Source organism: Castor canadensis, chromosome 17, assembly GCF_047511655.1.
Source record: "Castor canadensis chromosome 17, mCasCan1.hap1v2, whole genome shotgun sequence".
Classification (NCBI taxonomy): domain Eukaryota; kingdom Metazoa; phylum Chordata; class Mammalia; order Rodentia; family Castoridae; genus Castor; species Castor canadensis.
This window is the reverse complement of record NC_133402.1, coordinates 59,967,682-60,028,629: the sequence shown is the minus strand read 5'-3', so window position 1 is coordinate 60,028,629 and position 60,948 is coordinate 59,967,682. Positions and strand designations below refer to the sequence as shown.

The 60,948-nt window shown below is 43.8% G+C and overlaps 1 protein-coding gene across 1 annotated transcript; it reads left to right on the top strand.

Moving 5' to 3' along the window:
- Positions 1-12,777: 12,777 nt before the first annotated feature.
- Positions 12,778-37,144, top strand: Rbp1 (retinol binding protein 1). The gene is given in 5 exon segments (XM_020180172.2): positions 12,778-12,855; positions 12,857-13,052; positions 13,454-13,632; positions 34,889-34,990; positions 36,897-37,144. Coding segments are annotated over 5 exon segments (594 nt in total). The 5' UTR covers positions 12,778-12,792; the 3' UTR covers positions 36,951-37,144.
- The last annotated feature ends 23,804 nt before the right edge of the window (positions 37,145-60,948 follow it).

Genomic DNA, 60,948 nt, shown 5'->3' with positions numbered 1-60,948 from the left:
AGAGAAAGAACTAATGAAAATACTACACTTATACTTCATTCCTCCCCACTTTTTGAATTTTTATATCCTATCTTAGGTCTTCCTAGATTGCCTATCTCTTAACATATTAATGTAGTTATTATTTTTAACTATTGTGGTTTTTAGTCCTCATACCAAAGATATAGATGGGTTTTGAATCTTCTCTACCACCTGTATGGTTATCCTACCAATGAGTGTTATCCTTTCTGGGTTTTCTTCTTACTCGTTGACATCTCTGCCTTTCAGTTTGAAGTACTCCCTCCAGCATTTTTTGGATAGCAGGTCTGGTGGTGACAAATTCTCTCAGCTTTTGTTTTTCTGAAGATGTCTTTATAGCTCCTTCATTTCTAAAAGAGAGCTTTGCTAGGTACAGCATTCTTGATTGGCAGTTTTGTTTCTTCAAGACTGTAAAAATTTCATCTCCTGTCCTACAAGTCTTCTGCCCTAGAAGTCTGCTGTCTAGTAAATTGAAAAACCCTTACATGTTTTATTATTTTTTTCTCTTGCTTCTTTGAGAATCCTCTGTCTTTGACCTTTGAGAAGTTGATCATAATATGTCTTGGGGTAGACTTGCTTGAGTTGAATTGAGTGGTGGCCTTTGACCTTCCTGTATATTTGTACCCTTATCTAGGGTTAGGGAGTTTTCTATTATCTCTTTAAGTGTATTTTAAAGTACCCCTTGAATGTCAGTAACCCATATATTTGCTTTTACCAATGTCCTAAAGTTCTTGTGTGCTTCCTTCATTCTTCTTCACCACTTTTTCTCCTCTATGTATTTTTAAGTATGCTGTCTTCTAGTAGATTTCTTCTGGTTGATCTATAATGTTTTTAACTTCACTTAGTGGACTTTTCAGCTCAGGATTTGTTTCTTTTATTAATTACTTCAATCTGTTAAGTTTCTGTGACAGAATACTGAATTTTTTTTCGCCTGTTGCTGTTTGGTTTTTTGGGTTTTTGGTGGTACTGGGGTTTGAACTTAGGGCTTTGCATTTGTGAGACAGGCTCTCTACCACTTGGGTCATGCCTCCAGCTCTTTTTGCTCTGGTTGCTTTGGAGTCTTGCTTTTTTTCCCAGGTCATCCTGGACCATGACCCTCTTATTTTACCCTTTCTAGTGTAGCTAAGGTACATGCCACCACACCCAACTTTTTTCCACCAATATGGGGTTTTGCAAAGTTTTTTGCCCATGCTGGCCTCGAACCACGATCCTCCTGATCTCAACCTCCTGCATATCTTGCAATAAGGTGTGTACCTCTGTGCCCAGCTTTGGTCCTGGGTGTTTTGTTTGTTTGTTTTTAAAGCTCCTTGAGTTTCCCTAAAGCAACTATTTTGAATTATCTAAGAGTCCATAAATATCAGTTGCTATATGGTCAGTGGTTGGTGTTTGATTTTGTCTGTTAAGTGAGATCATAATTCCTTGGAAGTTCTTGATGTTTGTTGGAATACAGTGTCATCTATACATTGAAAGACTTGGTATTTATTCCAGTTTTGCTTGTGCTTGTCTTTTCAGAAATTCTAAACATGCTGCTTATTTTCTCTAAACCTGTGGTCACTTCTGCCATTTTAGCACTAGATAGCACCATAAGTCTCCAGGTTTGCCACAAGTCCATGGTTGGCATGTTGTTACAGTTTCAGCACTAGAGGGCACTCCAAGCCCAAGTTCATCTCAAACCCACAGTGGGTATGTTATTCAGAATGTACTGTGGATATATCTAAAAAAGGGTACATCACTTGGAATCAGGGTAGGCCCAGACAACTCCCCATAGTGACCAACCTGTGTTCAGATGCTGCAGAATTCTGCCTAGCTCTGTGCCTAGCCATGGAGGCACTGGTCCCAGGCTTCTATTCAATGACTTGGTACTACCTCTCTTTTCCCCAATGAGAACAATTTTATTTTCTGTGTTTTGTTGATTGAGTTGGGGGTAAGGGAGATGGGGTGATCAGTCCCATTGGTATCAAGGACACAATACTGTGTTATACCCAGAGCCTACATCCCACAGAAACCAGTTCAGCATGGAAGCAAGACAAAACTCCATGCTCATATGGCCTTCCTGCTATGCTGTACTTGCAACAAGTCCTACCTATGATGCTGGCCGAATTAGAAGTTCATCTGGCTGGGATCACAGAGCAGATCCATAGGCTCCATTTATGGACACTGGCCAGAGGACCGGACTCACTGAGATCTCCCCACTATTGGATTTCATTGGCTCAGCACTGAGTTCTAAACAAAGTCTTGTGCTTGCTTTCCTGTCCTACCAGAAAGAATCTCACATTGTGCTGTGCTTCTGAGGGTTGAGGGAGAGGCTGATGGTGGCAGTCACTTGGCCACATTAGCCATTAATGTTGGTCCAAAGACTTGGTCAGTGGACACTGACCTGGGGATGTGGACTATGGGACGCTGGCTAGTACTAGGCTTCAAGTCTAAAACATGGACTTAATTCCTTCTCCTTCCCCTAAGCATAAAGCTTCTCTCTCCACATTACATCACTTAGGGTTTGTGGAGGGGTGTCATGGACAACTCTTTCCTTTTCCCTTCTTTAATATGCCTTTTCTTATTGTTAGGCTAAAGCCAGGTACTATGGTCTTAGCTCTTGTGGAGGTAGCTTGGTGCTGTGAATCTTGTTCAAATTAATGTTTCTGTAGAGAGATGATTACTAGATGTCTGCCAGTGGGTCAGACCACCCCATCCCTCTGCCTCCCACTATTCCCCATTAATCATGTTCAGCCACACTTGGTTATTCCACTTTTCCTGAAGATACCAGCTTCCCTACATCCTGTGCTTTTGAATGTGCTGTTCCCATTTGGCAGAACCCATGCCACTCTCCCTTGGATAAAGACTTTGCTCCTATGCTCAAATACCATCTTGATCTTGAAGCATATGGTATAATTCTCTATTTGTTATGATCCTGTGTCTCATTGGATTTTGACTTTCTTGGGGGTCCTGTCTCACTCCTGGCAGTGTCCTCAGCATCCAACCCAGTTGCAGGTACCTAGAAAGTATTTAGTAGTGTTTGCTGAAAAGATCCACAAACTCACAGCTTTGACACCCCTCCTAGTCTTCTCAATGAATGCCCATTCATTCACTGAATGCCTGAGTCTTGATCAGGTGCTATGAGGAATAGAGAAGGAAGTTAAGAAGCAGTCACTAGCCACACAGCATTGACAGTCATGTTGAAGGGACCAAAGCAGATGTTGTCAAGCATACACTTGTGAGAAAAGATTTGAGGCAGTGCAACACTCATGACTGAGAGAGCTCAGGGCTCTCAGAATTCAGAGAAGAGATCGTGATGGAATTGGAACCTAGAGATCTTGGGGAGTGGAAGAGAAGGAGAAGAGAGAGTATTTGTGTCAAAGGAGCTACAAGAATATGGCTTAGCCATGACAGCAAAGAAGACAAAGCCACCAGCACAAGATGGGAAATAGATACAGGGTTGGGAAAACATGCTGTGGTCAGATGGCTGAAGGCCTCCAATGACTAGGAAGAGAAGGAAAGTAGGACATGTGGGCTGGAGTCCTCAAAGCTACCCTGTGAAGGTGATGGTTCACTTAGCCAAGGTCACACAACTGGGAAATAGTGGGCCTCAGGTTCAAAACCAGTCTGATTCTAAAGCCCAGCTCTGTTTATTTCACTGCATTTTTATCAATCCAGAGGTGATAAGCAGGGTAGCACAAGCAGGAAGGTCACAGGCAAGAAGAGTCTTTTTTCCTTTTTAGTTGAAATGGTGTCTCACTGTGTAGCTCAGGCTGGCCTCAAACTAGTGATCCTACTACTACAGCCCCTCAATGCTGTGATCAGGGTGCCACCACACCAGCAGGCAGGAGAAAGGTCTTAATAAAAATTATTACAAAGTATGTGGAAGGTTTTCTTTGTTCCTGAGTCAATGAAATTCTGGCCTGCTTTTTGTTGGGGTTTTTTTATTTGTTTGTTTTGTTTCTATCTTTTTGGATTTCTCAGTGTTCTGCAACCTGCCTTTAAAAAAAGAAAAAAAAGTATTTTACTTCCTTCTGCTTCTCAGGAGAAAGGACATAGACTGAATACTAACCCCTGACATCTGGGCTCACCCCTTGAATGCTGTCTCCCCTGTCACAGGTCAGCATGAAGCCTGATCTGTATTCACTCACAAGGAAGTCCTCAGAGGACTTGGTCACATGCTTCCTGGAAATCAATGTGTGTTTGACCAGTAGCTTCCCTTTCATCTCTTCATTGTATAATTCTATCCCAAGAACGCAAAAACATTGCCCTGGCAAGATTTGTTCTTTTCAAATCTGGTTGGAGCCTCACTAAGGTGCATTAATCTTTAACTGTTTATAGATTTTTTCTGGGTAGAATATATGCCCTGTGTTTTCATTTTGCATGGGGATTCAAGTTCTACTTCCATATTGATGACTTGGAAGACTTATTTTCTCTCTAGGATTTCCTTTTGTAGGTTTATTTATCAGATCCAGCAGACCAGGATCCCCATGGGTTTTTGCCTCACTTTGGAGACAATAACAGGTGGTTAAGACATTGGGCTTTGGGACCAGACAGAGCCAGACACAAATTCAGCCTCCAGTCCTGACTCTCAACCCATATGACCTGGAGCAAGTCATAAAACCTCTCCAAACTTCATTTTCCTCTAAAAAGGAAGACCCAATAGAGTCTTATCTTGCCCAGCATTCTGTACTCAGCCAAAACCCATATGCAGTCATAACAATTATTTCTGCAAAGGTCTCAACTTTGGACAAGGACTCCAGTCTCTTCAACCCCTCCCATATTCCTCACTTTCCCCACCTGCCCTCTTTTTCTAAGGGAAGCTATCTACCAGCTCTTTCAATGTTGACCAAGTTGGCCTTACAAGGCCACTCCATACCCCTATTAGCTTAATAAGACAATGTAGGGTAAAATGTACAAAACTGATCTTCCTTAAAAGACAGAAGATGAGGAAAGCTGTGAATATATACTTCATATCTTTTTCAAATGTATTCCTGGCCAAAATTACATTTTAAGAGTACCATCAAAGTGAAAACACAAAACATAAATTTTGTGATGTCTCAGATGCTCAAGATCAGTGAAGAAGCAGAAGAAGGAAGAGGAAGAGGAGGAGGAGGAGGAGGAGGGAGGAGGAGATGACACTGGCTTCACTACCTAACACTGACCCAGGGCCTATGGAAAATAAAAGTCATGTGGGTGAAGAGTCTGCCCATACATTTTATCTAAAACCAACATGGAATGGCTGTTCCTAGTTGTCCAGCTTCTCAGATAGCCTTTCTCATCCCCTACACTGGACTCCCTGTCTCAGGGAGCTGGCTGGCCATTGGTAGGCAGATAAGTTACATTGACCCATTTCTCACTTTTGAGTCACTTCAGTATAACCTGATTATCTTGACAGCTCACTTAAAAATTCCTTTAGTAATTGCTTCTGACAAAACCCTCTCTGTATCACTGTGATGACAAGAAAGGCTGGAATCAGGACCTCCTGTTTCTTTCTACCTACATTGTCTCTCACTGGATGAAATGGCCACTTACAGACTGAAGTAAGACTGATTTCCTACCAGCCGTTACACTAGAGTACAGGAGGAAGTGGACTGGGGCAAAGTAGAAGGTGTTCGTTCTTCACAAAACTGAGGTGACCAACAACAGTTGCTTTGTTGACTGACCTGTATCTGCTCATTGGACTATGTTGCCCTCACTGTGAAAAGAATCCTTGTCAGTTCCCACCTGCTATTGCACCCTTCCCAAAGTGCCCCAACCATCCATGGCAACCTACGGTAGTCTACTATACCAGCCTGTGACTGAAATTGCAAGAAGCATGAGAAAAATGACCTTGTTCCAAAAACTTGGCCCTAGCATGACCAGTAGAAGCTTACCAAGATGTATACAGATGTGACTGCCCAAGGGGCCACCTCCCAATGCCCCAGATCCTGGGAGACCTTGGTCTCCTCAAAGCCCTGTGTCTGCTACAGCACTTCTGCTAGCATGCTACATTCAGAGGATATTCACATGATGTAACATCCAGGAATAAGGACTGAGGATGCAATTTCTAAGTATATTTAATGACTCAGCTGTCATATTTATTTCCAGCAGCTCTATCCCATTATGGTGGTCATTCACAAACACAGAGGGGATTGAGAAATGACTAAGAAAATTACTATTCACTCGGTACCAAATCCCTCCTCAAATGCAAATGCTAATTATCCCAAGATACTTTTTTCACCTAGCAAAACTTCAAGAGTTGGACAGCATAATCTGTTGGTGTGGCTATAAGGAAACATGCTTTCATGAACTGCTGGTGGAAAGGTGAAATGATAGAATCTTAGGGAAGAAATTCAACAATATATATATAGCAAAAGTGTGTTTGTTTTTGCCCTCTGATATAGCAATTCCACTTCTAGGAATCTATCCAAAGATACACAAAAATATTTTTAAAAGACTTGAGCTTTCACTACATCACTCTTTGCTACAGCAAAAGCCTGGGGATGACCCATGTGTCCATCAGTAGGATGCTGATTCAGTAATATAGTATCTCCATGCAATGGACCACAGAATGGCTGCAGAAGGGAAAGAGCAAGCTCTCCGTATACTACATCCTGAGTAATCTTCAGTATTTTTAGGTATATGGTGTGCTATTATTTATCTAAGAAAGGAGAGATATGGGTAGATAATATAATTACATTTATACTTTGTAATGGAAAGACAAACCATAACATGAAAGATACATGTCAACCAATGGCAATGATGTATTTGGATCCAAATTCAAACAAACAAACTGAATAAAAACAATACAGTTAGCTGGGCACTGGGGGCTCATGCCTGAATTCCTACTTGGGAGGCTGAGATGAGGAGACCAGCCCAGGCGAAAAAAAAAGTTCATGTGACCCCATCTCAGCAGAACAAAAGCTGGACATGGTGGTTCGTGCCTTTCGTCCCAGCTACAGTGGAAAATTTAAAATAGGAGAATCATGGTCCAGGCTGGCCTTGACAAAAAGTGAGACCCTAGCTCCAAAATAACCACAGTAAAAAGGGCTCAAGCAGTAGAGCACCTGCCTAGCAAGTGCAAAGCCTGCATTTAAACCCCAGTACTGCCAAAACAAAACAAATGCAAAAAAAGATAAAATTGAGCCTTTTCAGTGTTAAAAGATTAATATTATTTTGGTGTGATAATGGCATTGTGGATGGTTATGTTTAAAAAATGAATCCTTCTCAGAAGCAGTCATCCAAGGAAAATGCATTATCCATGAGCTATTATGTAATTACATGTTCTCAGCAAGATAATCTCAGAGGGACCCACAAAAGCACTCCAAGAAAGGAACTACCTTAAACACCCTGCAAATCAGAAACCGAAAAGCAGATTTATAGAGTGGAGATCAAATAAGGGCTTCCCAGTCCAGTGTAACTACCCACTTTTCCTGTGGTACAGGAGAAAAAAACAACAAAACAGCTTTCCAGGTTATGCAAGAGGAGCATAACACAGAAAAGTGGGTTCCTGCAGGTTTCCAGTCCAAACAGTCATAAATTTAGGGAGAAAGAATTTGAGGATCACATTATGGTCTTGCTTATTCTGTTGAATGACATTTTTGTTAGTGGAATGAGATCTTGCTTGTTCTTTTTCTTTTTCTTCTCGCTGTACTAGGGTTTGAACTCAAGTAGAACTGCTAGGCACTCTACCACTTGAGCCACACCTCCATCCTTTTTTTTGTCCTTGATGTAGTAGGCAGAATAACAGTCCTCCCAAAAATGTCCTCGTGCTAACCTCAAGACCCACAAACTTGTTACTGCTGTGGTTTGGCTTAGTGTCCAGCAAAGGCCCATGTGCTGAGGAGGCGCCCAGTGAGGTGTGTTGGGGAGGTGATGAAACCTTTAGGAAGTAGGGCCTTGAGGGAGGTCCTTAGGTCATTAGAGTGTATCCTTGAAGGGGATTGTGAGACCCTGCCCCTTCCTCATTTCCTGTCCTTCCTGATTCGTTAGGGGATCAACTCAGCCAAGTGGTCTCCCATCAGAGGCTCAAAGGTCTGGGTCTGCCTGATCTTGGACAGGAATCCAAATCTGTCACTCAAAATACTCCACCTCCTTCCCCATTACTGGCTCTTGCCCAGCCTACTTGAGCTCAAGTTCTTTTGCTTTTAATTTTTGTTTTTCAGATAGGATCTCACACTTTTGCCTGGGCCAGTCTTAGACCTTGATCCTCTTACTTCCACCTCCCAAGTAGCTGGGATTACATGTGTGTGCTCCATGCTCAGCAAGGTATTTTGTTACAGAGATAGAAAATTGCATAACACAGTTATGGCAAAGGGGGCTTTGCAACTGTGATTAGATTAAAGAGATATAGAAGGAAGGTTATCCTGGGTTATCTCCATGGCCACAATGTAATCACAATGCGCTTCTAAAAGCAGCAAGTGAGTCAGAGAAGGAGATGTGAGGAAGAAAACAATGGTCAGAATGATGTGGCCACAAGCTAGAGAATGCAGACAGCACCTAGAAACCGGCAAGTGCAAGAAATGGATTCTCCCTAGAGCTACCAGAGGGAAGGCAATCATGCCTACACTTTTTATTCCAAGAGACCATCTCAGACATTTGCCCTCCAGAACTGCAAGATAGTAAGTTCACAGTGCTTTATGATTAAGAGCACAAGTACTTACCTTTTAGAGATACTTCTTGAAATGATATGACATCTGGTATTTGCCTCACAATAATTTTTGATATTGGGGATGAGTGGTAGTAGAAATAGATGAAGCAAAGTTGGCCATGGTTTGATAACTGTTGAACCCAGGAATGAATCCATTCAATATACTTGTCTTTCTGTGTTTATATAGGATTAAAATTATAATCATATAGTTAAGAGAACAAGAAATATAACAGAGAAGGAAGAAGGAGGAAGAGGAGAAGCAAGAAGAGGAAGAGAGGGGAGACAAGAAAGAAGGAGGATGGAGGGAGGGGAGAGGAAGGAAAGAAAAGAGGGAGAGGGGAGGAACAGAGAGAGGAAAGAAAGGGAGGGAGGGAGGGAGGGAGGAAGGAAGGAAGGAAGGAAGACTTCTCTTGCAGTATATGTTATAATCTACAGAGACAACTGCCATGAGATTAGATGAGGGGTCAGATGGAGGATAGCTGACCCAATCTGCAGAACCATTATCTACACAGAAATAACTCCAGCACTCCCTCCCTCAAGTGAGTTTAAGATTCTGAAACTTGTAGACATAATGTGTCATTTGCATGATCCCACTAATCAAAGAAGAGTGTCCTCAGTTGACCTCAGTGTCCTCAGCCCATGGCCTCTCTGAAAATTCTATCATGTCCCACCATGGTGGACAGAGGAAAGCTGCTCCATTGGGCCACACTCATCCAGTCAGACATCAACTCCACCGATGGCATGGGGACAGCCAGGAGACTAGAGTGGGTCATTCTCCAGAGTGTAACTCCAGAGACGTATTTGAACACAGAAAAAGAGATCTCCCTTCTCCAAAATAAGCCAAGTTCATGAGAAGACAAGAAAGGGTGTAGTGTCAGCCAATGCATGTGGATGAGGGGACCAGGCCACCAGTCCCCTGTATGCACTGAGAGTCCTGGAGCAGGAGATCTGGCAAAGAGGGCAAAATGAAGCTGGCACACCCTACCCCCAGCATCCTGAGAGGAGCATTTGCTGAGGAGAGACAGAGCCTCAGGGTCCATTCCAGGACTCCCTGCTCCAACCCCATTCCCCTTGGGAAGCTCTGCAGCTCCAGCAACTTGGGACTGTTGGCCTGCCAGTGACACAGGCAAAGGCATGCCTACCCCACAAGGCAGGCAAGCAGGCGTGGTTTTGTGAGGTTCTCATATCACTGATCTTTTCCCGTGCAGTCAACTGATTGGCCAAAGAATAGAAAGGCAAAGGCATACTGTCGCTCCAGGCTCACAAGGAGTGCCTGGAGCCCCCAGCCCCATCCAGGGGCCACCCTGGGCTCCCTCCTCACTCCCCACCCACCCTGGGCTCCCTCCTCACTCCCCACCCACCCTGGGCTCCCTCCTCACTCCCCACCCAGGACATTTCCTGGTGCCTCTGTCTCACTATACACACACAGCCACAGGCCTGTCTGCGCTATGGCTGTGACCTCAGCCTCCAAGAATTATAGATTTCTACTGTTCTTTTTTAAGGTTAGTGAATGAAGCAAGCTCAATTAGGGGTATCCTAATATCTCTCTCTCTCTCTCTCTCTCTCTCTCTCTCTCTCTCTCTCTCTCTCTCTCTCTCTCCCCTGCCCCTTCCTTTCCTCTGCATTCCTTTCTTAGCCTATCTCCTCTTTCCCCCTGTACTATCCTGACCCTTACCTCTCTGATCCTCCTGGGAGCCGGAGCCTCCCCTTCTCCAGGGAAGCTTCAGGGTCTGCCAGCCCACAGAGATGCTCTCCTTCTTCCCTACTCCTCTCCTCAGTCGCTCCTTTTTTGCTTTACACATTCTAAGTAATATTGCCTCAGACAGAAAGACGCTCCAAAACATTCAGCCCAGCCTGATGGAGTCGGAAGAGGAAGAATAACCACATTGGGGCACTTTCAATGGAGCACTTCCCCTTCAACTTATTGGATTGGTTTAGGGCCCCAGCAAGGGGACCCAGAACAGCAGCACCCTTATTTCCCTTGCCTCTTGTCTCCCCTCACTCCTAAGGCTCCTCTGTCTCAGAGGCCAGTTTATCTATAGCAACTCTCTGTGTCATACCCTTTATACTCGTGTCTCTTGTTCCTCATCACCTGGAGAGGTGGGTAGTCAGCATCCCCATTTTATACATGTGGGAATAGGGGCAAAGAGAGGCTAAGTGGCTTACCCAAGGTCACTCAGTAAGATAATGACACAGGCAGCATCAAACCAAGCGTTCTGCCTCTAAGTACTACACAGGCAACCTGTACCCAGCTATAAGAAACAGTGGGGTCCACACCTGGGGGAGCCTTCTGGGAGGAGCATATGGAACTGTTGAGGGGGCAAAGAAACAAGGCAAAGAACAAATAAATAACTGAGTGAAGTGCTAGGTGCTTAACCAGCCAGCTCACAGGAAAGGTTATGTGAGCAGGTCAAGTGGTCAGAGGAAAGAAGACCAGGCGGCTCTTGGTTCCCTGGGGTGGATAGGGGAGGCCTGGGGAACAGACCTCTGCCCAGAGCATAGGGGCCCCTCCTGTGTATCAGGCACTGTACTGGGCTTTGGCATAAGCCATTTCAGGAGACTGGGCCAAAGGGAGCAGGAAGAAGAGGGTGAGAAATCCCAGTTAACTGAGCTAGATGGTGTCGGGGAGCAGGATGAGGACTTTAGACTAACTGGGGGTGACCAAGGAAAGGCCAGTTCACTGTTCAAGCCTCTAGCTGGTCCTCCATTCCAGTGAGTCAGGATGACAAGGAAGCCCAGGACCGTCCGTAGCTGGCCCTGTTTTTGTACCAAAGAGCAGTCAGGGACCGACCTTGCTCCTGACTGACCCACAAAAGTGTCCTCTTGCACCTTTGGGTTGGGCCACCTTGACTGCCCAGCCAAGATGAGCTCTGGGCTGGCTCAGGATGGACCCAGAGCCAGTGTCTGTGTGAACAACTTCCAACCTGAGCAGTGCAGAGCCCCACAAAGGACAGGAAGAAAACAGGGCCCCAGTGGGGATAAGAGTACAGCACTCAACACCTGGAGGCATCTTTGTGGGAAGCCCTGGGATCTAGGGGATAGAAGCCAGAGAAGCAGCCAAACATCCTACAAGACACAGGACAGCCCCCACAACAAATAGTTATCAATAGTGTGAGGCTGAGAAACCAGGTGGAGAGCCAGGGAGGAGAGAGGGGCAGGAACCCAAGCCATTCTCTGGAGGAAGCTATTTGCCCTGGGAGGGGGCATCTTTTCCTCACTCAGTCAAATGCATCCCAGCCTGAGGACTGACAGAAGCCCTGGGGGGATGGGGAGGGCACAGAAGTGCTGCTAGGAGGGAAGAAAATGTACCTGCTGTCATCCAGGCTGTGATGTGAGCAGCCTCTAAAAGAGATACTTAGTCTTTTCTTAGAGTGTCAAAAAGTCAACCACTGTGATCATGCCATCTCCTGGGTGGCGCAGACAGCCGTTTTAAAGCACCATAACATACCCGCACCGGTGGCAAGATAGATGTGATCAAAGAATCTGTTGCTAATAGCAAAGGATCAGAAGTCACATAAATGTCCAGCAATGGGAGCCACGCTGGAGGAACAATGGGACCCCCTGCAAGAACAGGGGAATGCCTTCTACCACAGAAAGGGCCCCAGAATACATTAAGTGAATTTAAAAAAAAAAATTGCAGAACACCGGGGCAGGGATAATGCTGCCATTAGGGAAAGGGGAGGTGATGGCTGATTGTCAACATTTGCATGAAGCAGTGGGTCTCTAGACAACAGGCTCACCGGAGGGCTTTTTCCGCCCAATGCACTTCAAATAGCATCAACTTTTGCTTTCATTTTCCGGGAGGGATGTGGGGGGGGGCACTCCCATCTTGTCCCCCAGAGTTGAACAGCCTCGCTTTTCCCGAGCCGGCACAAAGCTGTACACAAAGACCAGTAAATGGCCTCTTTCTCTTAATCACGCCAGCAAACCCTTGGACACTGATTGCCCAGTCCTCAAGGGTCCGCCGAGGGTGAAAGAAGTTCACAGTGATTAGAGGAATTCCTCAGGAACCGAAAAATAGGGGCCAATGAAGCAGCACCTCGCCTCCTACCATCTCCTCTCCCTTCACAGGGCAAGCGAATTGGAGGTCTAAACTTGAAGGTGGCCACCGGCTAGGGACAAACCTCCCGCCCCGCCCCCGCCCCGCCGAGTGGGGAGGGGCGACGGCTACAATGGATCCTCCCGCGGGCTTTGTGCGCGCTGCCCGGAATCCAGCTGTCGCCGCCCCACAGAGCCCCCCTGTCCCCAGAGGACGCGCATTTCCGGGCCGCCCACCACCCGGATCGGATCGCATCGGCAGCCGCTGTCCCGGCACATCCCAGAGACTCCGTGCCCGCGTGTCCCCAGTCACTCCCCGACATGCCCGTGGACTTCACCGGGTACTGGAAGATGCTGACCAACGAGAATTTCGAGGAGTACCTGCGCGCGCTCGGTAAGGCTGCCTGGCCCTCCCCAGGGCCCTCTCGGCGCACCCCGCACAGAAAGGCAGAAAGGGCCACAGAGCGCGACCACCGACTGCGACTTGCAAGATCTAGGGCCATTAGGGGTGATCAGAGGCAAGTGTCGGCTAGCTGGCTCTGGATGTGGGTAATTTAATTAGTAAAGCTGGGCTTGCCTTGCTAGTTTTTGTTTTAAAGGGTCAGCAGGAGGGCAGGAAAGTTCGTTCCCAAAAGAAAAAAAAGCACAAACAGGCTGAGTGCAGTGCAAAGCCAGCGGGGAATCCCAGCCATGTTCCTGGGCGGAACCCGCTCTTGGGGCCCGGCTACCTTGAGGAGGAGTCTTGTAGTTTCTTGTCACCTATCTGCCTGTGTCTTGTCTCTGCGGCCCTTGCAGATGTCAATGTGGCCTTGCGCAAAATCGCCAACTTGCTGAAACCCGACAAAGAGATCGTGCAGGAAGGAGACCATATGATCATTCGCACGCTGAGCACTTTTAGGAACTACATCATGGACTTCGAGGTTGGGAAGGAGTTCGAGGAGGATCTGACAGGCATAGATGACCGCAAGTGCATGGTGAGGACTTTGGAGCCCTGTCCAGGGCATCTCACCCAACGGGGCGGGGGGGGGGGGGGGGGGCGGGAGCAAGGGCCTTGTGTTCTCAGGGACCGTGGATTTTCCCACTCCCAGCCCCCAGGGTGGGCAGCATTCACTCATCAAGCTTCAGCCAGGGGCATCCAAACCGGATAGCACAGTTGTGAAGGCTGCGGCTTGTTGTCTCCATGGCCTCCAGACACTCTCCCAGGGCCTTTAGACACACCACTTCAGCTAAGCTCCACACAGCCTTTGAGGGAGTTAGGAGTTCACTCATTTTGTAGATGAGGAAACAGTTTCAAAGAGATGAGTGTGCAGAGTAGCATGGCGAGGGACAGGTGGAGTGCAGATCCAAGCAAGTCGGCCAACTCTGTTTTCCTTTGGCTGGTGGAGGAAGAAGGGAGGAAAGAAAAAAGAAATACAGGGAACCCCTCTGATAGATGTCTACTTCCAGTGTGACCTAGTGCGAAGTCACCTTAGGGAGCAGGCTGTACCTGGATCTCCACTGGAAGCCCTCTGACCTGCCCATCTTCCCCCAAAGCTGCCATTTGGCTGCTCAGTGGGTCAGCGCTGCAGAAGCCAGGCTGGAGAAAGCAGGGACCCTTAGCCCCTCCTCCATCAAGGGTGGGAAGCTAGTGACCTGGAGACCCCAATTAGCGCTGCCACAGCTGACTCCGGAAGGTCAGACCCCCAGACTCCATCAACATTCTGGGGTTTCTGGGAGGTCAGGAAACTCTTAGTCTTGAGTCCAGAGCTGGTTTACGCTTGTCCCAAGGAGTGGCCTTTTGTACAGAGAGGGCTTCACCCGCCTCTCCTATTTGTCAAGGTCTGTTTTGTGCTTTGCACTGTGCCTGTCTCTTTACACCACTGCCCAGTGAGGGAAGAACTAGTAACCCCATATTATGTGGTGACTGAAGTGCAGAAAGGCAAACAGACGTGCAAGACTCTGGACTTGAATCCTTCTCATGTTGAAGCTTGCACTCTCCTGCCCCTCTGCTGATAGCCTTTGCAGAAAGTTTAACTGAGTTGGGGAGGGCTGTGGCAGAGGGGGAATGAGAAACCCCAGGCCTGGATGACTGGTGTCTGAGTCTGCCCTTTGGAATGAAGAGAAGAGGGAGTAGTCGGCAAGTGGTGTCCTTGGAGGGGCAACTGCTGGCAGAAAACACTGTTGTTGCAGGGAAGTGCCCTGTTGTGCCTTTAAGTCTCAATATGCTCCTAATAGAGAGGACACCTTCAGAGGGGGTCTGCCTTTCTCTTCACTGCCCAAGACCTGCTTCCAGTCCACTGCATGGAACTATTCCATCAGCTCCCTCTTAGGGTACATCAAACATCTCCTTATTCGGGGTTACCACAACTCTGAATGTGCCAGCTTGCCCTTGGCTGATTACTTACCTCTTTCCCTCCATCATCCGTTAATACATGAAGCATGTACTGATCTCCTAGGAACTCCTTGCATATTCATCAGGTGCTTACTGTGTGCCTAGAGTTGTTCAAATTTTATATCATTTCACTTCCTCTTTGCAGTGCCCCTTTCAACTCCAGTTCAGTTCATAGACAGGATTTCTTGCTGCATGACCTTGGGGAGGCTCACAAAGTAGCAGAGGAAGGATGGTCACCAAACCAGTCCCTGGAGAGCAGAGCATGTCACAACCCCTGATGTCCAGGAACACACAGTCTTTGGGATGGAGACAGACACCCAGTCATAACGCAGTGTGCTCAAGGGAGACAAAGGAAGGGAAGGAGTGGGGCTGGAGGGAATCCCAGGTTTCTGGAGGAAGTCACTTCTACACTTAATTGGAAAACAAAAGGGGAGTGGAAGGGAGGATCTGGGACACAAAGAAAGGAGCAATGCCTGCCTTCCCCACATTTTGTGGAACTGGGTTTGAACTCTGGGCTTCACACTTGCAAAGCAGGCACTCTGCCACTTGAGCCACACCTCAAGTCCCTTGGCTGCATTCTTTCCTCAGCCTCGCATGGTAGGTAGGCAGCTAGTAGGGAGCCTAGCAACTGGACAGACCAGATGAAACACGGATCTGGGTCTCATGGTCACATTTGCTGATCCAGGACTCAGGGAGGTTCACTCTCAGCTGGTCAGCCACTCACTGGCTTTGCCATCGCCTGCTTGGAGGTGAAATGGCCTTCCCTTGGCCCCCTACAGTGCAGACAGCCCTTCTCTCTGGGCTGCCCCCGGGTAGCATGTAGTTTTGTAACCCTGTAAAGGGCAGGCTGGGGATGGGAGAACAATAGAATTATGGCAGCTCTTCAGCCTAAGCCTTGTGCGGGAAGGGAGCTGGGTGCCAAGAGGCCATGTGGACTGAGGTTTCTGAGGAACCCAGGCGTTCTGGACAAAGGTGATTGCCAATGGTGACTTCCGTCACCACACCTTTGCCCACATGCTCACGACTCACCAGCCAAGAGCAGTGCTGGGAGGAGTGTGTTTACAGCTCAGTGTTGGAGTCATGTTCTCACCTTGAATCATTCATTCAGGTTTCATACTTCCCTCTCTTTGGGTCCGATGAGCAATTCCCTCCCTGTGTCAGTGAGAGCTCAGTGTAGCAGAAGGCTGAAGGTATTGGGGAACCAAAGCAGCCAATGACACTGTGGTGTGACTGGGGGGCAGGGCAGAGAAGCCTGGGAGGTCAGGGACAGTTCCCATAGCAAAGAGGATTGAAGGATAGACAGGAAATAGCCAGGCAAACCAAAAGCAGATGAGAACAAGGCCAAGAAAACAGTGTCCTGCACTGAGCCTTGGGTTCAGCCCTGGGGACTCAGAGGCAGCAAGGCCTCCTGGGCACCCAGAGTAATAGAGGAGAGAGATACATCTTTGGGCCAATTCAGCCTAGTGCATGATGGGGGCTGAGAGGTGCAGAGCTAGGGTGGGAGAACTGTGGTCAGGGAAGGTCCCAAGGAGATGACAATTGAGCAGGACAAGTGAGAATTAGCACAAATTGAAGGAGGAGGTCAGAGCGGTTCAGAATAAAGCATGCAGTAACACCCAGTGGTCAGAAAAGACAAGGTTGAACGGGGGTTTCAGAGGCGAGAGAGGTACACTTGTGAATGACTAGAGTACACAGCATCTGGTGCGTGGCCAGAGGAGGAGCAATGAGAACTTGGTAGAGGGGTCTAGATGTGACATCGAGAAGTGGGGAGGTGGGGGATTCTGGCCAGGCTGACATTTCTCCTCAAAGGGTCAAAGGCTGCTGGCTCAGAGATCTCTAATCCTGCCTCTTTTCCATGGGAACCTTATCTGCATTTTACAGCAGCAGCCAGAGGATAGAATCCTGCCTGCAGATATATTTTGTTTGGCCTGCACAATGTTTGAAAAATCTTACAGTCACTTGCCAATGATGACCAAAAGATTACAAGCGTTCACAGAAAAAAAAAAATCTGTATTTCTGACTGTTCTTACAAAGAAAATCAAAACAGCTGAAAACACTGGACACCATTTGTCCCTGCTCTGTGTGGATCCCTGTGGCAGTGGCAGTGGCTTCTTTTAGAAGGGCATTCTCCAGCTTACCATAGACCTCACCCAATTTGTTACACGAAGGAGAGAATCAAGTGACCCGTTTGCCCTTGTTTGTTCTGTGTGTTCTTTTAGAACAGTGGCCCCTAAGTGGGGACAACAGTAGTCACACAGGGAGTCTCTTTGAGCACACATTCCCAGCTGTGGCCCTGGCTTCCTGAACCAGAAACTCTGGGAGCGGCCAGTTCTGATGCAAACAAAGCCGACAGCCAACTTAAAAAGTGAGAAAATTAGAAAATAAGGTGCAGAGAGGACCAGGACCACTTGTCAGTTTAGTCTTTCACATGACCCCATGAATATTGCAGGCCATGTCCAGAAACTCCTGAGATGCCTGGGTGGTCTCTCCCCAGGGGAGGCATGTAGAGACTCAGGCTTGTGTGGCCCCCTGGGTCCCTCAGCTCTCATGGGCTGGTCTATCCAGATTCCACAGGACCCATGCACAACAGAGGCTGTGATTTGGGTGGATATATGGAAAGACTTGGCTGGGCCCAGTGCTGGCTCTTCTCCATCCTTTGTCTATTGCATCACAGTTATCAGGCCTCAGGAATCTGATGGCATTTGTCAGAAACACACCTGGGGCTTTGTCGGGTGCTTATTTGAGTGAGACAGGAAGGTGTTCTTCAAGCTCAACAGTGTCTCCCACTCCTGTGTGAGACAATCCTCAGAATCATTCAGTTCTTTGTCCCTAATGTCATCAAGAATGAGAGGCTTTTGTGGGAGGAGACAGAGCCCCAGCCAGGAATCACAGCCTTAAGCATGTGTGGTGGTGGCAGAAGGGCCATTTGTCATCCCACGATGGACACCAGGTCACGGTTTCCCTGGAGGAGGCCACTTTGTTCACTGGTGCCTCCGCCCCTGCCTGAGGCCTCACCATCAGCTTTGAACTCAGGATGACCCCTCTGCAAGGCCTGCCTTCTACTTCCAGCCCTCTGCCTGGCTTGCTTTCTTTGTTTTTATTATAAAAGGAAAAGAACTCAAATGGCACAAGAGTGCAGACTGAAACGGAAGTACCCCTTCCCCCACTTGGCCCATTTGCAGTTTTTAGAGGTTATTTCTGCAGCACTTTTGAGTGGATCTATCCGGAAATGCCCACCCCACCACATGCAGAAGGTATCTATTGACTGGTCATCTGGTCACTATCACTATCCAAAGTCAAAAAAAAAGGAAAGAGGGAAGAAGGGAGGGAGGTAGGGAAAGAAAGAAAGACTGAAAGAATCCGCTTTCTGCATTTTTTTCACTCAATAATTTTTCCATATTCGCACTTATAGATCTTCTAAATCCTTTCTAAACCACTTGTTTTCTTCTCTTCCTCCCTGACTTCCTTACAGATATCAGTCTATCCCGCCAGCCAGCCAGCCAGCATCTAATTATATATGGTAATACATTGAAATCCACCAAGCTGCTGTTAACACTTTGGTTTAAACTCTTGCCAGCTTTCTGATTCTGTTCTTGACCCATTAAAGAGATCTTTGGATTCTTCTATTAACAAACCTAACGCCAGTGGAGAAATTAACTTCCTGAGCTGTAGAACAGGAATGCTGTTGGATTTTGAAGTCTTCTGAGGGCTGTTCCTGCCCAGAGCAGGCCCCAGCCTTCAGCTGGGTCTTTTCCAAGACAGCAACACAGGATCTCTTTCATGTTTTAGCTAAAGTTCTCTGACCTTTGAAACTGGTGTCAGCAGCATGCTTTTTGAGGATTACAAAAAGAAGAATTAAAGCAACCAAATAAAATTCACAAAGTAGATTTCAAAAAGCACACTGGTTTTTAGGCTTGTGGGGTTTTGTTCAACGGGAACAAATCTTTACTACTCCTGCACCAAGTGCTTTTAGTATTATTTTATCCTTTCATCCCCACAGCAAATGCTGTTCTGCAAGTATCATTATACCCATTTCACAGATGAAAAGCTGAGGATCCAAGAGGGAAAGTACCTGCTTAGTCTAAGTCCACCCAGCTAACTGGCAGCAGAGAAAGGAGTGCTGGTGTTGGAGTCAGCACTCTTACCTCACTGCCAGAGGGGACCTTGACTGATTAGACACACCGTCTCTGTTTTCACAAATGCAAAAATGGGTGGTGTCATGATTGCTGCTCTGCTTATCTCATAAGGCAAATTCTGAGAACCGTAGGGATAGTACAGGGGTCAGTACTTTGCAAAGCCACCATGTGCAGAATGGAGCCAGGGCCCCTTCTAATACCTGGGAGTGAGGGGCAAGACATACTCACCTATGATAGCCAGCTGTTTATCTAGTGAGTTACGGCTGTCTGATTTGCTGACCATCATCGCCTCCTCCCCACCCACCCGGGGAAGCATCTCTCTTTTTGGTGGGAGTTACCCTGCTTACCTGGTGGGTCCTGGTGGGCCTGCAACCCACACTTGACTGCCTCCTCTTGGTGATCAGAGGGTCCCATGGACTGTCACATAAAACAAGATGAGACCGAGAGAGAGAGAGAGAGAGAGAGAGAGAGAGAGAGAGAGAGCAAGCTAGCTATTAGACGTCCCAACACTAATACCACTTTCTACGTACTTAAGCCAATACAGTTCCTTTCTTTCCCCATAATCTCTTTGAACTTGCATCTGAAAACATCCTAAAACATTCAGACTCCAGAGATCTTGGGCCACATAAGCAGTTAGAACAACAGCTTTCACACACTTGAGAATGATTGCCCCACAGAGGTTCTACTTCAGAAGATCTGGGCTGGAGCCTGACTATTTGACTTTCCTACAAGTTCCCAACAATGCTGATGTCCTCCATTCTAAGACCATGCTTTTGATAACTCTAAGAAGAAAAATGAGGAAGCAGCTGGTCCAGGCCCAGAGTCCCGTGATGTTCTCTTCTCAAGTCAGTGTAATAAATCTGTGCTAAGTTAAAAGTGCCCGTGAATTTTAATGGAGAGGTAGAGCCCTGTAGCCCTACCGTTGGGTAGAGAGAGGGAGAGACAGCCTGTGGACACTTTTCTTGCAGCATTTCACAATGGTTTTCAACTGAGTGTCCAAGAAAGTGATACCAAGAGTATGTGTCGCTGAACGAATAGGCTGTGCCAGAGCAATTAGGAGTTTTGGCTTTGAGTTGAATGTGAACTCATGTCCTGTTTCCACCTTCCAGCTGTGTTTCCTTGAAGTTACTTAATCCTTCTGAGCCCCAGTGTCCTCATGTGTAAGAGAGCAGTGGTAGAACCCACTTAATGATGTTGTTGTGAGAATTAAATGTTGCATCACAATCCACCCAGAAACCTAGTGCCTGAAAGCAAGTCATTTACTTTGTTCACAAGTCTGCAATTTTGAGCAGGGCTCAGAGGGAGATGACTTGTCCCTGCTACATGCTCTGTCAGCTGGGAGCTGGAAGATTCTCTTTCCCGATGGCTCATTCTCACTGGCTATCTACTGGCTGCTTGGGCTTCCTACAACATGGCAGCTAGGTTCCAAGAGTGACAGTCTCCAAAGAATCAGGCAAAAGTGTATGATTCTTATGAGCTACCTCGCCTCTGAAGTCACTGTGTTAGTCAGCTTTCCATTATTGTAATAAAATACCCAAGATAACCAACTTAAAAAGAAGAAAGGATTATTTGGGCTCACAGTTTTGTAGGTTTTAGTCCCTGTTTGATTTACCCTGTTGCTCCTGGACCCGTGGTGAGGCGATGCATCATGGAGGAAGCTCATAGCAGAGGAAGTCTGTTCATCTCATGGCTGGAATGACAGAGAGGGGCTTAGGGTTCCAAGGTCCTTGTGACCAGAAGGCTTCCAGTTAGGTCCCGTCCCTTAAAAGTTCTACCACCTCCCAGAACACCACAGGGCAGGGACTATGTCTTTAATACCACAGGAGCCTTTGGGAGACATTTATTCAACCATAGCAGTCACATAGCAACAGCTCTGCCAGACTCTGTTGGTTACAGTAGTCACAGAGGCCCACGCATCTTCTAGAGTAGGGGACACAGGCCCTATCCACATCTTACTGGGGGGAGGGCTTGATTCTAGAAGAGCGGGTAATTTGGCTAATACTTTAGGAAAGCTCATCGTGTTATATGTTAAGCTGTTACCCCAGTGCCTAGCACACAGTGAGTGCTCAGTGAGTCTAGAATATAATTTTTTTGGCTAAGCCCTGAAGGTCTGTCTGGTTTGGGTTGTTTAGTTTCTGACTAATCTTGAGTAGGGCTTGCCAGGGGTGTGGGGGTGTGGGAAAGGAACAGCAGGTGGTGCCTGAGCCTGTCCTCTATGATTGGGGTAGAGACTCCTCCCCTCCCCAGGCCCACACAAGAGAGCCCTGTGGGAAACCTACAAGAACTGGGGTGGCCCAAGACTTTACCTTCAGCCCTATGCCCCCTCCAAAGTTCCATATAGATTGCTTTGAAAATCCCTGAAACTACTTCCAGCCTCAAGTTCAGGGTGGGCATCTCCCGAGAACCTGCTACTTAGGCTTCTGAAGTTTTCTGGGCCCTAATAGTCATTCCAGTCCCGGCTCTGTGGGCTAAAACCAGGAGGTGGACAAGCAGGAAGACCTCCAGCCATCCAGAGTTTGCGGATGGCCTCTGTTAGAGGCCCCTTTGTTAGAAGAGAACAGGGGTTGAGGGAGTTTATTATGCCTTTCCTGGACGGCACAGCCAGTGGCCAGTCATCCTCTGGAAAGAGCCCCTCAGCCTGGATCCACTGCAGACCTTTCACTTGGGTGACGGATTTACCGATAGTTTTCACTTGGAGTTGATCAGAAACTCCCCTAAGAGAGGACTGTGCCTGGTTCACAGTAGCTCCCCTAGCTGTCTCTGTTGTATAAATTGTGTGTTTGTGCACACACACACACACACACCCTGCTCTTGGTCCTCCAAAGAAGAGTTTCAGGTACCCCATCATGCTTTTTGAAATTTCACAATTAGAGTACATTTTTATTGGTTATATGTTCTAAGGCCTCTCCAGGTGTTTTCTTTAATATACAGACACCTTAGGTGCTAGCTAGCTCTAATACAGGGAGAATACTGCACTTTTCCTTCCCTCCTGCCCTCTTTCCTTCTTCCCTTCCTTCCTCCTTCTCCCCTTCATTCCACCCACCCCCCACCACTCTTTCGCCTTTCTTTCCTGAATCTGACAGTCTAAGGACAACACAGGGTTGTGAAGGTAAGGCTAGCAGAGAATTTAGACTCCAAAACCTGTCTTTGCCACTTTTACATTGGAAATGGCCCTGCACCCAGAAAGTGAAAACTGAAAAAAAAATCCTGTCTCACAGTGTGCTACAAGTCAGAACATCACTGACTCTGACTCAGAGGTCCCGCATATGGGATTATATTCCAGGAAAAAATCATTCAAAAGAAAGAAAGAAACAACCCCTTCCCCTATTTATACAAATAAATAGCTGTGTCTAGCTCCATGATGACACATAAGCCCAACCACCCCGAGGGCTCCCTCTGGGCAGCCCAGCCCTGGCACTGCATGCACTTGTGTCTGTTTAGCCCTCCAGGGACCTGAAAAGCAGGTGCTGCCCTCCCTCTTCACACACAGGAACCGAGTCCCCACCCTTGGTCGCACTACTGCATTGCCTAAAGTTTTGATTTCAGACGTCTGGCTGCTGCCTTTGTGTGGTTTATAAAATAGGCTGTCTCCTGCTGCTGTTCCTAAATATCAGATAATCATGGGTGGATAGAAAGACTGTGGCTCTTTAATTCCATAGGCCACTACGTAGCCATGGCAGTGATGGCTGGGAAGATAAAAGGTGTTTATGGGAAATCAGTCAATGAGTTCCAAAGATTCCTCTTCTTAACGTCTCTTTCCCCTTTTCCCCATTCCCACTGCCCTGAATATCTTGCCCATAATAATATTAACAGTAATAATCATTAACATCTCTTATGCTTGCTGTGTGCCAGGCTCAGTGCTTTCCATGGATTATTTCATGTAATTACTGCAGTATCTTTGCATTGATCTCTCTTCTACTACCCTCAGCACTTCAGCCATCCTTCACATACTAAAAAAAAAAGGTATTCTGATCATGCTGGTCCCCAGCTGCACACCCCAGAATTCCCCATTGCTGACAACCTTGGGCTTTTCAGAACATGGTCCCACATCTATCTCCAGCTCTAATCCCTACGACACACCATCTGTGGGTGCCTTCATTTGCCATCCTCTTTGAATCTCTGTTCTCTTCCCCCCTGGGAGGATTATTGGAAGAGACCCATCCCAGGCTTAATTGCTCTGTTGGTCCTGGATTTCCCCTTCCCACCATCATCCCTTCCTTTTACCTCCAGGTCCCTTTCTGCAGACACTGCTCATAGGGAACCTGTGACTCTTGTTAACGCAGCTGAGATTCTAGACAGCAGGAAGTCACACCTTTGCATCCCCAGGGCCTTGTGTGATGGGCTCCAATGTGTTTGTTAAATGAACATTAAGAGAAAATAACAGAACAATATGAAAGGTAGTGTTGAGCGCATCACTGGAAGATCCACTTTAATCCAATTTAATAATAGCTAATGTTTGTTGAATACTTCCCCCGTGCCAGGAATTCTTCTAAGCACTTTGCATTAATTATTTTAATCCTCACAACAATTCTGTGATGAAAGTTCCTTCTATGTTACACACAAAGAAAATAAAATGCAGAACAGACAGGAAGCTGTGGAGCTACTATCCAAATCCAAACAGTCTGACTCCCAGTTGTTAGCAAGGAGAGATGTGACAGTTGTTATTTTAAGGGATCAGAGTTCTGATCTAACTTCTGTGAAATCTAAAATGCAGTAAAGGAGCGGTGTGGGATGAAATTATCAGCTGCAGGGACTGAGGTCCTGGTGATACCTTTATCTTCCCAACAGTGGTGGCCCTGTTCCTCACTGAGAATCTCAAATTAGGAAGGCCGCTGTCCCTGGTTCCCTTTATGGTCTTAATCATCATGACCCAGCTCTGGCTGAGGCAGGGGTCTGGCAGGCCGACTGAGTCATGACAGGTCAGCTCTGAGACCAGAGCGCCTTTGACATTTTATTTCTGCCCCTAAGAAACCGGGTAAAGTTACTTCACCTTCCTCAGTCTCTGCTGATCTGTGAAATGGGAGTGATAATAGTCAGGAATGCCTACTTCGTGGCCCTCAGGGGAGGATCAAATGATGGACGGTGTGGGAAAACCTGCAGTGCCATGGCTCCGTCAATATGGCTGCTGCTGTTAACACTCACCCTGTGAACTGGCAAATTCTGGGGTGGTCACATGTGTGGAGGGACACTTGACCACCCAGGGGAGAACTAGCGGGGGAGAGTGGGGGCATAAAAGGGCATGTGCCACTCCATATCCACAGAGTCTAGGCTGGGCAAAGCCACGAGCAAAGGGATGAACACTGTCCCATTATTATGTGTGTCCGTGTCCTGCACTGAAAAACTCTACTTCACCTGGTGACTGTGCTCTGTAGCTGGGCTCATAGACCCTTTTGGAGATGAGGAAACAGACTCCCAAAAGTAGTCTCAACTGCTCTGAGTCACCATGCCAGAAAGAGGTAGAGGTGAGTAAGTCATGGTTCCATGGCTGGACCAGACCCAGGCCTGCAACCTGCCAGGACATCCTCAGGGGCCATGATGGAAGATGGTCATATGGGAGTAGTGAGCAGGCTGTGGGCTTGGAGTTGAGCAGCAGGGGGTTTAAACCATGACTCATACTCTTCCTAGCTCTGTGGCCCTGTGAGTGATGCCTGACCTCTCAGACACTCAGGACCACATCCCTCCAAGCTAACCCATTTCTACAAGGCAGCCACATTGCCTGGGGTATTTTGTCTTAAAAGAGGGAGATGACATCCATTGCATGAAGAAACGATCGTTCAACAAATGGTAGTATACATTTTCTTTGCCATCAGTTCTGAGGGGCAGCTGGTATCATGCAGTGAATAAAAGAAGTCACTTTTATTCAGACCCAAAGAAACATTCTCACTATGTCAAGAGGTCCTGACCTGCTCACTCTTCCTTGGTTACTGAGATAATGCTTCTTATCTTCAGGGAGCTTTTTGTTTCTATTTGCCTTGAAAGATAAATAAAGGCCAGAAGCTCCCTTAGAGACACTGGCCTCCCTTGGCCCTCTGAGCACTCTGGCAGGATGTCCCCTTCCCGATTCCTCTCCCTCCATTTGCACACCCCCTCCTGCATCCGACAGCCCCACACTAGTGTACTGTGTAGCTAGTAACAGGCTGATTCCTTGTTCCGGGTAGCAAGAGCCAGAATAGTGAGCCCCTGGGTTTTTTCCATGGCACCAGGTCTGGCCAGCCGGAGCATGAAGACGTGAAGTGAGGAAAAAGCAAGGTTGTAAGTCTTCTCCCCAGAAAATTCAGGGGTTGGAAGTGCAAGGTCCTGCTTCATAGACAAGGTCATGCCAAACGAAAGTCCAGTTGGGCAAAGCCTATTTAGAGATTACTTCATGCAGCCCCCGTCCTGTGACCTCCCCACATGTCTGTGCTGTTCCCTTTACCTGGGATTCCTTGTTCCTGTTCTTCCCTGTTCTACTTCTGAACCTGACTCTGTGGCTTTTTCTGGCATTGGTCATAGTATAATTTCTGCCGACACCTCCTCCAGGAAGCCTTCTCTGATGGGCTCCTGTCTTCACCCCAGAGGCCTACTAAATCAACTTCCTGTTTCCATAACCTCTGTGATAACATCTGAGATCATACTTACCGTTCTGCTAGAACTCTGTCTGCTTCTCTTCTCCCATAGTCTGTGAGCCCTTGAAAGTAGGGTCCTCCCCTCCCCTCCCTGTCCCTCCCCATCTGCAGCACCTGTGGCTGGTATGAACCATGCTGGAAAACCTGCTGCTCCTGAAGGGTCAGCTTAGACCAGGGACTGCAGAGCACAGTAGTTGAGAGCCCAGGCGATAGAGTCAAATCTCATCCTCCCACTTCATGCTGGGTGACCTTAGTCCTCAATGTCCACATTTATAAAAAGGGGAGAACTGTACATGTCCCAGAAATGAACTCGGTGTGGCCTATACCTCACTTAATGTGCCCAGCACATTTTCTTTCTTTTTTTTTTAATTGTTGTGCTGGGGGGGGGGGAGGTACATTGTGAAATTTGCAGAAGTTCTAACAATATCAAATATATCATACTAGAATTCACCCCCTCCACCATTCTCCTTTATTCCCCTCCCTATTCCTGGAATGGTTTCAACAGTTATCTTTTTTTCTGTTTACATACATGTGTACACAGTGTTTGCACCATATTCACCCTCCTACATCCTTTCCCCACCTCCTTCCACACGCCCCCCCATTGGTATCAACCCTCCCCCCCACCCAGCAAGACCTGTTCCACCCTCCTGTTCTCCAATTTTGCACAAGAGAAAAAAAAAATGACATTTTTGCTTGTTTAAGATAGTTGCACAGGAAGTTTCCTTGTGGCATGTATGTATTACAGCCCGATTTGGTTCGTCTCCTCTACTTTTCCCCTTTCTACCTTAGTACCTTTCTTAATGGTTGTTTCAACCAGTTTAAAAATTCTATATTCATCCTTATATAGAGAGCACATCAACCATATTCACCTTCACTTCCTTCTTTTACCCTCCGCTCTCGTAGGTGACCTCCCCTTAGCGTGACCTGTTTTTCATAATTTCATTCATATTTATATTAGGTTTGTATTCCATTTTTGAGAGAGAACATGAGGCTTTTGGCCTTCTGAGCCTGGCTAACTTCACTTAAGTTGATGTTCTCCAGTTCCATCCATTTACCTGCAAACAACAAACTTTCATTCTTCTTTGTGGCTGAATAAAATTCCGTTGTGTATAAATACCACATTTTCTTAACCCATTCGTCAGTAGTGGGGCATCTTGGCTTTTTCTATAAATTAGCTACTGTAAACAGTGCTGCAATAAACGCGGGTGTGTAGGTGCCTTTGCTGTAACCTGACTTAACATCCCTTCAGGTTCCCCGGCACGTTCTGAGTACGCACCTGTGTACTTATGGCGATGATGGGGACAGTGGTCATGACCGTGACACTACCACCTCCGCCAGGAAGCCCTCTCTGACCCCCAGGAGTAGCTGGGTGCCATGCCTGTGACCTTCTCCAGCTTTGCCTCCCACCTCCTCCCAGAACTGTGGCCGCTAAGGGGCCCCGATCGTTCTGATGGTGTAAGTTGAGGCCAGGTGCTTTCTGAAATATTGAAGGAGGGGAAATCTGTCAGGATTACTAACGGGGACGTTTTTTCTCATCGTGTTTGTGCTAAGAATCAGGTTATTTGCTGTTAACGTCTGCGTGCAGAATTACATTCTTTTGTGCCCACAAAGGCCTTGTTGTGGCGATACTGGTTGCTTTTAACAGCTTTTATGTCTCTAATTACTCATTCACATTTTAAGGCCTTATTAATTTAGCTTTCACCTGCTTTTATAGCAAGTTGGCTTTTCCCCTGGAATGAACTGATTTTAGGTAATTGCTAGCCCTCCCCTCAGGAATGGACCAGAATGAGAGGAGACGCCCCCTATCCACACCAACAGCCTGGCCTCACAAGAAGCTGTGAACTTCTCAGGCAGAGAGAACCGGTACACGGTAGAGTTCAGCATCTAGCCCCAAGGTGACCAGCTGGCCACTTACAACAACCTAATCTTAATCAGCAGCACAGCTTGGAGATTCAGTGAAACATGGTAAAAAGCTCTCAGCACGGGGTCTGCCCTTGGCCTATTCTGTGTAGTTGTTCTTGCCCTTCCCACTCAATTACTTATTCAACACAAGCTCCAAATGCCTCATTAATAAACTGACCTGGGACCATACAGATCCTCGGAGGGAGGGAGAAGCACAGAGTAAAATCAAACTCCAGGAGAAAGGGCCAATTTGTATCTTTTAGCAATTCCGCACAGTATCTTTTCACTGTCTGAGTTTTCGATTCTCCCTGCAAGTCTAAATAGCATGGACTTTGGGGTCCACAGAGGTCCTAGCAGGCCTGGGTAGATAGTCTGTCATATTCTACTCTTCTACACTGGAGTCAGTATTTGGGAGGATGTGGGAGCTTTAATAAATGTCACAAGTTTCCTGATGGCCAAGTTGAGTCTCACCATTTGTAGCTCATGTCAGGTGACTGCCAAGAGATGGTCCCATTAGTGGGAATTGTCTGTCACAAGTCACCTGAATGAGGCAAGTGAGCCTCAAGACATCTCTGGGGCAGAGTCACTCGGGCTGTGATGGGAGCCAGGCTTTCCGTGTCACTGGCCGCATGTAGCAATGCCAGCTGGGGTTTCTAAGTGGTCAGGGGAATTAGGTAATAGCTTTTGAAATGACAGTCCCTTGTCATAATGGTACAAAGCTGTGTTCACTCATCTGTTGGCATGGGTCTCTCAGAAATTTGCTGACACAGCCAAAGTAATGGTGGTTATTATTCATTATTAATAGAAAAGTTAGGCCAGAAAAGTTACAAACAGCTGTCCTTGCTCCAGTCCATTTGTACTTTCCAGTGACGATGGGTGATGATTTCTGTTGAGAAAATGAATTGAATGTTTCCATCCCTCTCCTTGTCTTGGATTTGTCCAGGCTTCATTTCTAAGGTGGAGTCCCAGAGCCCAAGTAGAGGTTGGGAGAGTAGTGGTTTATGTTCACCCAGCACATAAGCCTTTGCCGCTCTGTCACTTGAAAAATGTCAGAAATATCCTCTGCCTGAAAGTCCTGGCTCAATCCAGGACACTTCCAGATCAGATTTCCAAAAGTGGCTGGCTACTGGCTTTCAAGGAAGGTCACAGAATAAGTTCTTGGATCCTAAGAAGGTTATTATAAGAACTTACATTTTGTGTTACAAGAAAGTGAATTGCTTTTGTTACCCATCCCCCTCTGACATTTTCCCTTTCATTTGTTTTAAATGATTGTTCTTTCCCCTGACCTCTTTTTCTTGTTTCTTGTTCTTAAGGTAAATCTTTTTTGTTTATATTTTGGTTCATTTGGTGCTGGTGATTGAATTCAGAACTCATGCATGCTCTATCACTGAGTTGCACCCCCCAGTCCTCTTAGGCTAACTCTGATCCTTTGGGAAATGGCTGGTTTATTCCCATAGAATGCAAAATTAAAAAGAAGAGCCCAGTCCCCCCAAACATGAGCATAGTAATAAAAGTGGAAGAACTAAGCCAACATGCTGGGGATCACAGCTGCCATGGAGAAGCTCCAAGTAGCATGTCTGCTTAAACAAAGACAAAGGAAAGGCATCACAGAACTCCCAGGGGCTGGCTCAGCCAGCTGGACTCAAGTCTCCTGGAAGAAGAAGGAGCTTCAAAAGATTTAGCCACGATAAATAGCATGTCCATTACAGGCTGCTTTGCCAATCCCCACCTTTTAAAGGTTTTAGTTATTGTTCATCTTCAACAAGCAAACCCCATCCTTGTCAGAGCTGTAGGCATCACCGCTATCTAAGTGCCCCCTGGGCCAGTCCTATGCATTTTATGTATGTTGTCGCTAATCCTCAGAACAACCTGGGAAAGTGGGTGTTTTGGTTATCGAGTGCCATCTAAAAAGCCACCTGAAAACTTAGTGGCTAAAAACAATAACCATATATTCTCATGGTGCCATGGATGATAGAGCTGTTCTTAGCTCCTCACGGTTGTTTGACTGAGAGCTGAGCTCTCCTCCACGTTCTCATCCTCCAGAGCTGCTGCACATGGCCCTTCTGAAAGACAGAAGACTGGATTGCCTTGAAGCATGGCAGCTGGGCTTCAAGAGGGGAGGGTTCCAGAAGGACAAGCCCCCAACGGGCAAGTGCTCACGAAGGCACTGCCTACATCATGCTTGCTAATGTTCCTCTGGCCAGAGCAAGTCACACAGCCATGCCCAGGAGGGGACTGCAGAAGGTGTGAATATCACGTGGTTCATGGGGGCCACCCATATAACAGTTCACTACAGCAGGCATTACTGAACCCTCTTTTGTAGTTGAGGATCCAGACTCAGAGCAGTTAGCCCAGTTGCCCAAAGTCATCCAACATAGCTCACAGAGAGGGCCCAGCTCTCTCAGGACCAGGTACATACCCTGTGCTACCAGTGCTGGATCTACCAGGTTGAAGAGGTACAGTAGGAGGTGGACAGGGACCAGGAGCCTGGTGCAAATGGCAACTGAGCTTCCAGGCTTCTTTACTCCAGAGGCCAGCCCAGCAGATTCCTGAGGCCACCAGGTGAGTGCCCTTCCTGAGGGTTCCATCCAGCAGATCAGACCCATGGGGCAAACAGATGTGGAAAATGTGCTCTAGGTCACAGTCCACATTTTTTAGTCTGTGGCCTTGTCTATATCACACACCCAACAGCAATGTTCCTCCCCCTCCTTGTTTTCTGGATAGGCTTCTACACAGCTGGCCTGCTTGTCATTTCTCCCTCTCCCATCCCTCATTGGTCTTTATCCACTCTGCCTGGAAATCTATGCCCACTTTAAAAAACTCCTGTGAGAACCATGAGCCCTCCTGGGCACCTCCACCCTGGGGCATGATGACTACACACCTGTGTCTACCTTCTCTGTGGTACTCTCTTTATAGGCAGGAGCTTTTAAGACCCCTCTCTGACTCCCAGCATGGCACCCACACTGAAGGGGGCTGCTCAGAGCCAGAGCACAATGCCTGCACTTTATTCTGCAGCCCCCAAAGACTTTAGCAGGTGTCTTTTGGGCACCTGCCAGGTGTCCTGCTCTGGGTGGAGAAATGAGATAGTATTGGGTGATACAAGGTCCATATTCCAGTCTAAATTCTCTTCTCATTAGCTGGGTGACTCTGAAAAAGCCACATAACCTCTCTGAGCTCATCTGCCTCTGCTCTATACCCAATGCAGACAGTCTATTCAATAATTACCACTCTGCCAAATTCACTCAGGGTCAGAGTCAGCTTGGACTGGGAGGGGGCTTCCTTGCAAACTGATGTGGTGTCAGGTGAGATGGATCCTTCCCTTAAAGAGGGCTGATGTGGGTTACTCCAGAGGCACCTGCACACCCATGTTTATTGCGGCACTATTCACAATAGCCAAGTTATGGAAACAGCCAAGATGCCCCGCCACTGACGAATGGATTAAGAAAATGTGGTATCTATACACAATGGAATTTTATGCAGCCATGAAGAAGAACGAAATGTTATCATTCGCTGGTAAATGGATGGAATTGGAGAACATCATTCTGAGAGGTTAGCCTGGCCCAAAAGACCAAAAATCGTATGTTCTCCCTCATATGTGGACATTAGATCAAGGGCAAACACAACAATGGGATTAGACTATGAGCACATGATAAAAGCGAGAGCACACAAGGAAGGGGTGAGGATAAGTTAAGACACCTAAAAAACCAGCTAGCATTTGTTGCCCTTAATGCAGAGAAACTAAAGCAGATACCTTAAAGCAACTGAGGCCAATAGGAAAAGGGGACCAGGAACTAGAGAAAAGGTTAGATTAAAAAGAATTAACCTAGAAGGTAACACACACGCACAGGAAATCAATGTGAGTCAATGCCCTGTATAGCTATCCTTATCTCAACCAGCAAAAACCCTTGTTCCTTCCTATTATTGCTTATACTTTCTCTACAACAAAATTAGAAATAAGGGCAAAATAGTTTCTGCTGGGTATTGAGGGGGTGGGGGGGAGAGGAGGGGGTGGAGTGGGTGGTAAGGGAGGGGGTGGGGGCAGGGGGAGAAATGAACCAAGCCTTGTATGCACATATGAATAATAAAAGAAAAATGAAAAAAAAAAAAAGAGGGCTGATGTGTAGGTAGGGCTCTCAGAAGGGCTTCCCTGCACCCAAATAGGCTTCTGCTCCCTTCTCGATCAATTGATTACGATGCCCAATATTCTACCATCTGCCATTCTTTTGGGCAACGGTATTGTTACTGTTGATATACAGATGCCTTGTTAAAAGGTGATAGTGATCTGGAAATGGTGAATGAAAAGGAGTTGATTTACCATTAATGAGCCCCTCTTCACGATCATTTTCTGATACCAGTGTTGGAGAGTGAAGAGGTATGAGCCTGCTGGAGATCAAGTTGGCAATACTTAACAAAAGCATTAAAAATATACACATTCCAATCCAACCGTCCCTCCTGGACATGTGTTCTAAGGAAACAATGTGCTGAAAACTATGTAAACCAGGAAATCTTATTTATAGCAGCACAGAATTGTAAACTACCCAAATGTCCAAGGACAGATAATAATGGTGTGTATGTGCAATAAAATACTACCGGGGCCAGTGTGATGAGCCTGGGTCAACACAGGCCTTCAGGGCCCAGTGCGCAGAGCGATTGTCACTTGGTTTCGTGCTCTGCTGTCTCTGTCTTAAAAACCTCAATCATTTTTGAACAAGAGTCCCTCATTTCATTTTACACTGGGACTGCAAATTATGCAGCCATTCCCTGAATATATTATAACAATTAAAATAATACTTATGGAGAATACTTGTTGAAGTGGGAAATTGCTCCTAACAAATAAAGAAATGAGGATATAAAACCATCAAGGCTGCAATACTAATTTTGTAGAAACAGAAATATATGTATGTATTGAAAGGAAAAAAGGCTGGACAGAACTGAACCATTTCTGGTTACAGGAGTAGTTATCTCTAAGGAAGCAAGATTACAGTACTAACGTTACAGCTGTTTTCTTCTTTGAGCATTTTTTTCCTATTTTCCAACGCAGAGGATATAAGTATGCTCATTGCCTGGCACTTCCAGAAGAAGCAAAAATATGTAGCTCATAGCTGAGAACAAGGGATTCTCCCTTGTGCCTCTGATGGAATCAGGAGCCCTTGGCACACAGAATAGGTTTCTGAATAAACACATAAAGATAAGTTGTTAAGGAAACCAAGTGTTCTTAGAAGCTCCTTAAAGTTGAAGACTGATTCCCTGAACCCCTCTTACCATCCCAGGCCTGGCCCAGATGACTGGGCACAAGATCAATGGTAGTCTTTCCCCGTGAGTCTCATCAGACATTGACCATATTGTCTTCTGACTTGGAGATAGGACCTTCACTGTCTTGGTGCTACACGTGTGACCCAAATGAGTCTCTGGACCAGAGAGAGGAACCGCCGGTCTAGTCCCCTTGTGTCTATTCTCTGTGAACAAGATCCAAGAGCAGAGGTCAGACTTATTCCTGTCCTGTCCGAAGCTGGGCCAATATACCTGGCTCCCCCTGGCTCCTCATGCTTGTCTCATTGCAGCCTTCATTCCAGCAGCAGAGGGCAGTAGTGATCAGCAAGCCCAGATGGAGGCTGGTGCAGTGCAGATCCCCAGTGAGGAGAAAAAGGGGAAGTGATGCTCCAGCCCCCATTTCCCAGATTTCTCCTCTCCCCAATCCTTATCCAGCTGTTGCTGACTGCCCTGGGTCTTAGCTGAGCATGGCAGGAAGCACAAAAGTCCTAGAATCTTGGTTATCTAAATCCATGGCTTCTGAGTTAAAGGCCTCAGAGGACAAATGGGAACATGGGGACCAAGAGAAGGGACAGACTTGGTAGAAGCCAAAGAGTGAGTAAGAGCAAACAGTTCCTCCCACAGCAGTGGGGAACAGGGCTCACATGAGGACTTGCGCCTCTATGGAAAGGCCATTTCTTCAAAAAGGAGGTGGGCAGTTGTAACTATGAGGGACGCCCTCTGCACTCTGCACACCTAACTCTGGGACCTGGGGCTCAGTCAAGACCAGGTGCTCATAGCGGTGATAGGGAGACAGGACTGACTTTCCACACTGTTTTGAGCCCCGTGTTCCTGGGTGGGCCCCACTGCTCCAGCGAGGTTCTGAAGTCTCCTGAGGACTCCTGTCCATCTTCCCTTCAGCAGGCCCAGCACTGTCATGGCCCACTGTGCTCCTGGAAGATGTGAGGGCTCAAAGGTGGGCTGTGAGGGGCTCAAGAAGTGTCAGGCACTGTGCATCTGTGCTCCCCTCTTTTCCCAACAGTTCCTGGTGCCCATCCTGTGTTCCTTGTTCTATCCCACCTCTGCCTTCATTTCATGATGGTCCACCAGGAACCACTCTCCACCCTTAGTACCTCCTTTCCTGTCCTTCAGGGCCCAGCCTAGTGTCGCCTCCTCCCCAGGCCTCTCCTCCCCTGGACTCTGGCCAGAAATTCCAGTGACATGCGGCCCTTAAAAAAAACAATGTAGCACGGAGGGGTGGGGGAACTTTGGAGTCCCACTTACCTGGGTTCTGACCACCAAGGAGATTGCGGCAAGTTCCCTAAGCTGAGTTATAAAAGGGAGGCACCAACTTTGTTCCAGATGGACAGTCATGAGGACATAGCCACAAGCAAAGAGGGCCTGCTAGAGCAGGCAGGTAGCTATTAACTGCCATTTGTACCTACAGCTGGTTACTTATACCTAAGCTCAATCTTCCTGTAAGATCAAGAGCTCTTTGTGGGCAGGGACAGGGTCTTTTTGGTGTCCCAGTACCTAGCAAACTTGAAACAATGAATGGAATAATTATCTGAGGATAGGCAGAGTTCTCTGGGCAGTCTGCCTCAAAGTGCAGGAAAATGGCTCACATCCACCCACATCGCCCACACCTGACCTGTGCTCAGCCCTCAGAGCCCCTCCTCCCACAGCCCCGTTCTGAGTTCTTGCAATGTCAGCCACACCTCAATGACTTTTTCCCCCAAATTACCCTTTTAAATTAAATTTATGAAGGTTTTCATAAATTTTAAATCTGATTTGCACACCTTGAGAGAAGCATATGGTGGACAGAGAGTACTGGACTGAAATTTTTCTACAATAAAATTGACATTAGCACATTCTGGATTATCAAGTTTGGGGTGCCGCCCCCCCCACCTTCCAGCCCCTAGGGGTCACTTTCTCAGAACTAACAACTTTACTTCTTGTTTGGCAGACTACGGTGAGCTGGGATGGGGACAAACTCCAGTGTGTGCAGAAGGGTGAGAAGGAGGGACGTGGCTGGACTCAATGGATCGAAGGAGATGAGCTGCACCTGGTAGGTTCCTAGGCAGGGCCAGTTTGGTTCCTCAGAAGCTCTCATCACTGTGGAGGTCCATATGGAACTTGGAGAAAAGACACAATGGCTGAGCCTTCATTCTCTTCTTAAGTTTGTCTTCCAAGAGCCTAGAAAAGATGCTTGTGTGACTATAAAAACCATGTATTGTGTTTTCAAGGTCTAGGCTGACCCAGTTGTCCAGTCAGAGGGAGGAAGTGAGCAGGTGGAGTTAGTAACAACCTGTATTATCTGTGCTCTCTCAAAATAGGAATATGGCTCCTTTTTTGTGTGTGGGATTGGGGTTTGCACTCAGGGCTTTGAGCTTCTAAAGCAGTTGCTCTACTGCTTGAGCCATGCCTCCAGTCCACTTTGTTCTTGTTATTTAGGAGATGGGTTCTCGTGATCTATTTACCCAGGCTGCCTTTGAACTATGATCCTCCTAGTCTCAGCCTCCCAAGTAGCTAGGTTTCAGGTGTGAGCCAGTGCTGTCTAGGATGGTTCCTGTTTTGGTAATGAGGACCTGAAATTCTGAAAGATTAGATTACGAGTCCAAACTGCACATCTAGAAAGTGGTAGAACCAAACTTTGCTCTAAATGATATGTATGTGCACATTGCCAATTGCAGCAGGCCAGAGCCAGGGAGAAATCTCTAGGCTTCTCTATAACATGATCTCAGTTAAGGGCAAGGGGAGGCATCTTGAGCTCAGGTGGTGAGTCCTACTCATCCTGTCCTCCACCGTAGGACCTCAGGTCACAGCCACTTCGACTCTGCCTGATTCTGCAATGATCCAGAGCAGAGGCCTGAGCTCCTTTCACGCCTTCACCCCCAGAGCTTCCCAACTACCCTCCTGTGGAAGCAGCCTGGCTCAGGAAACCTGGGTTCTAATCCTAGACCACTCATTGGGTGTCTTTGGGTAGGGCCCTTGCCTCCTTCATCCTCATTTGTGTCATACCATCCTATCACACAGAATTTCTGAAGAAATCTCTGGTCTGCAAGATTGTCAAGGTGCAAGCCCTAAGGAGAGGTGACCTAATGCAAAAAGCCTGGGCTGTGACCTAGTCTTCTCCCTGGGCCACTGTTTCCTCAATTGCAGAACAGAGAGGGCAGGAGATGTGATCCCCAGTGGCCCCTCCACTCTACAGGGCCAGGTTCTGTGTCAGAGACTGCAAACTGGGGTCCACAGGCCTGTTTTACTTAGCGCTCAAGAAGCTTCAAACTACTTCACCCAACAATTTAAATTTTAGCAGATGATGTTCAAACGTCCTGCCTCCGTCAAAACAACTTGCAAGACATGGCAACATGTCTGTCATTGCCTGCTGGCCACACTCAGCAGGGGCTGGACAGGGGCTGGCCCCGTAGGCAGGAAAGACACTGTCTTAGTCGCATTTTTAACTACCTGGAAGGCGCTTAACGATAGTAATTCTAGTGCTTCACCCATGAAGACACTGATATAACTGGTCTAGTGTGGGACCCAGGTAACCCCCAATGTGTGACTGAAAGCTTAGAACTTTCATAGTATCTTGCAGCCCTGATCTTCAGCAACCTAAGGAGCCATATATCTAGGTGCAGTTCCTTTCAAACCAGGGTACAGATGCTTTCCTGGCCTTAGGCCTAAGGCTCCTTGATCTTTTGGGCCTCTTAAGGCTGGTAGGGGAAGGAGATGGATCAAGGGATCCTGTTGGTCAGCTCTGAGCCCTACCTATTCTCCCAGGCAGCTCTGTCTACAGGATGGAGGTCCTGATCTCTGTAGGTCCCATTCCATGAACCTTCTGAAGAATTACTCAGCCCAACTCACGGGGAGCAATGGCAGCCATGTGGGTATTGTCAAAGGTCCCTCCCTGAGATGCTCTGAGCCCCAGGTGTGACATTGCCCTGGCCAAAACCCAGCACCTGTTCTTGTTTCAGGAGATGAGAGTGCAGGGTGTGGTCTGCAAGCAAGTATTCAAGAAGGTACATTGAGGCCTGGGCAGATGACCTTGGCCCTGAGGAATGAGTGACCTGGATCTGTGGGCTGGATCCCCCTCTGTGCAGCATGGGGCAGAAACGGCCAGCCACCCCCAGGCAACTGTTAGCTGAATCTGTCTCTCTACTTTATCTCTTTGTGTTTTCTTAAAATGAAGCCATCTCAATAAAAGTGACCTCTGTTCAAGGCATCTGTTTCGGAAAGTTTCTGCACTCACTTTTTCTCTGGGGGTTCTGAGGCCAACTTCTCCTGATGCCACCCTTGGGCACAGGGAGAGATTCAGCCACACATCTGCAGATTTAGGTCTGAGGTTGCACAGGCTAGGCTCTGGGGCATACATGGCCTGCATTCGGGCTCCTGAGTATTGGTACCTTCCACATTACATCTCCAGTCAGAGCCAAAATGTAGCGAGTGACACTGAAGCAGAAGAGGTCCTCCACCCTGGTCACGGACAGCCTCGTTAAGGAGGTCCAACCAGCAGAACATGGCTTCACAGCTGCACCATCCACAAAGAAGGTGCCCCAACATTATTTATGAATGAAATGGAACAGGGCAGGATTTTCAGCACAAAGCTAGAATGAGGTAACCCGATTACTACTGGATTTGATTTCAGAGGTGTCATGAACATATACTTCACTCTAAGGCCAACCCCACTGCACCTGGGGGCAGATGCAAAGCCATTCTTTTCACTGTTCTATATGAGGCATAACTTGTCTATCTCTCCAGAAAAGGGAGGGCAGCCTCAAATTCATACTAAAGTGTAAATGATTGCTAGCTGTACCTTTGTATAGGGAAACTAAAGGGGACCCTGGATAGAGGAAACAGTCAGAAAGGGGAAGACTCGTGTGCAGAACCCACTTGGCCAAACTGACAATCTGCAAAATATGCCTTATCCCTTGGAAATAGTCCTAGGTTAGGAATCACATGTGCTGAGTTCAAATCCCAACTTCACTAGTCACTGGGAAACAACTCCCGTCCCCCTCCCCACCCCACATCCCGGATCTGACTTCTGCAGCCAGAAAACCATGATAGCCCCTCTCCTGCACAGGTGAGTTGTAAAGCCTGTAATGCACAGGAAACCTGCAGACTGCCACGCACCAGGGCAATGGAGCTCAGACCTGGCTGCACGTGACATCTGTCTGGGGAGTTCTCATAATCCCCGCTACCCAAGTTGCTTCCCAGAGCCGCTGACATCCGAATTCTCAAAGCACTAGGTAGCGTTAGTTTTTTAATGCTCCCTGGTGATTGTGATATGTGACGACCTAAGAACAGCTGCCCTCCATTAGGAGTGCTCAGCCAGGGGTAGTTCGGCTCCAGGGGCATTTGACCACATCTGGAGACATTTGGTTTCCCGGCTCAGGCGGAGGGTGACATCTATTGTTTAGAGGTCAAGTATGCAACTAAATATCCTGCAGTGCACAGGACACATAACAAAGATTCACCCAAGCTGTGCACAGTAGATCACACCAACAATCCTAGCTACTCAGGAAACAGAGGGGGGAAGATTGTGGTTCAAGGTCAACCTGGGCAAAAAAAGTTCATGAGCCCCCACTTCAACCAATAAACTGGGCATGGTGGTGCTTGCCTGTCATCCCAGCTATGCAGGAAGTGTAAATAATAAAAAGGATCAAGGTCCAGGCCAACTGGGTCATAAATTCGAGACCGTATCCAAAAAGTAATGACAGCAAAAATACCTAAAGCAAAATGGGCTGGAGTATGGCTCAAATGGTAGAGGGCCTGCCTAGAAAGTGCAAGGGCCTGAATTCAAATTCCAGTACTTAAAAAAAATAGAATTTTCCAGCAGAGAATAACAGTGACAAGGTTAGGCTGAGTGAGAAACTTTGCTTTAGAAAAATGTTAGAAATGACTTTTTTTCATTCCCTCACCTAGGAAATGAAAGCCAAGAATTGCCTGAGATCCCACAGATCCATTTACGTTTGCAGTCTTTGTGCTTCCCTTAGAGAACTCAAAGGCAAAGACCACTCACACCTCACACAAATATTAATGAAGACCCAGTATGTGATCTCATGTCACACTTCTGGCCACCCAGGAATGTTTGGAACACCAGGAACTCCATCTCAGACCAGGTATCAAGATCCCCATCAGACCTCCTCTCCCTCACACATAAACACCTTACCCAACAGGAAGTTCTCATGGCAGAGTGCATGTCATGGAAGAGTTGTGGCCTTAACTTCAGGAGCCTCTGGGCCTGTGAGAGACTCATCTTCATTCTCATTGAATAGCTTGAATACCAGGGATGACTTTAATGGGCAACAGGGAGCCATGGGAGGTTTTTAAGCAGGAGAGTGACTTGCTCAGCCCTGGAGCAGAATTATCCTGGCAGCCATTCTCTCAGCAATAGTAAGAGAGGGTGAGGAACACTAGTTAGGAGTTCAGCGCAGGACATTTAATTCATATCTAAGAAATGCATGGAAGGTGGAGGAATGCTTCTAACTGGCTCCAATGCCCCTTTCCTTTTGCAGTACTACTGCCATATTTTGCAGACAACTCATTCCTAAATTGTCAGCAGCGCGTGTCAAGTTGACTGTGCAGCATTCCGTGTGGCACTTAAGCACCTCTCACCTCCAGGGGAAAGCCATCGATATTAGCTCCATTTTAAGAGCCCTGCTTCAAGCCCCATCACTTGACCAACACCTAGAAGTCATTGTTACAGGTGTAAAAATGACTCCTGGTTCTAACAGCACTTGGTACATGACTGGGCACTCATAATGGAATTTGCCCACCAAATTTCTAAAGCTTTGCTCCCATGTCGTGATGTCCACAAGGACATACAAAGGTGGAGCTCACCTGGTGCCATGGGGCTATGGAAATGGAGTTCCCACATCTCATCGGACCCTGGGACAATCACCTTGAAAAGTATGGAGTTGTGACATTTTTTGAGCTGGAAGTTAAAATTCTTCAAAAGATGCTCTAAGTGAAGCCATGATACATGTACATAACAGAACTTCAACCTTCCCCAAAATAGGACAGCCATGTGCAGCTCAAGTAGGAGGTATCAAGGCCAGGCCTAAAGTGGTGGCAGACCCTGCTGAGGACACCAAAAGAGGAAGAGGTTGAGGGATAAGCTTTGCATGTTGCCTGGGTTCAGGTCCCAGCTCTGAGTTCAGGACCCCACTCTGCTACTTATGCTAGTTCTGTGAGCATAAGAAAGTCAGGCAACCTCTCTGTGTCTCTGTTTATTCATCTGTCAGTCAAGGCTAACGTTTTCTCACAAACTTTTATGACAGTTAAATAGATTCTAATAACATGTAGGCAACTTAGGGCTGGTGATGATAGATATAGATAGATGATAGATAGATACAAAGATGATTGAGAAACTGAGGATAGATATAGATGCTTGACAGATTAGATAAATAGATATTATTTGCAAAGAGTTTTGGACAGTGCCCAGCACATAACAAGCTAATTTGTGTGAGTTAAGCAAACAAAAAGGATCTAAGAGACCCCTCACAAGTGTAATCAACATGACTTTTTGCCCACAAGGTATGGGTAAGTAAAGGAGAAGGAGCTGGAGCTCAGAATGAACCAGGGAAGCACAGAAACCAGGAGGGGCAACTGGAGGGGGGCAGAAAGAGTGGCTACAAGGTAGGCTGGGAAGTAAGTTTTTCCTTCTATGAATACCTTGGAGAGAGGGAATTCTTGGGAAAGAAATTCTCCAAACATGGGAGAATTGCTTACAAGAGGGTGGGCAGCCACTGAGGTGACCAAAAATGATTGCTGACTTTGCCTCAGAAGCAGAGGGAGGGACTATGGCAGGACCTCTCTGACTCCCTGGGGTGCAGACACACACACACATACACACACAGTACCAGTTGAGACCCTGGAGTTCCTGATGCACAGAGTGACCTGCCATCACAGACACAGTGAGAGAATAAACTTCAGATCCTACGAGTGTGACAAGTTGAACACTAAGGACCACTCTGGGAGCTCTAATTTAAAGTCTGTCTCAATTAACTAAGATATTACTACTGTTTCTAACAGGCACAAATTTAACAACTCAGTACAACACTGCAATTAAGCTCTGTTCAACTTTCCCAAGTGCCCTTTATCCAAGCCAACACCGACAGGAACCATCCCCCCTACCACCTAACCTCAGATCTTGGTCTTCACTGCCCCGCAGTCCCAGGGCCTTTTCCACCGACTCTGCTAAGCTCCACATCCCATCTGAGCTGGGAACCTGCAGGTCTGTGTTCCTGAAGGTGAAGAGGATTGAGCTCTCCTCTCCTCTCAGATACTTGAGACAAGGGTAGGAATACCTGTTCCTTTGTCAAAAGAAACTGATTTGCTCTAAGAAGGACACTTAACAATCATGACATCCCCCGCTCCTACTCCAGTGATCACGATGAACCCTACCACCCCTTCAAAGACAAGTTCAGGGTCTTCTCCCACCAAAAGTCCACATCCCCTCTCATTGAGCTCTGAACCTCTCAAGGGTAACCCTGGCCATTCCTCTTTGTGAGGCAACCCCAATAAAGAAATACTAAATGGGTATGTGTGACTATGATCAAAGTATTTCATATGCATTTATAAAAACAGAATAATAAAACCCACTAAAATTCTTTAAAAGGGGGTGGGGAGAGAAGAAAGTAATAGGGGGGTGAATTTGATCATTATATGCATGCATGGCAATATAATGGAACCCCTTTGTACAATTAATATATGCTAATAAAAAAGAGAAAGAAATATTAAATAAAATTACAAAAGTTGTGGATAGGTTTACATAGGGAGATATGTCTATATAAAATTAAACAGCAGAGTTTAGGTAGTGCTAGGTCCAAGATAATTATAGGGCCTATACAATGTATGAATACACCTGAGGCAGTCTGACCCAGTGCTGTGCACAATTTTAAAGATGGAGAATGAATGTCACTCTGTCCTTCATGGTCTCTCTGCAACCTCCATGTGTAATTTCATTTGGAGATAAATGTCAAAAGTTTAAAACCTTTTCCAGGCACAGAAGCTCAAGCCTGTACCCTAACTACATGGGAAACTGAGGTCAGGAGGATTGCTGTTCAAGGCCAGCTCAGGCAAAAGATTCACAAGACCCCATTTCAACCAATAGCTGACTGTGGTTGTATGCATCCATCACCCCAGCAATAGCAGGAAGCATAAAATAGAGAATCATGTCCAGGCCAGCCTAGGCATAAAACGAGACCCTATCTCCAAAATGACTAAGCACAAAGAGCTGGAAGTGTGGCTCAAGTGGTAGGGTGTCTGCCTGGCAAGTGCGAAGCCCTGAATTCAAATCCCCCTTCATAACGTGAACGTGATGTCTGGCGTAGACAGTTCTCCTACCCAACACTGCTTGCCTTCATTGGAGGCTCTGTTCTGACCCTTTAACACTTAACTCTCAGCCTTTTTAAAAGAAAAAAGTCAGTACTTAGCAATTATGCATATTCATAGCATGCTGTGCTATTTCAATGTGTAAATATAGTGCGTGGTGACCAAATCGGGGTAATTAGCATATCCATCACCTCCAACATGTATCATTTCTTTGTGTTGGGAACATTCAAAATCCTCTCTTCTAGCTATTTTGAGGTATGGAGTAAACTATTGTTAATGGTAGTTACCCTACTGTGCTATAGAACACTAGAACTATTTTCTGTAATTTAAGTGTAATTTTGTTTCATTAACCAATCTCTCTCTAACTCCTCCTCCCTTTAACTGTAGTCTTACCATTGTCTTAGACACCTCTAGTGAATGTTGGTTACCTTGGTGGCTGCCCACAATCCAACCATGGTTGAAGAATTTCCTGCATTTGAAATTCCATCTCCCCAGGGTATTAATAGAAGGAAGAACTCATTTCCCCAGTCTACACTGCAACCAGCCTCCAGACACAAAAATAAGGTGCGCTCAATTTGAAGCACCCCAGGAAAGATATCTGGGAAGAGAACCTTGTCAGGAAGGTGAGTTGTGTGGAACTGACCATCTGGAAATGGTGGCAGCAGAGGAGTTGGTTTGGGGACAACACCATGGTGGCACTTCTTGGCTCCAGTGTCATGGATACTGTCTCTACTCACAGTGGACATTGAGAAGTCCTCGGTGTAGAGCGTGTATCACTCCCTGATGTGTACCCTTCAAGTTTGACTATAGACATTTGTAGAATACCTAAGATTCTGTAATAAAATCCTTTTCCATGCAAGCTTCAGGGGACTGTTTGCAATTAAGAACTCTGAATGCCACACTTTTAGGGGAACATGTGTCTATCCATCTTCTACCCTCCCTTGTCTTTGAGACAAGTTCCTCATATTACCCTCATATTCCTGGCTCATAGGCAGAGGGATTTGCTGCCAGAGTTGGGCTTTTTAGCCTGGTTTAGTGGACAGGCGGTAGATGGACATCTGACCCGTGATGGCCGATCAGATGATCTCTCCTGGGATACCTGGAACTGGGATCCAGAGATGCTTGTCGGTCTCTGCTGCGGCTTAAAATGAGGGTCTATGCTTATATAATACTTATGTCATTATATTGTTATTTTATGCACTTTATACACATGATAAATTTGTTTTATACATAATTCTGTAAGTTTGTGGGAGTGACAACACTATATCTCCACAAAGCATCCCTACTCATCTTCCTGAAGTAATTATATCAATTTTTAAAAATCACTGCAAACAGGTAATAACTTATAAATCTGGTGTCCTATAAAGAAAAGAACTTACCAGGCCAGAAAGAAAAGCTTGACACTTGACGTTAACCTTTCCTTCTATGTTATGGTTTATAAAGTAAATTATTTTAAGATGAGGGCATATTCTCTTTATAATTAGGAAAAGTTAATAACTCCTAATGAATTAATGAATTGAGGCACTGATCAGCAATGGCTGCTAATGTCACAAAACAGGCAGTCAGGTGCTGTTTGTGTCTCCTACCCAGCATCCCTGATGGGTGGTCCTGCCAAGAAGTAACAACTCTGAACCTGATCAAGACTTTGGATCTAGCAACAAATTTACACATAATGCAGGTCCAGGGGAGCATGTTAATTAAATGACATTACAGTAAAACACAGGAGAACCTCTACAACACAACCCAATTTCTTCAACAAATAATTTGTAAGAAAGAAAAAGGGTTGTGGTGAGGGAACCTATAATCTAACAGACTCAGGAGACAGATCAACTGATTTTACCATACTGCCTTTATGAAATCCGAATTCAAACAAATGTACTGTGGAAAAGACACAAAATAAAACTAAGGCAAACCGAAGATATATAAGATAATTAGGGAAATTTGTGAGCTGATTAGACACTCGCTATTAACCTGAAACACTGCTAATTTTTTAGGTGTGATAATGCCAATACTTACACATTAAAAGGCATTTGCTTCAAAATCCTTGGGGAGGGGAAGAAAAATGGACACAAAACAAAGCCTTGTTGGCCATGAATTGATAACTGTTAAGCGAGTTTTTAGAATTCATTCAACTAATCCTGTCTGCATGTGTAGTTTGAAATAGTCCACGATAATTTTTAAGTAGTTAAATAAAATTTAAAATAAATAAATGAACCTCACAAAATCAAACTCTATCTGGATCTACTATGGATACCTTTGTAGAGGTGGCTGATAGAGTTAGCTGGGCCCTTTCCATTGTAGATCAAAGCACACCACTTCTACAGGGAAGATGGAGCGGAAACTGCTGGAATTTGGAGTCTGAGAAGCTGAGGTATACTCTGGCCATCTGGTCTCCATCCACTCACAGATGCTCTGTACTGGGAACATCAAAATGAGGAACATATATAGAACATAGATGTATGTGACAAGAGTCGAAGTGCCACCATGGGTTCAGGCAGTTCCACAAACTCTCTCTGTCTCTCTCCCACCATTCGTAATGGGTCCGAGATGTCAAGGCGAGGGTCTCAGATCATGTCTTTATTCAGGCATTGCCACTTCAGGTTCTTTTAGATCCTTCTGTCCTGAAGTGAATCTGACTGTTCCTACACTACTTTGATTTCTCCCTGAACAATGCGCAGCTTTTCCTTTTCCAAATTTGCTGAAAAACTCCCTCCTGCAAGAAGCCACCCATGGTGACTCTTTCCTAAGTAATCCTGCTCAGTGTCATTGGTGTGGTGCTGCTCTGATCTTGGCAGAGAATGGCCTGTACATCCTGGGAGCTCTTTCTTACTGACTCATCTGATCACCAACCAGGGGACTTCCATCACACTTGCTCCAACCAGGACGGTCCTGGTCACAGTGCTGTTCTTTACTTTCTCCTCACTTCCCCTGTGTTCTCTGAGCCCTGGATGTGCAAGTGAGTTAATTAATAGCCTAAACTTCATACACTATGATTATCAGCCCAACCTTGGCCATGCTGTCATTTATGGCTCTTCTAAGGAAGGCTCCGGACCAAGTGAAGAAATCTTCCTGCCACGCAGTAATAGGTGGGGGACCTTTGGTCCTCAAAAGAGGCTCCTTAGATGTGGTGGCTATTATTGCATCACTAGAGGGGGCGTTCAGATAACGCCTGGGGATGTGTTGAGAAAGTCACTGCTATTGTGCACTTTTGGACTCTCACCATTTTATAGCCCCTAATTGATAACCCTCAAGGTTCCTGTAATCAACCACAGATTTTTTCCCCCTAAGCCCTACCTATTTTTCCAGACTCAGCTGAAAGCCCTCTCTAAGCAAGATGCATTTCCAGCATCCCTATAAAACCTCTGCTGACTGACATTGTGTCACTATTAAATCCCATTCTTGTCATGGTTTATCAACATCCTTTGAAAAACTGGATCAAGCTTTAAATCAAAACTTAAATGCCAAAGCAATTAGAAATAGATTTGGAAAAAAAACACACATGGGAGAAAATATTTTCCAACCACATATCTACCAAAGGATGTACATCCAAAATACACAAAGAGCTCGTTAAAGTCAACAGGAGGAAAATGAACAATCCAGTTAGAAAATGGTCAAAAGACTTGTGTGGATACTTCAGCAAGGAAGAAGATGTAAGGATAGCAAACAATCTAATTAAACAATTAAACACTAAACAATGCTCAATGACATTAGCCACTTGGGAAAATCTAAATTACCAACACTCTGATACACTATTAAATGCTTATGAGAATGGCTAAGATTTTACACACTGATGATCCCAAATGTCGGCATTGTTTTAGATCTTTCATGCATTTCTGTGGGAATATGAAATGGCAGTACTTGGCAGTACTGCCGGGCACAGTGGCTCACGCCTGTAATCCTAGATTCCTGGGAGGCAAAGATCAGGAGGGTCACAATTCGAAGCTAGCTTGGGCAAATATTTTGAGAGACCCTATCTTAAAAATACCCAGTACAAAAGATGGCTGGCAGAGTGGCTCAAGTGGTAAAACACCTGCCTAACAAGCATGAGGCCCTGAGTTCAAACACCAGTACCACCAAGTAGATAAAAAATAAATATGTAAATAAATAAATAAAATGGCAGTACCACTCTGGAAGTGAGTTTGACAGTTTCTTTAAGAGCCACAAATGTACTCAGGGATGAAGGAAAATACGCCTAGGTATTTCTCTGACAGATATGAAATATTATACTCAGACAAAAATCTGTGCATAATGTTCATAGCTACTTTATTTGTAATAAGCAAAAACTAAAAACAATCTAAATGTACATCAAAAAGGGAAAGGTTGAACAAATTATGCTATATTCTTACAATGGAATATTACAGAGCCATAAAGAGGAAAAAACTATTGCTACTTAAAACAATTTGGATGGGTCTTAGGGCATTATGTAGTGAAAAAAGCCAATCTCGAAGCTACATACTCTCTATCAATTTATATGGCATTATCTAAGTGACAAAATTGTAGAGTGAAGAGCACTCCTGTGGCTTCAGGAAGTAAGAACAGGGTAGAAGGATGTAACTTTAGAGGCGCAGTGTGAGAAAGTTCCTCTGAAGGTATAGAGTACATGATTATGGCGGAGGTTTTAGGAGTCTGTACATATGATTAATAGCACAAGACATGCAAAAATGAGGGCAAATACCCAGGATCCCTCCTCTAGTTAATTGTACTAATTGTGTCAATCAATTTCCTGGTTTTGCTCGTAGTCTACAGTTACACAGAATATCACCATTGGGGAAGCTCAGTGATGGAAACTCTTGGTACCACTTTTGCAATTTTTTAATGAATCTATCATTTTGTCAAAATAAAAACTTTTTAAATAACACTATAAAATCCTAAGGGATATGGTTAAAACAGAATATACCTATACCCTTAAATATTTAACATTATTTAACAAAGGCACTATTGAAATAATTTAATGAAGAAGTTGAAAGTTAGAAAAAGAACAGCAAAACAAGTATAAGAATAACAGAAGGAACAGTTAATGCAAATCTATCAATATATTTAATTAAGTGAATGATATCAAAAATAGAAAAATAGAACAAATCCAAGAGTTGAATCTTTAAAAATAAAAGATTCAACTAGCTAAATCAAAGCAAAGTGAAAAATTATAAATACAAAATATTAAATCTAGAATGGAGAAATGGCCACTGATACAGAGAAAATGTCATAAGGGCAACTCTTTCTTCAAGAACTGATAGATTCTCAAGTAAAATATGAAAGGCCCAAAATGATTACAGAATAGAAATTTCCCTGGATGCAGTTGAGAGCACTGTGCAAGAACTAACCTTCCTCACAAACGCACCAGGCTCACTACACTACACCTCCAAGGAACAATATTGCATTTGTTTTTTCAAGGTTCTCTCTCTCTCTCTCTCTCTCTCTCTCTCTCTCTCTCCCCACCCCCCTCTGTCTATGTGTATTCCTTTTTGTCTTTATATGCTCGTTTTCTCCCCTTCCGTAAGGAATCACTTTAATAGTTTTTTAACAAGGTGGTCATTGTTATATGGTACTATATCTTTTAGTAGCTTGAATAATATTACATTACCTATTGTGCTGCATTTCCTACTCTTTTTCTACTCCATTTATTTATTTTTTTCTTCATGTTATTTTTTTTTGCGGTACTGGCATTTAAACTCAGGACTTTATGCTTACTAGGTAGGTGCTCTACCACGTGAGCCATACCTCAACCCTTTTTGCTATAGTTATTTTGAAAATAGGGTCTCACTTTTTTACCTAGGCCCCTGGCCCTCCTGTTTTTAAGATTCCAGTCATTATTGGGATGATAGACAACCACCCCCATGCCCAACTTTTTTCCATTGAGGTGGGGCCTCCCTAACTTTCTGCCCAGGCAAGACTGGAACCTCTATCCTTCAGATCTCAGCCTCCCAATTAGAGAGGATGACAGACATGAAAACCACTGGCACCCAGCTCACGTGAGTCTAGTCTTCATGCATTTAATTAATTGCTTCATAACATTTCATGGTGTAGATGCTACACAGATCACAGGTTTCCTACAACATCCCTACACAATCACTTCAGGAAGCACACTTGGGAAGAGAAATGGAAGGTGGGAATGTGTAGACCGAGCGTATTTCACTGAGCAAGAACACACTGCGAACAAGGATGGCTACATCTTCTACCCTTCCCCAAGCTACCCCGTACCTCCAACCCTCAACCCACGTTATCCAGCAGTGTAAGCTGCCGTTATCCAGCCATCTACTTCTCTTGATCTACTGGCTGTGCGTGGAACCTCGTTATTATCTAACTCACATTCTCTGAGTCCAAATGTGTTCGCACACCACTTCCTACAGTTGTTAGATTTCTGACTTTTCTCTTCGGCTCTTGAGCTAGAGTTGTGATGGTCCCTTTGCCCATTTTAAAAATCAGGATTGTGATCTCTTTCTCATTGGCTTCCAGAAATTCCTTTTCTCTTCTAGATATTATTCATTTTAATGCTACCAACTGTATCCTCTGCTGAACAGAAATCCTTAATTTATATGTAATAAATGTATTTTTTGCTTTATGGTTTGTGCTTCTGAACTTTTAAGTTTTTCCTTCTTCAGTCAAAACTCTGTCTGCATTTTCTTCCAATTTTTTTACAATTTTACCATTTACATTTCATTCTTTTATTCATCAGGGAAGCACCTTTGTGTGGGGATATTAGGAAAATGCCTGGCTTGTTTTTCTCTGATCAGTGAACTAGTTTTCTTACTCTGTGCCTCTTCCATTGACTTCTGGTGCCACTTCTGCTGTACGTTGTCTTCCCATGGTCATTGCATCTGTCTCTGAGCTCTCTATTCTGCTCCACTGGGCTCTCTGTCTGAACAAGTGTCAGCACCATGGTGTATTTGTCTCTTGGCTTTGTAGTATATCTTAGTATCTGGTAAGATTCATCCCCACCCTTCACTGTTCTGTAGAAAGACTTCGCTTTTTTGGGGCCCTTATTCCTTCATGCAAACTTTAGAGCAATTTCATCATAGTTCAAAAAAAACACCTACCAAGACCTTCATTTGGGAGTACATGAAGTTTATAGATGATTGGTGAGGAATAGAAATGGTTACAAGATTACGTTGTTCCACCCAGGAACGTGAAACATTTCTCCTCTATTCAGTCATCTGTGTCCTTTAGCAGAGCTAAGATTTCTCCATGGAGACCTTGCATGATTTTGCTTCTGTTAATTCTGAGACCCTTTGTAGATTTCTTGTCCTCATGAACAATTTCACCTTTTTAAGTTATTATTTTCCCATAAGCTCCAGGTGGCACAGGGCAATGCTATTGATGATTTTTGTAGGTTGTTTTCATATCTGGCAAACATTCTAATTCTCTTATCAGTTTCAGCAAATTGGGAATTGATTATGATTCTTCCTAGGAAAATAATCATATAATCTCAAATAATGCAATTTTAAGAATTAACTTTTAGAGCCTCTACTCCCATTTCCTACACGGGAAGCAGAAAATGTTTCTCCCTTTTTCTCCCACTTTATTCTGTCACAATAAAATGAATCTTTGCTTATAAAAATAAATTTTCAATCCTTATACCTCTTATGTAGAATAATCTAGAAAAGAGAGAAAAAGGAGAAAAGCTTCAGACTATTTCATACTTATTGAGGATTCACTGAACTTTCGTTTATGTAGTTACAGCTATTTGTGTACACTGTACTAAAAATCAAAAGGTAGAAATACTTAAAATATTTATTTGAAAGTGGTAATGATGAAAGTATAGTTTGCTATCTGAAATAACATCTTAATATTATCAAAAATTAGTTTCGACAAATGCAGCGATATTATTAGACTTGGGCCACACACTAAAGGGAGAACACATATAGGAGGAATAGGGAAAGGTAGGAAACCCAAACAGTGAGTTTGATATGCTCACTGCAGAGGAACTAATGCAGTAATCTTAAAATGACAGAGGTCAATATGGGAAGGTGACCGGGAAGTAGTGAAGAGGTCAGGTAGAGATGAATCAATTCAGGTAATAATACACTTGTGCATGGAAGCAATGCTAGGAATCTCTCTGTATAGCTATCCTTATCTCAACTAGGAAAAATGCTATGTCTTTCTTATTATTGCGTATGTCTTCTCTTCAACGAAATTGGAGAAAAGGGAAGAACAGGTTCTGCCTAGAAGCGAGGAAGGTGGAGAGGAGAGGGAGGGGACAGGGGGCAGGGGGGAGAAATGGCTCAAACACACAATGCACATATGAATAAAGGAATAAAGAAAAAAAAATTTTAATTAGCTTTGAAATTGTACCTTCCCCAGATCTATATTAAAATTAATGTGTCAGCAGGGAACAAAAGACCATCACAAAGAACAAAACTTGAAAAGTGCCCTGGTTTATAATACTAATTTGAGAAGCTTAGTAGCTTAGTACTATAAGGTATTAAAAGTGTTAACAGACTGTGGATGTATCTCGGTGGTAGAGCACACACCTACCATGGACAAGGCCCTGGGTCAAATCCCCAGCACCACACCCTCCCCCACACACACACACAGAAGTGTTAGCATTCTTGCAAAGTTTCCTCAATATTGATGGGCTGTATACCCTGATTTACTAATTAATATCTTCACCTACAATGTGAATGGTTATTCTTTTTAAGGGGATCAATCTTCCTGATTTGCCTGAGACTGGGGGATTTCTTGGACTTGGGACTTTCAGTGTTAAAACCAGGATGGTCCTGAGGAAACCAAGCTACTTGGTCAGCCTCTTTACTTTCTGTGTAATCTGCCTAGAACAAAAAGATTCTGTGACCACCATCAACAGTTTTACATTCTGTATGTCAACTTAATGCCCCTAAGATGAAAAAGAAGGAGAAGGAAGAGGAATAGGCGAAGATGAGCCAGGAAGAAGGAGGAGGAGGAGGGGAAAATGCTTCCTTACTGATGGAAGTGCTAAGGTTCTTTCCAGTCATGTTACCCTCTGCATTTATTTTTAAATATTTGGTTGTCACTTTGATTCGATAGGCAACCAGATACTATTCCTCAAGCACCCATTACTTGTCTCAATTACTTGTATCTACATGTTTTCTGACAACTTTTTTGATTTTTGGCTTCTAAACATCAGGTCTGAAATACAGAAGAAAATAAAATAAAGCTTGTAGGATACTATTTATACCTAGAATAGTCTTTGAGATTTCCCAGAGGGTTCCTGGAAAAATCACAAAGGTTTCTTTTGCCTTACAAAGAGAGATGTTGAAAATAAATAGCTTTGGAGGGTTGAATGAGAAGAGCTGTCAAGTCAAAGGAGATGCTCATTTATATAGGTGAGACATTAATGTAAATATTTCAGGAATTTTATGCCTTATAGGAAGTCCACTGAGAACTCTTAATGCATTGCTATCAGTACATGTTCTTAATTTTAAGAAAAACTTGGATTAAAAATCTTATAAAATGTTTTTGTTGAATTTTCCTATATTTATCTGAGTCTTAGTATACTGTGTTCTGCCTGACGATATTGAGCCAAAATATATTTTATTATTTAACATAGTAATTGCTCAGAGGCTCTTTCTTTAAAAAAAAAGTTTGAATCAATAATTTTTTGTAGTGAAAGTGATAGCAAAGTTTATTAGGATAGAATACACTTCCAATCAACTGAAAGTGGGTCATCTCTAGAAGGACAGATTGAGAGTAGCTTGAATCAATAATTTTGTAGGTCAGGGGTTCTCAATGCAAATCAGACCTTCTCATGAAGTTTTATAAAAGCAGAGACGTATAAGCCTTATTCCAGGCTCACTGAAACACCTTAATTGAGATCCTTGGTATTTTATATATGTGCCTTATCCAAGGACTACTTATTATATAACCCAGGAATTTCCCACTATAAAATATATTTATTCAATTTTATAAAGTAGACATGACATCCATTGGCCTCTTAGAAAGAATTCTAAATCATTACCCTAAGAAAAATCTCTGCGAAATTTTCTATAGAATGAGTTTATTATCTTCGTTTTGTATGCCACCAACCAACCAATCAACTTTCTTTATCGTTTTCATTATTTGGTTTATGTATTCGCATCAGTACTTTTACATTTGAAAATTTTTTCAGTAACAAAGTAACCATAGCTCCGTCATTTGTCAATAGTTTTTGTTTCACTCTAAAGCTTGCTGAAGTTCCATCCATAAACTAGCAGCCAGAGCCTGTGTCTTCAACAAAGAAGACAGACTGAGAGCCTTATAGAAAAAGGTGCTTCAAACACTGCCCTTTCAAAGAATTGACTCTTGACAAAAGAGTTAATCAGAGCTGAAGTCAAATCAGTGGCTGAATTAGGATTTCTAAACTATTTTTCAGTTAACAGCAGGTTTTATGAGACTACCATCTAGGAATACAGATATATTATCTACAAATAGAGATAGTTTTACCTCCTTATTTCCAATTTTTGTACTTTTACTGCTTTTGATTGTCTAATCATAATGGCCAATCTTTCCAGAAAAGCATTAGATAATAACAATGATAGTGAACATTCTTGTTTTTTCAATGATTTTAGTAGAAATTCTTTTAATATTTCCCCAATAACACAGATTGATTTTAGTCTAATATATCGTGCTAAGAAATTAGCCATAACATCTGCTTTTATTTTTAGGTTAGTATCCATAATAAATATTCAACATCACGTGAGTTTTGCCTTTGACCTACTAATACAAAGAAACACATTGAAACTTCCTTGGATACTGTTGTTCATGGTTTGTTCTTAAGTGCAAGTCCTGATTGTATTTAATTATATTTATTGGAATGTTACATTAATATTTATATTAATTGGAAGATTTTTTTCTTTTTCACTCTTTTCCAGATTATTTTTATGTAAGAGATATTAGGATTAAAAGTGAAGATCTACAATTGATATGATTTGAGGTTAAATAATTATGCAACTAGGAAAAATCAGAGTCAACCCTCAACATGTTGGAAAGGGAATTCAGAATGTTTACCCAATATAAGAACAACCTACAGAAATGAAAAACCATGCCCTATGCCATCCAGAGCTTGCTGGAAAATAATAATTTTTTGGTTTATTTATTCATTTATTCATATGTGCATACATTGTTTGGCTCATCTCTTCCCCCTGACTCCCCCGCCCTCTCCCTCTCCCCCCCAATCCCCTGGCTTCCAGGCAGAACCTGTTCTGCCCTCTTCTCCAATTTTGTTGAAGAGAAGACATAAGCAGTAATAAGAAAGATATAATGTTTTTGCTCATTTGAGATAAGGATAGCTATACAGAGAGAATCCTAGCATTGCTTCTTCCATGCAATTCAGGTTATATTGCAACCTGAACTGGTTCATCTCCACCAGACCTCTTCACTACTTCCGGGTCACTTTCCCATATTGACCTCTGTCATTTTAAGGTTATTAAATTAGCTCCTCTATGGTGGGTGCATCAAACACTTTCAAGTTTTGGGTTTCCTATCTTTCCCTATTCCTCCTATATGTGTTCTCCCCTTAGCGTGTGACCCATATCCAATAACATTACTGCATTTATTTTAGGCCCGTAATCTGCATATGAGGGAGAACATGCAATTTTTGGCCTTCTGAACCTAGCTAACTTCAGCTTAAGATGATGTTCTCTAGTTCCATCCAGTTACTTGAGAATGACAAGATTTTATTCTTCTTCAGGGCCAAGTAAAATTCCATTGTGTATAAATACCACATTTTCTTAATCTATTCGTCAGTGGTGGGGCATCTTGGCTGTTCCCATAACTCAGCTATTGTGAATAGCGCTGCAATAAACATGGGTGTGCAGGTGCCTATGGAATAATCTGAGTCACATTCCTTTGGGTATATTCCCACAAGTGGGATTGCTGGATCGTATGGCAAATCTATGTTTAGTTTTTTTAAGAAGTCTCCATATTGTTTTCCAAAGTGGTTGTACTAGCTTGCATTCCCACCAGCAGAGTACAAGGGTTCCTTTTCCCCACATCCTCACCAACATTTGTTGGTGGTGGTGTTTTTGATGATAGCTATTCTAACAGGGGTGAGGTAGAATCTTAGTGTGGTTTTGATTTGCATTTCTTTTATGGCCAGAGATGGTGAGCATTTTTTCATGTGTTTTTTGGCCATTTGGATTTCTTCTTTTGAAAAAGTTCTGTTTAGTTCACTTGCCCATTTCTTTATTGATTCATTGATTTGGGGGGAGTTTCGTTTTTTGAGTTCCCTGTATATTCTGGTTATCAGTCCTTTGTCTGATGTATAGCTAGAAAATATTTTCTCCCACTCTGTGGGTGTTCTCTTCAGTTTAGAGACCATTTCTTTTGTTGTAGTCCCATTTGTCCATCCTTTCTCTTAGTTGCTGGGCTGCTCGGGTTCTATTGAGGAAGTCCTTGCCTATCCCTATTACTTCCAGAGTATTAACTTCAGAGTTTGGGGTCTGATATTAAGGTCCTTGATCCATTTTGAGTTGATACTAGTACAGGGTGATAAACATGAATCTAGTTTCAGTTTCTTGCAGATGGATAACCACTTTTCCCAGCAACATTTGTTGAAGAGGCTGTCTTTTCTCCATTGTATATTTTTGGCGCCTTTGTCAAAACTAAGGTGGGCATAGCTGTGTGGATTCATATCCGGGTCCTCTATTCTGTTTCATTGGTCTTCATATCTGTTTCTGTGCCAGTACCATGCTGTTTTTATTGCTATTGCTTTTACTATAGTTTGAAGTCGGGTATTATGATTCCTCCAGCATTGCTCTTTTTGCTGAGCATTGCCTTGGCTATTCGTGGTCTCTTATGTTTCAAAATAAACTATAGAGTAGATTTTTCAATGTGTTTGATGAATGTCATTGGGATTTTGATGGGAATTGCATTAAACATGTAGATTACTTTGGGGAGTATCGACATTTTTACTATGTTGATTCTACCAATCCATGAGCATGGGAGATCTCTCCACTTTCTATAGTCTTCCTCAATCTCTTTCTTCAGAGGTTTGTAGTTCTCCTCATAGAGGTCTTTCACATCCTTTGTTAAGTTTACTCCTAGGTATTTGATTTTTTTGAGGCTATTGTAAATGGAATTGTTTTTATATATTCTTTCTCAGTTTGTTTGTTATTGGTGTATAGAAAAGCTAATGATTTTTGCATGTTGATTTTTGTATCCTGCCACATTGCTGAAACTGTTTATGGTGTCTAGGAGTTTTGGGGTAGAGTATTTTGGGTCTTTGAGGTATAGGATCATATCATCTGCAAACAGGGATATTTTGACAGTTTCTTTACCTATTTGTAGTCCTTTTATTTCTTCTTCTTGCCTTATTGCTCTACCTAAGAATTCCAGGACTATGTTGAATAGGAGTGGGGAGAGTGGACACCCTTGTCTCATTTCTGTTTTTAGGAAAAATGATTTCAGTTTTTCTCCATAAGTATGATGTTGGGTACAGGTTTGTCATATATAGCCTTTATAATGTTGAAGTACATTCCTTCTATTCCTAGTTTTCTTAGAGCTTTTATCATGAAGTGGTGTTGAATCTTATCAAAGGCTTTTTCTGCATCTATTGAGATGATCAGTGGTTTTTGTCTTTGCTTCTTTTACTATCCTGTTTTACATTTATAGATTTGTGTATGTTGAACCACCCCTGCATCCCTGGAATGAAGCTGACTTGGTCATGGTGAATGACCTTTCTGATATGTTGTTGGATTCGGGTTACCATTATTTTATTGAAGATTTTTGCATCAATATTCATTAAGGAGATTGGCCTATAGTTCTCCTTTTTGGATGTGTCTTTGTCTGGTTGGAAAATAATAATTTGTAAAGATGAAATTGTTCACAAGGGCAAGAAATCTACAAAGGGTCTCAGAATTAACAGAAGCAAAATCACACAAGGTCTCCATGGAGAAATCTTAGTTCTGCTAAAGGACACAGATGACTGAATAGAGGAGAAATGTTTCACGTTCCTGGGTTGAACAACGTAATCTTGTAACCATTTCTATTCCTCACCAATCATCTATAAACTTCATGCACTCCCAAATGAAGGTCTTGGTAGGTGTTTTTTTGGAACTATGATGAAATTGCTCTAAAGTTTGCATGAAGGAATAAGGGCCCCAAAATAGCGAAGTCTTTCTACAGAACAGTGAAGGGTGGGGATGAATCTTACAAGATATTAAGATATACTACAAAGCCAAGAGACAAATACACCATGGTGCTGACACTTGTTCAGACAGAGAGCCCAGTGGAGCAGAATAGAGAGCTCAGAGACAGATGCAATGACCATGGGAAGACAACGTACAGCAGAAGTGGCACCAGAAGTCAATGGAGGAGGCACAGAGTAAGAAAACTAGTTCACTGATCAGAGAAAAATAAGCCAGGCATTTTCCTAATATCCCCATACAAAGGTGCTTTCCTGATGAATAAAAGAATGAAATGTAAATGGTAACATTTTAAAAAATTTAGAAAGAAATGTTTTGACTGAAGAAGGAAAAACTTAAAAGTTCAGAAGCACAAACTATGAAGCAAAAAATACATTTATTACATATAAATTAAAGATTTTGTTCAACAGGGGATACAATTGACAGGGTAAATTTATAACAAAATGGGAAAAGATAGTCACAATATCTAAAAACCATGAATAAATCTAAAATATACAAGGATTTCTGGAAGTCAATGAGAATGGGACAGCAATCTTGATTTTAAAAATAGGCAAATGACACATCGTAGCACTAGCACCAGAACAGAAGAGAAAATTCAGAACTCTTACAAATGTAGGAAGTGGTGTACAAACTTGTTAGGAGTCAGAGAAATGTGAATTAGATAAATATTTTAAATGTTTCTCCCTTTTGATGTTTAATATAGTAGACATAAATAGTTGTGACCACATAAAAAGCTCCTTGAAATCCTCAATAAGTGGGAAGGAAGAAGAAGAAGAGGAGGAGGAAGAGGAAGAGGAAAAGAAGAAAGAAAAAGAAAATAAAGAGAGAGGGAGACAGAAAAGAAGAAGAAGGAGGAGGAGATGGTGAATTATTGCTGTTTGCAGTTATAGTCCCTGACAGTATTGCTCCCAGGGCAGATACCACCCTTCATATTATTATAACTTTTAATTGAAGCAATTAACTCTTATTTCACAGAGAAAAGGAGAATGGAGGATGAATTTGGTCAAAGTATACTATATGCACATATGGAAATATCACAATGAAACCCTTTGTATAATTAAGATATACTAACAAAAAAGAGAGTGGATAATTAAAAACTTTCTATCATTCTGAAGCATTTTAGGAAATTAACAGAGCTCATAATATAACTTTTTACAGTTTTGTAGATCCATGTCTGGAAGAAATGGGGACATTCATGAAGATGAACAATAGCTATAGCTTCTGCTGTAGCGTCTCATAAAAAATAAGTAAAATCAATACATCAAAGTTCTCTTCTGCTGGAAAGCACTTACATATCCACTGATCGCACATGAATTAATTGAATATAATATCAATTCAAGGTTTTATGCTACCTAGAGATCTTGGAAATTATCTTCAAGCTGACATATTACAAAATGCATAATTACTGTTGAAATAAAAAGGTTTTCAGAATAATGATTCAATTTAGTTGAACATAAGTTTAAATTTTTCATAGTCTTAAACATTATGTAGGACTAATGTTAGCTTATTCGATAAGCAAAAATTATTTCAGAAAAACAAACTAAGTAAAATAAACTGTTTGCTTGTGTTATATTTAATAGTGATAAATTAGAGAAGACAAATTTGTTTTTATTAAATCCATATCAGTAAACTAATCTTGTTTGCCAAACAATTACTTTAGTTATGTGGATTCAGATTCTTATAAGATTTCAGAGTTTCCTTCTGGAAAAACAACTTTTAGCACATTTTCATGGCACATTAACATAGTAGATGTTTGACAAGCCTATGTATTAGGAATTTTATATAAGCACTGAATTATTTTGTAAACCAATTGGAAAAGGCCCCTTTAGTTTTTAAAAGTTCAAAATCTGATTTATTTAGAAATTATACACACACACACACATCAAAAAGTAATGTCCTTTTCTAATTGCATACAGTTAGAGAGCTTTGGTTCTACAATTTTAGGCATAGGTTCAGTGACACAAGAGACACAAATTAAAAACCAAAAAAATAAATCTCACTATTCCAGATATCAAAGAAATGTTCTGGTTTGATTTAAGAGATGAAATTTTTAACTGATTTGTGTTTAAAATAGACAAGCACATAGGCAAACAAAATTTTAAAACAATTTAAACCTAACAAATTAGATTCTCTGTCATCTCTCACTCCATAGAGACTAGGTACCTACTTACGTGGCCACACTATAAGGCCAAATTCCCAGTTTTGCTGTCTTCAAGGAGGTATAGCTTATTTATGATAATTGAACCCATAACAAAAACACAAGACAAAATTGAGAGGGAAAAAGCCCCAGAGAATATAAGTTGGCAAAGATAGAGATATATTCCCAGTTGGGATTCACCTCAAGGAACCAAGAAAAGGATGTCTTTGCTTAAGCTGCTCATGAAGTAAACATCTCTGGGTACAAAGGTTACCTGAATCTATGAGATAAACATATTGCACAGATCACAGGAACTCCAAACTTGTTTAAAGAGTCTTCTTTAAAAAAGTAAAAGCATAACTCTCATCTAAATATAAAGTGAATACTTGCAAAGATTAGAAAATAACTCCATTAACAGATGAGGAAACCAATAATTAATCACGATTAATTTAAATGAAGATTTGACTTACAGAGATTCATATTCTGTACTGAGCAATAACTATGTGTGTTATCATGGTGAGGAATCATTTTCCTAGCTAGAAACCAAAAACATTTGCATTATGTTCAGTTTTACAAGGTAATTCTATTTCTACAAACTTGGAAAATTGTTCCATTCAGTCAGCCAAGGCAGAGATAACCTGAAATTTTTTTTTAAAAAATTTCCACTAAGGTCAAACAGGTCTTATTGGGGGGTTGATACCAGTGGGTGGGGGTAGAATATAAGGAAAGGGTGTAGTAGAAATATTATACACTCATGTATGAAAATGGAAAAATGAGACATATTAGAACTATTCCAGGAAAGGGGAGAGGGGGATAAAGGAGAATGATGGAGGGTTTGAATTCAACTATGATACATTGTAAGACCTTTTGTAAATGCCACAATGTACCCTACACAGCACAGCAATAAAAAAATTTTAAGATTCAAAACCAAAAAAATAAAGTCATAAACCTAAAAAAAAAAGAGAGAGAGAGAAAACAACAAGTAGTAAGTGATGGAAAAGATTGGAAAAGTGGTTGGATGAATGTGGTAACTGACCTAGCAGAGTAAGAAAATGGGAACTCTAGTTCACCCACAGAATCCTAAAGAACTCACTAGTCTAAAACACCAAACACCTCAAAAGGTAGGAGTGATAATCAAAAGTAAAAAGATCAACTAAAATAGACAAGGATCTTAGATTTGTACCTGTATCTCATGCAGAAAATGAACTATGCCTTCCCAGCCATCAACAACTACAAGTTTGCGCTCTAGGGACTTAATTCAGTGAACTTCTAGACTCAAGAAACACAAGGCACAGTCGGTCCCCTTGGGTTGAGGGATAAGCTAAGTAGGAGTGCTACGTGGAAAGGTGAAGGGCTCCATGATAATATCTTCAAGAAAAAAATGTCTCATGCTTGATTCTAGTGAGAATGATTTTCTAGTGTAGTTCAGAGTTTGGAAGGAAATGGTGAAAAATGTCTACTAAATTGAAATATATGAAACTAAGATATTCAACTATTTTGTACCTACAAAAACTTGAGGCATTGTTAACTCCAAGAAAATCAAAGATGAGAAGTATGGAAATTTAATCAGTTAACTGCACAGCTCAACTATAAATAATATTTAAATAGTCAAAGCAATATTAAAACTGGATATTGGCCTCACCAAAAATTGTATATACAAATATACATATATACGTATATATGTATGTATATGTGTGTCTGTGTGTGGGGGGGGAGGTGGGTGTGGGGGGGAGGTGGGTGTGTGTGGGGGGGTGGGTGTGTGTGGGGGGGTGGGTGTGTGGGTGTGGGTGTGTGGGTGTGGGTGTGTGTATTTAGAGAGAGGTAGTGCCAATAGGTATAAATATATATGTGGACGGGGAAGGAAGATACAAAACCAAAAAAATAAAGTCATAAACTTTAAAAAAAAAGTGAGAGAAGACAACAGCTGATGGAAAGGATTGGAAACATGGCTGGATTAGTGTGGTATAAGAGTGCTAACTTCCATTAACATCCATGGGCAGAATCATCAGAAAATGTCTGAAAATTGATGTAATAAAGAAAAGTGACAGAAGCTTATTATTTAGAAATGTCAAGGTTAAGTGCCAGAGAAACAGCTACAAGAGATGAAAACAAGTTCCTGCCTTCTGGAAGGCAGGAACTTGGTGAGTAGTGGTGGGACAAAAGACTTTCATTTTGTTACAGACCTTGTAGTCCTTTGCCTTTTGTAATAACTATGTGTGTTGTTTTGAGGAAATGGAAAAGGTAAAATTATAAAAATAAAAGCTAAACAAGAAACTGTGGAAAATGTTTCTAAGTTATACAATAGGATTAATTTCCTTTATATATAAAAAGCCCTTAAAGCAATAAAAAAAGAACAACCCAATTTAAAATGACCAAAGAGCATGAAAATGCTGCTCATGGAAATACAAGAATATTCACAACTATTACAAAATATGACCAACATGGACTGGGGGCATA